Source organism: Anoplopoma fimbria, chromosome 13, assembly GCF_027596085.1.
Source record: "Anoplopoma fimbria isolate UVic2021 breed Golden Eagle Sablefish chromosome 13, Afim_UVic_2022, whole genome shotgun sequence".
Taxonomy (NCBI): domain Eukaryota; kingdom Metazoa; phylum Chordata; class Actinopteri; order Perciformes; family Anoplopomatidae; genus Anoplopoma; species Anoplopoma fimbria.
The window spans coordinates 13134491-13206579 of record NC_072461.1 but is presented as its reverse complement, the minus strand read 5'-3'; the positions used below and the strand labels follow the sequence as shown (position 1 = coordinate 13206579).

The 72089-nt window shown below is 40.3% G+C and overlaps 1 protein-coding gene across 1 annotated transcript; it reads right to left on the bottom strand.

Moving 5' to 3' along the window:
- Positions 1-35894: 35894 nt before the first annotated feature.
- isl1a (ISL LIM homeobox 1a) lies at positions 35895-40789 on the bottom strand. Its single transcript, XM_054611578.1, has 6 exons — positions 40762-40789; positions 40145-40334; positions 38935-39197; positions 37737-38023; positions 37128-37295; positions 35895-36011 (listed from the first exon to the last, which is right to left on the bottom strand). Exons 1-6 carry the CDS (start codon positions 40787-40789, stop codon positions 35895-35897), a joined length of 1053 nt encoding a protein of 350 aa, XP_054467553.1.
- Positions 40790-72089: the final 31300 nt, after the last annotated feature.

Below are 72089 nucleotides of genomic sequence, written 5' to 3'. Positions count from 1 at the left end.
CAATTCTCCGTTAGCCGGTAGCATCTCAATTAGCGGCCCCTGGATGCATCCCTCCTCTTTGTCTCTCTCTCTCCCTGCTCCCCACTCCACGAGTCAGGTTAAATATCTGCCTAAGAGAGTGCAGCTTTAACCACGGGACGGACACACACCTCACTCTTTTTTTCTACCGATACTTCAGCAGGCAGAGCTGGGGGGTGCTAAAAAAGAAAAAGTGGATATACCAGGTGGCGCTACACTTGAAAACCTCATTATGTTTTTCAGGGACACAATGCAGGGACGAGGTGGTGGGGGAGGGGGGGGGGACACAAAGAAAAAGCACCTTCCCCACTTCCCTTCACCTGGAATGGGGGGTGCATGGACTGCCAGGAAACCCTATGAATGGTGACAAATTCATAAAATTGCAACAACAATGAGAAAATGAGAGAAGATGAGAAAAAAACGTTTTTATTAAAGAAATGACGTCCACGTGCAGAGACAACCACGTTGGTTGCAGTGCGATACTTTACACGCTGATTAACATGTTGCCTTTTGTGACCTCCGCACTCGTGTGCACTCCACATAAGACCGAGAGAAGAGGGGGGCTCAATCATTCATATGACTTCAACTCACATTGTAACACTCGGTGTTTGAGACGTCCCCCCCCCACCATGGCTGCCCCCAGAATCCCCTGGACCGGAGTGACAGACAATGCTCATTTAAAACACAAAAGCACATAGACTCTCATTCAGACTACAGCTGCCCTCTTTCAGACCTGTATTCTAAAGCCACTTTTCTGTTGTCCCCTGCTCAGGTTTTTCCCCTACGGAGGGAAATAAAGCTGGGCCCTGCTGCAGCGCATTTTGGTGTGAGGGGAGAGAGAAGGGCTCGCCTGTTTGGAATAAAGAAGGGCGAAAAAAAAAAAAAAAAAAAAAAAAAAGGCTCTCCACCCGAGAGGACACCTTAGAGGTGCACCTTTTTTGTTTTTTTGGCTTTGTCCGGGGCAGTTGGCTGGAAAAATGGTGGGGTGAAGGTAGGAGGGGAAAACATCATGCAGGTGGGCGACTCGTCCCTAATGTGTTTATGAACGATTCTTTGATAAAAGCTGGGGGGCAAGAGCGTCCGCTGATTCCCAAAACCAAGTTTCAGATTTAGCACCTCGCGGGCGAGCGCCTCACGTGCTTTTTAGGCCGCTCCACTTACACGACATGCGGTGCAGTTTGTGGTTGAAAGGTAAGCCAAGCTGATTTAGCTTTTTTTTTGTGTGAGGGTGGGGGGTTTGCATTTCAGATGATGGGTATGGACCTCTGCGCTCGCCGTTAGATTGGAGGGAGAATGGTTGAGTTTGTTTTTACGTCGTCGTGGGGAGAGTTCCCTTGGAGTGGGGTCACTGGATGTATGTTCGTGATTTTCTCTCTTGGTGCAGTTTGGTCCGTGACTTTGTGATGAAACAATCTTAGAACCTGCTTAAAAGAAGTTTACTTTCTTGTTTTTGCAAAATGTCGTCTAGCAGATGAGCTTTATGTTGTTTCCCTTAAATGTGAAGAATCCTTTCTTATTTTTGTTTTTGTCTTCTAAACTGTTATATATTGATATATATATATATATATATATATATATATATATATATATATATATATATATATATATATATATATCAGTTGTATATGTCAACTCAATTGGTTGATAACTTTAGTTGTGGTTCAAACGCTTAAAAAAATCAACATCGCTCTTTCAAAAATGATGCATCTTTGCCAATAAAATATCTAGATGTGTGAATTAATGTCATAAGAAAAAAAAATATGCCTCTGGTGTGTAAAAGCCTTAATATATTTGTCATATAAAACAAACAGTGAATTTCACTGATAGCATTACTATTACTAATATTTGGAATTTTTTCTATAAATATCGCAGTAATTGTTAATAAGAAGTATTGTTAATTATTTTATTTGGTCAGCCACGATCATTGTGTAGCAAAAATCGAATAACGTGACATTGAATAAGTTATTTCAATTAAGAGAGATATATAGATATATCATTATTATTTACAAGCAAAAGTTAATGGTTGTGAGTGTTTATGTTGCCGTTCCTTTATTATTCCTAAAGTAGCACTAAAACGCATGAAGACAAATTCAGAGTCAGAATCCACTGTGCCACTCGTCTATTTACGTGATCACTAAATATTTCACTTCAGATAAATAACTGTTGCTCATGTGAAAGGTCTTTTGACTTATTGAGAGTTTCTTATCACTGACGGATGAAAGCACAAAATGATACCAGGGATCATGTAGTGTATAGCTTGTTTAGCCATCTCTTGTACAGACAACCTATTGCTATATAATATATAAAAAGATGAATTCATTGATATTTGTAAATGGGAATTTTGAACTTCCTTATGTTTAATTCATAACTAAGTCACAACACAACACATTGTTACAAGTATAAAAAAAGAACGTGTTCCATTTATCCTTTACTTTTTAGCCACATTTTAAAGTATTTGCCCTCCATCATGTGACACAAATATACAACTCTGAACCATCAGATTAAATGAAGAGAAAGTTGACATGGCGGTATGGACAAAGAATCAGTCTGATTTAAAAACTTACGGTATTTTTGCAAGTCGGTTTGACATGATTCCAAACTTTCCAGCAGCGAATGGGAGCATTTAAAGATAAAATACTGTTGCAGTTGATTTGTAAAGGTTTTCAGTAATGACGCCACACTAAAACAGGTGAAGAGTTACAACCTAAAAGGAATTCAATTCATAATTGTTTTTGAATATTATCTTCACTAAGAAACAAAATGATTGCAATGATCGTTTAAAATTCCCACCATAATAAACACTCTGTGGTGCTCTCTCGGAATCGTCATTGTGCCACCACTGACAGGAGTCGCATGACTGTCATTTTTAAGTTTATAATAGGTGAAATAAATGGTGGTGTGCATTCTATGGTCAATAATGTTTTGTGGAAACACAATCAATATGTTTCACACAATGAGGTCAGACACACAAAGTGAATCGTGAGCTCACAAATGAATAGGGAGTTATTTCTGACAGTGTTTTTCCCTACAATATGAGTTGTGATATCAGATTTACACTTTACAAAATACATATATATATAAGAACCTATCTAAGAATATATATTGAAAAAAAACAACCAAAATGCTGTCCGTCAAATTCATCTTGAGCGTTTTTTTTCCTTCTTTTTTTGGCAAATGAGTGAAGGCCTTTACATTCCGGGAGCATTTTTTTTATGTGTCTTTAATTTGCTTGCAACACATTTGTTTGTCATGAGAGCCTGGTAAAGAAAAGAACAATGTTTTTTTCCAGAACGGTGCAGATTATCAACCAATCACGTTGCGGAGCAGCGGTTGAGTTGCATGCTATATTTGTGAAATAAGAACAACATGGGAGGCTTCATGGTCCGAACCGAGACGCCGAGCTTTCACCGCTCCTTTCAAACCTCGACGAAGGCATCGCACGACGGATCCACTCCTTATGCTCTTACCTTTCACAATAAAAGCCCTTTGCACTTTGCGCAGAAAGAGAGTCTGTAAGAGGCACTCTATTATTTATAAAACATTATCAAACGTGTACATGATGTCAATATTACAGTTATCATCAATACCTGTATATCGCAACACCCCTCATGTTCATTAGTGTCATTTTTACATCTATAAAAGGTAAAGTATTGCTGGCAAATTGTATTGTGGTGTATATTTGATGGTCAGTATTGTCTTTGAGGGGACATAGTGCATCAGTTTCACACAATGAATTCAGATGCAAACATTTAAAGTAGTGGAAAGTGAACATAGTGTGCCACCAGAGAGCTTCCATACATAGCCGCATTGTTTTTCCCCCTCAATCACTAACCGTGTAAGATACAAAAAAACATGAATCGCCGACATGACAGTGCGTCTTTTGCCTCAATCAAACAGGATGATGGGTTTTAAGTGTTTTCACGTGGAGACACACAACATGCGGCCGTCACCTGTCAATAATCTCTTGCAGGGCGGCAACGTCCAGTCTCCATGTACAGTCGGGGAACACTATCGGACTGATAGCACCAATGAGTGACAGATGGATCAGCTGCAGCAGACATTACCCAGACTCGGGCCGCGGGGGCATCGGCACGGGGGAGGGGGAGGGGGTAGAACAAGAACGCCTCGCTGGTTTTAAAAAGGAAGAGGCGGCTTTGGAGCCGAGGGGAGGGGTCCATTTTTATTCTCGCATGAGGCACCTTCTCTTTTTTCTTTGCAGTGTATCAGAATACAGGACGCACTGTCTGATTTCTGTTCCCTTGCAAACTATCTTGTCCCAATTCAAACCTCTTGTGGTTTGCGTGGCCCGAGATCCTGTTTCCCAGCAGAGCCACCTGACCATGAAAAGAGTGTATGTGTCACGTTGCCGAGGAGCCCGCCGACTCTGACGAGCAGCTGCTCTTCACAACCCTGCGAAAAAAAACAAAAAACACACAAGAGGACGCAAAGCTAGAAATGGCATCGAGGACAATGTGAAATAAAAAATAAATAATCTGTATCGGCTAGTGACACTTTCCATGTACTGATTGGCAAATACGGGACACTGCTGCGACGTTTGTCAGAGAGGAAGCTGTTGTCAGGGACACATTTTCAAGTTCAGAGGAATCCCACAGATCCGGTGACCTGGCTTATTGTTATCAGTGAATGTGACTGGTTTCCATCAGGAAGGAGGATAAAACCTCAGGCGGGCGTCTTTTGTCCTTTCACAAGCCCGGTTACCTTATGACAGCTCATAAAAGGGGAGCGAGTCCGTATTATTGGCCCACGCACCTCCACCTGTGAAATTGTTATATCATTCTCTCCATTTTATTTCTTGAACTGGGACCGCATGCCTCCATTGTTCCAGTTATGTATGCAACAAAAGCAAGTCATCTTCTTTCGTGTAGGAAGTTGTGGGGTTCTTTTCTTGGGGGGGTATTGTTACAGAGCATCACTTTGATCGGTGCCGGTTCTTGCTGGGGGCGAATTGCCGTTGCCGTTAAGTTGCAACATAGTTGTTGCCACTGGGTGACATTGTTTATTTGTGACCAAAGAAAGTCGAAAACTTCGCCTTCAATCTGCCTCATCTCAGCACAACAAAACTTCATCTCGTTTGTACTACGTACTGCTTTGTTCAACATACAAAGGACTTTCGTCCAAAAGACCAAGGTTTGTGTCCCACGCCAAACTAAAAACTAAAGTTCACATTTTGTCATGTCAGTCGTTCTAACAGACCTGTTAGAAACACAGTACAGTTACCGTCAACCGCGCTCGTTTCCAAACCATTCTTGTTTGCTGAAATAATGTGCTTTCTTAACATTATTATACATGAAGCTGCATTAATGGAAGGTGCCGGAAACGCCGTACGGATCGTTCAAGTAACAATTACAAACAATGTTAATCACCTGAACCAGTCAGACTATGAATCACACTGAAGTCGGAGCGAAGGAGAAGCCGATGTGTCTTGAACCATTCTCCATAGATATTATGTGGAATGGTGCCATTACAGAGTGGCGGCTTTTCCATGGACTCTATAAGTCCACCAATAGCGGCCCATGGCGATAACCAATAGAGCCAAACATAAGGAGATCATAAAGATATAGGGTTGCAGTGTGTTCACAGCATTTTTCTAAGCAGAGATGTATGATGACGGTATTTTTGATATCAGATCTTTTATTTTATAGCTGTGACTGTGTTTTATGGCTAGCAGCAGCTACATATTGAGCTAACCAACAGGATCGGGTGTTACCCCAAAGATTGGCAAAGATGTGTTCCACCCTATGACCTCGTCAGCAATTAAGTGTTGCCGTGAAGTGTTGATTTTTGACCATTCCAAGTTTAAGGCAAGTTGAGTGCTAGATTCATGACATCTATACCTGGGATTAGAGCTTCCTTCCAACATATAGGCAACGCATCATCTGTCAGCTTCAGAGTTAAGAAGTAATAGTTTCTATGGACATCATTCAAACTTGTCAGGGAAATGCAAACAAAGGACATATTTATATTTATATATACTGCTGAGGACAGTCTTGATAAATACTGATGACTTTGGTGACCTTTCGTATGGTCGTATCGTAAAGATGATCACCATCGAAGGGGCAGATTGTCTTGAACTTCACTAAACACATTCCTGCTCAGAGTCCGTGCATCAAATAATGCACAACTAGAATTGTGTACTCCAGACAATTTACAAGACTGAGGGGCAATTCACAAATAATGGATTGAAGTCGCTGATAACAGCATGAATTGCGGACACTGTTAAGCCCTCTTTGTCTGTAAAGAAAGACCTAATCAAAGAGTTTTTAAATTAATATACTTACATATTTCACATTGATGATTGAGGATTGTTTAGTTTTTAATTTTTTAATTTTGTCACTTCTGGGTTAGTTTTTTTGTGTGTTCTCATTTGTGATATATGTTGTTCTTTTCTTTGGGTCGCATTGATGGTCAATTTCTGGTATAATTCCTTAGCTTAGTCTTTGGGTTTTAATTTTTTCTTTCCAAGGAGTGTTTTCCTTTAATTTATTGTTGGCGGGAGAGGCTTGAAGCTCTAGGGGTTATTTTGGGGGTCTTATCTGGGTTTGGGACGGTGTTGTTTTTTTGCCGGGGGGTATAAATGTTGCCTTTGCGAACTGCAAGAATACAGTAGAGTACAGAACACAATGGCAATGTTTCTAATATTCTCCTTCAAAATACTGCCATGGTCACAGGAAAGTCTCGAGATGGGAACTCTCTGAAGATACTCATAATTTGACTGTAACTGCATGTGAATGTTGACTTAGATCTTTGTGAAGTGGACTGTTTTTGCAATTAGGCTCATTCACTACCTCCTGCAAATACCCTCATCTCTTTCCCCCGGAAGGATGACCAGATACTATTTCTTTGAAAAAACTTTTCTGATAAAAAAAGTATCCTGATAGACTTACTTGTCAAAAGGTCCCTTTAGGAACAGTTTCAGCCAAAAGGTATTTTTCCTTGGCGACCGATCCTGGTCAGACCTTGAGGATGTCTGATCCCTCAGAGCGAGTGACTGAGGTTCATTGGCTGCGCTGCATGTGAACGCTAGTGAGTGTTTTTTCCAGGTTTGATTTCACGTTGCTCACTGCCTGGTCATTCACTGCCTCTGGACAGGATCCCTCTATGTTCCGGAAAAAGGTTTCCCTTACAAATTGGTTACATGCAACCACGCAGCAGCTTACACCCCAGCCGGCACCTCTCCATTTTTCATGATGAGGTCTAAATGAGAGGAAACGGCTCACTGCGGAGGGCATTGTGCAGTATTTGTTTGCTTATGCAAGGTTTTTTTACACCCGCTGGGGAGAGCAAATTGTATAATAGCAGCCAGTCGGCAGTCGGTAAACATGTCAGAAGCCAGACAAATAAAGATGCACGTGTAGCGTACTTGACAACTGAGAAAAAGAGCAGCCGATGGGAAGTGTTGAGGACGACTCAGTGACAGGCACTAATTATTGTCGATGCTTCTTCAGCCTTGTGATTGCCATCATCTTCGTCAAATTAATGATCATGATTGAACATTGCATCATCGGCAGCTGATTCGCAGCAACGAATGAGCTGCCGATGATGATATTCTGCAAGGCTTCGTTTGTGAGTTCCATTTCTGCCTCTTGAGTGTGTTCCTGAATCTAGTGTCTTTTCACCATCTGCAATCAATGAGCAGCTGAACGACATTAGTATGGATTAGACGTACGGGGGCCGGTGATGTCATGGGCCGTGTTTCATGCATATCAGTCTGCGAGCCAGACCGGGAGCCCGGCAGGTCTCAGTGACAGCATAATTAATACATCTAGCACGGTTAATCCTGTATGATTTCAAATGCAAAGTACTGGGGGATCCTGTTGCAAAAAGGAAAGGAATATTACAGGGCTAGAGTTTCAACGGTTAGAACTGGGGGCTACAGATACAGGAGTTAACCAACCAAGATGTGTTATGGTCAAATATACAGCCTAGATCTAATCAAATAGATATTATATTGACTCTCTGGTGGCGTAAGGGATGGCTCAATCATTTTGACTTTTTATGAATAGAATCTGTGGAAAGAACAGCCATAATATGGAGTTTCAAAGTAATGTCATTCAGTTTACTTGCGTTTCGGCAGAATCTCATTGTTCCTTATAGAGGCCTTTTAGTGCCTCTTAGAAGTTTACATATCACAAGATGTACATAAAATCACAACTCAAGAAGCGGAAAAAAAGAAAAGGGAAATAATAAAATTTAAAAAATAGATAGATGATAAATCTATAATGTCTCATACATCATTTATTTGTCTTTGTATTGAAGTAAATAGTAAATGTCAGTAAGTAAATAAGGGAACATGTTTCAGGCTATTAATTTCCATTCATGCCGTTGCCAGCTGAAAAGCTGATCCACTCCATGATGAAAGTATGTGAAGGAGTGAAAATGCTTTGTGCGGAAATATTCATCACTGTAGAGCTGCAGTTTTGGATCCATTTTCTTGTGGCTGCCGTTGTACGCTTCTCTGACGTCTCTTAGTTCAAATTATTCAAAGGGGCCACGCGCTCGCTGTTATCGCAGACCCGGGTGTTTAATCTTCATTGCTGGGAGAATACAGCAATGCCAATCGCTGCACAAACTGTATTCAAATCATAGCTATTGAGTTGCATACTGTAGATTAGCTTATCTACATACATATAGCCCAAAACACCTACTTGAACATTCCCCACAGATATTATTCAAGTGCTGGGGAATAATTGCAATCGTGCCATTTTCCCGTGACTTCTCTGAATTTACTTGTCATTCTTTTAACCTGAAATAGTTGTGGAAGCCAAATGGATGTAGATATCCCCATCTCAAAAGTCAAATTGCTGGCAATTGGGCAAATTAAACACAGCTAGAAACAGGCACGACAGTTATTAACCCAGGAACGTACAACACGCCGGCAATAAAACTTATTTCCATGCTGGAAAAAAAAGGTCATTTTTTTTTGTGGCTGAAGCCTGTCTGCATAAATCTGTTACATAAACATATGTGGGAAGAGAGGTGAAACATTTAAAAAAGTAGAATTTCAGATAAGTTCCCCAAGAGAGAGAAACAGAATGCGCTTATTAGTTTGCAGCAGAGGCTCCTATCGGATGGCCTTGCGCGAGTATATGGCTGACAGGCAGTGAATGCAGCCGGCTCTGGCACTATCTATCACAACCTTTTGTGTTCTAACAACACATTGTTAATCAATTCAATACTTGAATAAACCCGAGTTCCTACAGAGAAAAGGTTTTGTGGGGAAAGTATTAAATATCACACGATTTTATTGCCCTCCTTTCATGCAGATCCGCGAGGTTGCCAGACTGTTTCCTGATGTGGCATTTAAGCCTCCGCGCGGTATTCACGGTCTCGCTCCATTGTGTGTCCTGCAAAGAAAAGAAGTCGGGGACACAATGTGTTAACCAGTGTGTAATGCAGGCTTCACAATTACCCAGGAGTGTTGATGCAAAAGGCTCATAGCGCCTTGCAAATTACTGGGAGGTAATCCTCTAAAAAACTCTTCCCTCAGTTCTTGGCGCTTGTGTTTTTGTCCTCTGACCAACTTTTAACCTACAAAGTACATGCATGTACTACTTATCTTACTAATCTGTAACCTATCCTTTGACTCTCCATGTCCAAAGGCAAGTTTTTTTTAAATATGGCAGCTTGGTCGATGGCCCACCATTTCAAACGATGATACTCTACTTGGTCGTGGTTATGGCGGGAGAAAAGGGAAGATGTATGTGTGATTGGTTGGGTCCCAAAACACAGAACTTTCACCCAGGAGACCAGCATTAATAACTCTTTTGAAACCAAAAGTCAATGGTGACTTATTTCAAGTTACCTAACTTGGCCTGCCTAACCATGTTATGTCACTGTTAATAACTTGTTGTATAGCTATGTATAGTTATGTAACCATTTCATACTACGACACGTACGTATAGTAACGTAACTGTTACGTACTACGTTGCGTATGAAACGTAATGTAAACGTTCCATACTAAGGCGCGTGCATGAAGTAACATAACTGCTACGTACTACGTTACGTATGTAACGTATCGTAACTAAGACGCACTAGGTTGCATGCTTAATGTAGCCCACTTAACTATGTTACGTAGGTTACGTAACACTATGTTACGATACTATGTTACTGCTTCTGACGTTGCTAATGTTATGAAATCATTATGTACTATGACGCGTACGTAAAGTCACATCCCTGTGTATGAATCGTTAGGTAAACGTTACGTACTACAGCGCATGCATGAAGTAACGTGACCACTACATACTACGTTGCGTATGTTTTCTTACGTTAGCGTTACATGCTCAATGTAGCGCAATAAATTATGTTACAAAGGTTACATATTGCTATGTTACATTACTACGTTGTATTACTATGTTGTATTACGGAATTTTACTGTGTCACGTATGTAACGTAGCCTCCTTATCTACGTATCAAACTTACTTATTTTAACCCAAAACCAGGATCTTTTCCGGAACCTGACCAAGTTGATTTCTGTGAGTACGTTTATTTTGAAAGACAGTGAATCCATGTGTAAATTGATCCGTGGGAAACTGAGACTTGCAAAAAGCAATACTAGAGGGTCCCTGGAGCATCATGATGTGAAGCATAGGGACACTGACCAAGTTGGACTACTTACTATACTTAATATCACAGAAAATTCAGTAAAAAAAATTAAAGAAGGAGGTTAGCAGCTTTGTTTGTCAGTTGATGTTGTTAATACAAACAGGACTATATATTAGAGGATATATTATGATTATAATTATATATTTATCTTGAGTTATTTTTCCATTCGAGAATGTCAAAAGATGTTCTTTAGCACATTTCTTATAGAAGGTGTCATTCTTGAATAAAATAGTGTATTTTACTGTGTGCAGGATGTTGCATGCATGTCTGCAGTGTTATATTTTCAGCTCACTGGACTACAAGGGAGTTGAAAGCCTACAAAGGTAGAGTTATTTAAAGCTTTGAATGGGTCATTGGGTTCTGGAGGTGTGGTCACAGCAATTGCACAGGGATGCAAAAAGAAGTCAGATTGTATAGAAGTCTATGAGAAAATGACTCGACTTCTCTCTTGATTTATTCCCTCAGTAAACATTGTAAACATGAGTTTATGGTCTCAATCTCTAGTTTCAAGTCTTCTTCAATACAGCATGATGTTCATTTAGTAAATTATGGTCCATTTAGAGTCAAATAAACCATAAAGCGAGGGATGTTTTAGGGCGGGGCTACACACTGATTGACAGGTCTCTACCACGTGTTCAGGTCTTGGAGTTGACCGTGTTTTTGTCTTACAACTTTTACCCTTACACAGTATGTTTTAAGTACATGAGAGTTAATAGTAACATTTTGGTCGCCTATAAATGTCCGACTCACCGTTCGGATGTACTGGTTGCTCCACACTTTTGTGGTTTCGCAAGTCCACGAGAACACAAGTATACAGACAAGAATGCAAACTGAAAAAGGCCTCCAGAAGTGATATTGAAATGACCATCAAATGGACCTCTGAGGGCAAAAAAACTTCCTTGACCCTCAATAACAACACGTCTGCTTCCAAATGCCCCAGTCTTTGACTTCTACATCAGGTCCACCACACTATATTCATCATTTCCTTTGGTACTCTTGCGCATGGTTGACCAATTTGTTTTATTTTTGGGAAAAGCATACTCCACCTAATGAAATGAATAGCCATTCAATGTGTTATTGCTGAAACAATAGCAGCCACTAACTTGTATCATGAGGAAAACTGGATGTGTTTCTAGTGGCCCCACCCCATGTAAATGGTAGATGACAGTTTGGCACAGGAAAACTCAAAGAGAGGATGTTGAAGAATTAGGTTGATAAGCAGGAGTAAATTTAGAGAAAGTACCATTAATTACCAAAAAGTTAACTGAAACGAAGGGCAAAAATGAGACACAGGCATTTCAATAAAACTAACTAAGACTGAAGAAAAAAAGAACACCATTCAAAAGAAAGCTGCAGCCTCACAGCAAGCTGGTAACTCTAATGAATGGCATTGCAGTTTGTCAGCCTAACCTAACTGGAACCTACAGTTGTGTTCAAAATAATAGCAGTCCAACATCACTAACCAGATCAATCACTGTTTTTGGTAGAAATTATATTTCTACATGGCAAATAATGTACTAGTAGGTGTAGTAAAATAGAAAACCAACAGACCCAACAGTCATGACATGCATGCTGCTGATTCTGTGAAATTGAATCATTAATTGAAAGGGGCGTGTTCAAAATAATAGCAGTGTGGAGTTCAATTAGTGAGGTCATTCATTCTGTGAAAAAACAGGTGTCAAACAGGTGGCCCTTATTTAAGGACGAAGGCAGCAAATGTTGTACATGCTGGTTATAGTGCATTTCTGAGTAAAATGGGTTGTTCCAGACATTGTTCAGAAGAACAGCGTACTTTGATTAAAAAGTTGATTGGAGAGGGGAAAACATATAAAGAAGTGCAGAAAATGATAGGCTGCTCAACTAAAATGATCTCATATGCTTTAAAATGTCAACCAAAACCAGAAAGAAGTGGAAGAAAACGGAAAACTACCATTCGAATGGATCGAAGAATAGACAAAATGGCAGAGACTTTTTTTTTTGTAAAAACGACAATCAAGAAAATGACCAGTGTCGGTACTGTTAAAGGTCTACGAAGTGTTCTTTAACAGTTTAAATACTGGTATATTTACACACAACTGGTCATTTTTGGGGGCAAAGTGTTCCTTTAACACAAACAATAATTCCATAAGCTCACAGACACATAATGTCCTTGTCCCCATACACTGGTGTTTCTTTTCTTCTTTCTTCTGCTCTTCTCGCCGCACAATGACGTTTTTCCTCTCTTTTCACATGGAGATAACTGGAGCGACCTCCCCGGCTCGGGCATGGCACCAGTCCCCCTCAGTCCCTTTTTTTAAAGTTGTTATCAAAAACCAGACAGCGCTGAAAGACGCAGCCATTGTGTCCCAGCTCCAGCGTCCCATAGAGAAGGTATATCTGTGTGTGTGTGTGTGTGTGTGTGTGTGTGTGTGTGTGTGTGTGTGTGTGTGTGTGTGTGTGTGTGTGAGGTAGAAACCGAGATGCGCTTGTCATTTTCCCCAATGTCATCACGGCATTCGCTGCACGCCACTAGTATGCATGCAATGGCCTGCAATCTGTTAGCTTTTGCAGGGGGGGCTCGGCACAATTAATGCAATGTTCTCCGTCTGCAAGTCGGGAGAGCTGTCATCTCGTGCATACACGTCAGAGCGCCGCTGAATGGGGAGATAGGCCCTCTATGATCGCTGTGAAAGCTGAGCTCAGACGTCCTCTTGAAAAGACAAACGAACAGGGTAAAAAGAGAGGATTTACCCCCCCGGAGGACAAAGAGAACTACAAAATCACTTCTGTTTTGCAGGGGTGGGGGCAGGGCTCCATCTGACGAGAACACCCGCAGCCAGATCCTTAAAATAGAAAGTTAACAGCTCGTGTCACTCAGCTGCTGACAAGCATGAGGATAAGAGGCCTCGCTGTAATCTCCGTGTGTCGTATCTGAATCCCTGAACAGGCTCCTGAACGGGGGACGGTGCAGACTTCAGTGGTGGGCCATTTCTGGAAGAAGGGGGTCCTAGAGGCTACTAAGTGGTTCCTATCTGGTTTGGAGAGCGGGCTCTCAGTGCACTCTGACTCATGCTGACACGCGCGCTTTCAGTGACAAAGCCCAGAAAGGTGGCTTTGGTTTGTTGGAATGGACAAGGTACAGATTGGGACGGACTGCGATCCTAATCGACTGTTTAGCGCGTGTGGACGTTCACCTTTTTGCAACGCTGTTTTGAGTCCGTGTTAAACAAATCTCCTGTCATGTATTGGTTTTGCAGGTCTTAAGTGAAGTATCTGTACACACTCAAACTTTATTGAATCAGGCGAAAAACTAGATGGTTTTGAAAGAGGGAAGAAGTAAAAATATTCATACCTTATGTTCTCCTAACACAACTTCTGCTCAGAGAATTGAATACATAACGACTAAACACTGACAATGCAAGTTATATTGCCAGCCAGACACAATAAGGCAAAATGAGTGACACAACAGTCTTAGAGATGGGCTAAATGCCCATCTCTAAGCATTATATATATACACTTGGACATACAACCTCCTTTAGCCAGAAATACTCCTGTTGACTTCTACATCAACCTATTGTTTGCTAGAAATCAAGCAGTTATTGAAATCACTTTTATTTTAACCCAAACTGAGAGATAGTTCCTGCTCGTTACATGCACAATGTTTATTGTGAACTCAGAGGTTTCTTTTGTAAAGTGAAACACGGAAGTTTATTTTGAAAAGAAGTAACAATCCCAAACTGACTGTCTAAAGGTTACCTAGTGCTTCAAACTATGATGCTCTAGGTAAGAGTTGGTCTAATTAAAATGGTGGTGTCTCATACACGAAAAAATGAGACAGAACAGTATTGGACCCATTTACTTTTTACATTTTTTTTGCCAAAACAACTGAACGTTCCACCCGCTCTGCATGTAATAGTATAACATGTGATTCCAAAACCATGGGCATCAATATACAGCTATTACAGCCTCCACTCTTCTGCTTACAGGCTTTCCACCAGATGTTGGGACCTGACTGGAGGGATTTGTTCCCATTCAGACAGAGGTGCATAAGTGAGGTCCAACACTGATGTCCGGGGTCAGGTCTGGCTCGCGGTCGACGTTCCAGTTCATCCCACGTCAGATGTGCTTGAGGTCAGGGCTCTGTACAGGCCGCCAGTCCACGCCAAACTGGGAAAACCATTTCTTTATGGAGCTGGATTTTATGCAGCATGATTGTAAAACTGGTTGGCATTGCTCGTCTATGGTTGGCTGCCTCTCATTCGAATGTCTAAAGGTATTAATTGACCATGTACTCTATCATTGTATGGCATTTTATTGTGTGATAGTGTAAACTGTAGAACACTGACTGACGTGTGAGGAAGTCTCCAAACTCTCTAACCTCACCTGACGCCCAGAAAAAGATTAATAAGCATATTTTCTGAATGCTATCTATCATCCAACGTCTACAGCAGTGACAGTGTCATAGAATCAGCTGATGGAAACTACAATTACACTATTACATAACCACTAAATTGAATTTTTAGAAAAAGGCAAAATCAATGATCCAGTTGTTTACGGGGCAGCATCACAGTTCACAATCACTGTCATGATCAACCATGTAGAAGTGCGTGAACAAGCCGATATGAATGAAGTGAATGGGCACTAGTGATGCTCTGTGAACAATAATCCTTGAGCTTGGGTAATGACATTATTAACATTGTTGTTGTTTTTTTTAAGTAAACTACTTGAAAATTGTGATTCCAAACCACCAGCACATCCTCATTTAAAAGCACTCAGGTTGTCATTACCGGCAACATCTGACAACTTAGTCAACAACAGCTTACAGTATGTGCTCCCCATCAGAGGGAAATCAAGATGCATGATTGGTGGCACTGCAGCTATTCACTTTGGATGTATCTAATGCCAACATCATCTGCAATATGCAGGTATGTGTGGATATGCTCAGACTTCTGCTTACCCTCATTGGATGGAAATTGTTTTAAAATAAAACCTTACATTGTTCGTGGTCCCCATTTTGCAGCCTAGTGGCCAGGAACAAATTGTTGGCGTTATCAGTTCTGCAAACCACAGGTATGCTGAATGTGGACATTTTTGGATTTGGTCAGGATGGGAAGGGTGGTGGTTGGGCCAAACAAACACAGGACTTTCACCTAGGAGACCACTGTAAACCAAAAGTAAAGTAGGTGGACTTTATGCTTGTTTTTGCATTGTGATTATTACGTTGTTCTGTTATGTTGTTACCTTACGTTGTCTTGTTGATGTGCTAAGTTGTTGCTTTCCGATGTTATGTTACGATGTAATGTCACGACGTCATGTTCAATGGTCTGTTACTTTTTTCTGTTACGTTGTTCTGTTACACTGTTCTGTTACATTGTAAACTAATGTTGTTACGTTACATTGTCCTTTACGTTGTTACGTTACATTGTTACGTTGTTACGTTACGTTGTTACGTTACGTTGTTACTTTATGTTGTTACATTACGTTGTTACATTACGTTGTTACATTTTGTTGTTTCCTAACATTGTTAAGTTATTGTTTTACCACAAAACATGATCGTTTTTCTAACCTTAGTTTAGTAGTTTTGTTGCATTAACATTAACCATGTGGCATTGTGCATTTCTGTAAGCTTGATATCAGGCTGATACGTACCTTATTTAAGAAACATATTTCTGTTTCAGAAACGGTCGATATTCAACTTACAGAAACCGTCGAAAGAAAAAGCAGGTCCGGAATAAGTATTTTGAGATGTACTGGAGTTACAAGCTATCTATGTTATTTGCTGAAAATATTTATAGTCCCTAGAGGTCTGTTGTTTTTGGCAAAAAAATCATCTCAACTCCAGAGTGCTCCAGCACTGACTTTACAATTGTGAACAAAACATATCAAAATCTTAACAACAGATTGCCAGGAAATCTGTAGAACACATTCATGCATCTCAGAAAAGACTATCTGTATATTAATGACCCTAACCCCATTTTACCTTGAATTCCTAAAGAAAAATCTCTATTTTGCTTGCCTCCACGGTGAACGGTGATTTTCAAAACCATCTTTCTCCATTCACCGTGGAGGCATGCACGAAAACTATGTTTTCTTCAAGAACTTAAGGTAGCACTTTCTTTACTTTACCTTTTTTTAAGTGTGGACACTTCATGAGCTCCTTGGACCAAAATGATAACCTTGCCCTCAAAGTATCTCATAATTTAATCTAACGGTTTATATTAAAATACCTCATAGTCCCAGCATAGACTGACAGTTTTTTAATACTTAAAAGAAATCCATGGAACAAGGACAACATAGAATCTGTGCCTGTTTCTCTTAAATTCATACCTAATGCCAAAAACAACATTTAGAATTGCATCACCATTGGAATTTCCACAGGTTGTAGCTGTTGCAATTACCAAACTCATATTTTTCCCACCAAGGATCTGTGCACGCGCAATGATCCGACTGTAATTTTTGCACGCCTGGGGAGGGAAGACAATGAGGCTGGATGTTAACACCAAATGTCAGATGTAATAAGTCTCAGTGTGACTCTGCAGTATGTGGGCTGTCGTTTTTAGACCGGTCTCCAGGCAACAGACTATTATTTTAGTCCGCGGACAGACACTTCAATACTGATGTTGCAGCCGAATAGCTTTGAGTTGTTGCATACAGTAACTCTGCAAACATGTTTGCATTGTCTGAACGCGTGTGGCTGGTGTGTTGCTAGCTTGGGTATCACAGTTTTTGGTGGACCAATGGCGCACGACCGGTATGGGTGGCTCAACAGACGGGAGCGGAGTCCCAGGAGCATTCACCCGCACACAGTTATTTGATTTGTTCTTGCAGCAACAGCCTAAGTGCTGCACAGAGGCATATGGCCAGGCTTGTGCAGGCCTAATTACACGCATTATCTCATTCACTTTTGTAAGGGACTGTTGTGCCATCTTCCATTTATTTAATTAGGCTTTTCACGTGTTGGAAAGACCCGGTTTTGGGCTGAAAATGCAACGTATGGGTTGAGAGAATGTAGACTTTGCAGCTTATTAAAAATACATTCTGCCCCCTTTTTTTTATTCTGATGCGGAGCAATTTGTCAAGCAATTAGCCATGCTAATTAAATTTTTGTATCGCTAATCAAACGGGTACGCTAAAACATTCTTTACATTGCCAGTCCACTGTCTGTTCCCATTTAACTTGATGGCTTAAAAGAGCCTCCTACTCCTGGCTCCCACTCCACTTGATCACCTCATTTGCATTTTATATTGGTAAATCAAATTAAGCACCCATAGCTTTTAACATGATTGACTGCGGCCAAGGCTGCTCAGATGGGACTTTTTCCGCACAGAAAATTAGACCAATTTTAATGTGCGGGGCAGAGAGCCTGGCTCGCCTCACATTCAGCAAATCGCATTCACTCAGCTAATTAAAATGATTTTTTTCCCCCTTTTTTGTCTGTGTTTGCCAAGGGGCTTTGATAGATTTGCCCACCTGCTGTTTTACTGTACATCTCGTTTCCCTACCCCCCCCAATGGGTGGATGCCTCTCACACACTGTGGTTCCACTATTCCTAGGCCGCCATGCACGATTACTGGCGTATTAAATGTAGCCATCAACATAGCCAATAACCGATCAATAGGACTCAGTTTTCCCCTGTTTAGCTCCCGATAATGCATTTTTCTAAATGATATCGACACACGGCTGCGTCTGGATTGGTTACTGTAGACATTTGAAAATAAACTGTGTATCACTTGATTATGATGTTGCACAAGCAGTTATGACACTTACATATCTGATTCAGCTACACTTCATACATATTTAGTGGTCAGACGGCAGTATTACTTAGTAATGAGGCGTTTAACAAGTTTGATGTTTGATTGAGCCAAAAATGGCCTGATTGGTCCCATATATTGATCATTGACCACATTCAAATGCTTAAAATATATTATTAGAAAAAAAAAGACTATATAAATCTGCAATTTAAAAAATCTGTGTAATCCACTGTACAGTCTGTTTACATAATATTTTAGTTATTGTGGATTTTTAAAGTTTTTTTACTTATTTATTACTCTTTACTGTGTGATTACTTATTTACTTATTTATTATACTTGTTTTTATCTTGTTTTTACTTATGTCTCTTATTTGCACTATCCTCTCTGCTGCTGTAATCCTGAAAATTGCCCCTCTCCCCGAACCTTCCAAACTGATGGCTAGTTGGTTTGAGCTGGCTGTAAACACGCAAGAGGCCATCCGTCACAAACTGAACTGAACTGAACTTGACACAAATACTGATGGTTGGTCAGCGGTCCTAGGATCCAATCTATGATGCTGTACATACACCTCTAGTGTCAGTCTTTTCAGCATGAATTTCGGTTTTCTCAAGACGGTTCTAGGCACCAACACTATTTGATAGGGGCTAAGAAAAGAGCGTAGTTGACCTTAACTTGGCTGACTAACGACGGACATGACAAAATAAGTCAAGGTTGCCTTGGTTTCACTTGGGAGTTAAACAGCGGGGTGACAGCTCTATTCTTTCTCACATTCTATACAACGTCAATTTCTGCGACTGTCTAATAATGACTAGGATAGGTTGACTTTGGGGTTAGTTGAAAACCCGGTGCGTCTCATAAAAATGCTAAAGGGTGCCTCAGTGCATCGGTATCAAAAGCAGAGGGGAACTGACAAACAGTTGGTGGAGTCAAATTAATACATGAAATATCAAAATATTTTATTTTGTAGCCTAAAGATTGAGCTATTACATCAACTCCAGCCACATTCCAGCCGAGTTTTCGCAACCTTTAATTGCCATTTTTAATTGAATCAGATTGAGAATATTGATTGATCATATTTCTACTAGCAGTGATTCCAGTACTAGTGCAGGATCACAGCCTGTAGTTCAACATCCACAATAACAACTGCTGTAGAATAACTACATTGAAATTATTGATATAGCAGATAAAAAGCATACCTCTGATTTCTAATGATTGTACACCTTAGGAAAAAAAAAAGATGTATGTTCTATCGTAAGAATATATCGAAAAAAAGGATGTTATGTTGTTAAAGGAAGTTATGTGAGCTTGTTGTGGGGGGGGCAGACAGCGAAGAGGAGAGAAAAAGCTGTTCTCTGAGGAGTATTCCCACTGGGAATAATAGGTGCAGCACAGTGCCGGCACCAGGCGCTTCCCCGGGAACGCAACAGTCAGCTTAATTGCGGCTTTTAGGATCATTACTGCTCCCATGTGAATGTCAAAATGGACAAGGCTAGTAGGCCTTTGACAAACAGGCAACCACCACCCACCGCCCCGACGGGCGCATTCACAAGGGGCAGGTCCGCCACAGGGAGAAAAATACAGGCCTCGTTTGTCGTCTTCGCTCTTTCAAACCGGGGGGGGCTGGATGGGAATGATTCAGAGTAGATTTTCAAAAAACAAAGCCTTTCCTATCACACAACGACGATGGCTAAAGACAGGTCTCGGAAAAGAAAATCTCATTTTCTCTTTTTTTCATAAAAGGCAAACTCTGGAGCTGCAATAATATAATATTTACAGACTCCGGTTGTCATGGCTGCGAATGGCTCATTACAGACCCCCGCTAGTTGAGGAGCCCCATTCATCATTCAAGAGCAGAAGCTTGCATCCGACTCAAGGGCCCCGAAAGGGAAGTGGCTCTCCACCAAGAGCCTTGGCCTCATCCCTACAATCATCCAATGAGGTCCTCCATTGACCGCCATTCCTCACGGTGTGGAATATAATGCAGAGCACTCCTTTTTCTAAAAGCTTTGTCAAAAGTCTTCACTTGTCATAATTCTGTCATTGATGCCTCTCTTCAGTTTTTCTGACCGTGTCAGAAATATTAATCAGCTTTTTGGGGGAGCACATTTGTCAGTTTAACTTTAAAGACTATTTCGCAGAGAGCGACAGTATTTCTTTATGTATTTATTTGTATGTGAATAAAAGTGAAAATAGGCAATTTTGGCATTAGTAGTTTTACAGAATGTATTATTATAAGCTGCTTAAAGCTAGTGTCAGCGAGTTAAACAGCTCATAAATCCCTCCCTAATATCAGTTTTATATTGCTGTGAATACATCCTTTTCAAACTATATTTTAATCAAGTTTCTCGCCAAAGAAACCCTTCGCTGAATACTATTTTTTTTAATGAAAGGAGCTTGAACGCATCATAACTAACTCAATGCAACCTCTGTTGACGTTAGCTGTTAGCTCCGTCATTTAGCCCAACAGTACCGTGCTGCCCACCAGCTGCTAACAGCTAAAGTTGACTCACCCGCTTTACGCACTTTGATGAGGTAATTTCTTCTTCCCGAAGACATTTATAATATGTGTGGTCTTTATAAATATTTGTATAAACCTATCTGGGCTTTTCCGAATACTGGATTTGGATCTGGCCAGAGGAACCGAAGGGAATTCATTTGAATCCTTTTGACTTAAATGCCAAATACAATTTGGAAAAATATGGATAAAATGCTACACTGACATATTTCAAATTTTTGGACAATTATCTGTGTTTGTGTTTATGTGTGTATGTGTGTGCACTATATGTTGTTCTATGGTCATGTAGTGTGGAGAAGGTCTTTAATTAAATAAATCTAAAGGACAGGACTGGTGATATTCAGTATTTTTTGTAATCATCAACAAATGACAATAACAACAAATAATATCAAAAGTATGTGTGTGTATCAAAGCCTGATTATATGGAATACATGATAGCACTGATGCACTGGGTGACATGTTTCTTTATTACCATGAACACACACACGCTGTAGTTTATTTGATTTCCTGCTGCCTGAAATACTCACTATAATGCAGCAAATGTGGATTAATCCGCCGCTAAATATAGTCCCCAACAAATGCAAGACTTTTTTTGTCTGAATAACATTTTGTTTAAACTGCAGTGCCCAGCTGTTTTGAGAAATATATATTTTTTAATTTAAGCTATATATATGTATTTGTAAGTGATTAAGATCTTCAGTAGCAACATACAGTATTTTTTGGTATGTCTTGTAAGCATAAGTTTCACTCATATTGTTTTTTTTATTATGCCTATGTCAAGTAACTGTGTAACTGAGTGTTAATATGTGCTGTAAAAATAAAAACAACATTAAGACAAACTAATCCATTAGTGTCATTGGGACGTTAACTCTCACTGTTTTTTCTACTATTGTCTTTGTGAACAACGGCTAAGTTGTGAAACAAAACACAGCGTCGGCTGAAAAGAACCGTCCCGATCCGCTTCAAATGATGCGGGGCGGAATCAATTTCCCCGGTGTGATATGCATACCAGGTAAGAGCCCTTTTCAATGATTTTCCAGTCAAGCTTGTTTTGGTTTCCAGCGTTGTTGTGCCAATTTCAGCGGTGGCCCTGAGCGCACGAATCCAACCCATCAAAACAAGGAAGGTCAAAACTCTCAGGTGTTGTGCCCGTCTGAGTGCTTTAAAGCCAAGTGCGTTATCGTTTTCACCCGGAGAGAGCTGCTATGATAGCTGCAGAGGATGAAGGTTAGCCGACGACGCGCCGCTTGGAGTGCTTTAAAGCCGTACACCCGATTTGTTTTGCAGCCGCTGCCACTCTGCCTCGTGTTTGCACATTCACACGAGGAGAGCGGCGTGCTGCTGACGCTCCTTCCCTACTGAATCAGATGCGCGTCTGATTTAGCAATGCAAACAGCCTGTTGCCACCTCAGAAGAACATTTCTACATGACCTGAATCTTCCTCCTCAGTACGACGGAAGTCAAAAATCATTTTTCTCATACACTGCTGAAAGAGACATTATGGCTCCAGCCTTTAGAAGAAATATTACATTCTCATATTACATTTGTAATTTTACACAACATATCTTTAAAGTACATTTGTCTCTAAATTAGTTTTCTCTCAGACTCTGAGCCACAAATCTCCACTTCAGTAGCACTTACACACACCAAACTTTACAGTTTCATTCCTATCTATATTCTGAAGGTCTATAAATCATTCATAGTCTGATTTGTGAAACATTTTAACATGGAGAAAATTGTAAATGTCTGTTGACAGTATTTTCTGATTTATGGAGTGATGCAAAGATAGTCCTTCTGTAAAAAACTAATTTAGCTCTAATTCGTCGACTAAATTAAACTTTTAAATTTTAACTTTGAACCTGGCTTCATCCAATGTTCAGATATCTGTTCTGGAAATGAATGCAAATGACCACATATTTAATAAGAGAATGCCTCATTTGCGTATATAAACATCAACTTTTAGCACATAAAGTAATTGTCTTAATGTTAGTAATCAACTGGGGAAGTTTCATGGCAATATCGATTAGTTAAAAATGTTTACCCTATTCAGCTGCTTTTCCCCTTAATGTGGACATACAAATATGTCATGTAAATTAAAAAAAATAAACAATCAATAAGTGGTGTTCACATGTTCTTGTAGGTTAGTACATTTATGTTCTCGTTTGATTATTTTTCTCACAATAAAACTGTGATCTTTAAAGAGTTGACTTTTTTGTGTTTTGTGTTCTACGCATTGAATTGTGAGACAACATCAACTGTTTGCAGTATGCACACTAACCTTTTTCGGGTAGACAGGTATATTTTCTCCCCCATTTCCATTGTGGACACACGACCACAGACTTAAAGCCTCCCTTAGTAAAGAAGAGGGACAAGGCTGCAGTCTGTTTTCTCTGGGTTGACATACTTGTCTGTGTCCCCTGAGGCTGTGCTGTTCAGCGCTAAACTGCATTAAAGTTTATGTTGTGTTTTTGTAGCGGATGTCCCGTGGTTGATTTATTCTTCTTTTCTCCTTTACTATAATCTGATTAGTCCACATCGTGTGAGGACTGTGCTGAGGCTGTACACTCCTCTCCCCACAGAGTGGGGCGTGTCTTTGACACACAAAATTGACATAAGGGGTAAGTCTCAGACAGGAAATGCTCAATATTAACATAGCACAATTACGTAGCGTAATGATGTAGCGTAACAGCGAAGCCTAACAAGGTGACCTAACAACTTAACCTGACAATGTAATATAACGTAGCAGCGTAGCGTAACAATGGAACGTAACAACCGTAACAACAGATTCAGCATAAAAAATAACAATCCCACTAAGCAAACTTTCTTACAAAACGTTACATATCAAGTGTAACTTCAGTGTTTACTTTTGGTTTCACACAGGAGACAAACAGTGATCTCTCGGGTGAAAGGCCTTTGTTTTTTTGGCCCATCCACCCTGAGCGAACTCTTATAATCGTTTTTATACAACGTAACTTTTGATAAAAAAATAAATAAAAATAAAAACTTTGACCTTCAATGTATACGTGGCCTTCAGAAACGTACAATGCAACAAAAATGGAATTTTAAAAAAGTACAAAACATTTTTTCCTGTTGACTGGACTGGTGTTAAACTGGGTCTTCCCTGTTGAAGGAAGTGGGTCATTAAAAATGCATTGGCATGGTATATTAATTTTGCCCTGTGCAAATTGGCGGTAAGATTAGAAGACAGGCAGCGTCTGCTGTTAAAGAAAATCATTAATTGATTAATGTTGATGACTGTCTGTCGCTGTGGCCTCTGCCATGTAACACTGACTGTCCTTAATCATATCTGGATCTGAAATAAGATCGCACTGAGGATTTCATTGGACCGCGGGGCAAAGTGGGAGAGAGAGAGTGAGTTTCACACATAGTCAAATACACAAACTAGTGGATTCCATGCCATAGCGGCCCATAACTGCATGGTTACATGGAATAATGAAATTGCCTGCTGAGTCAGAGAGCATTAATGCATGCCAGTCCCAGCCCACTGGCTCCCTAAGATAATGATTAAGGTGTACCTCTGTTTAATATTTAATACAAGCTATCTGCTCTGGACATCAGCCAACAGGGTTAAAGGAGAATTAGGTGTTTCCAAAGCTTTTCAAATAGATCACCTGTATATATCATTGCCTTTGTCTTCTACGTGAGAACGCTGATGTGCAGGTGCTCTCTTCTGCTCCAATGTCCTCATGATTTACTTTGTAGTGTTATACAAACCACTTTATTCACAGTAAAGTAATACTTAAATAAAGAAAAAATAAAAATAGCAATTAGGGTTTCTCCAACTTTTTCCATATACGCTAAATGTATTCTTGGAGTTCTTTCTTTACTTTACTTCTTTGTCATCAAATTGCTTGATGAGCTGCTATATTGGAATGTACAAATACTGTAGACTTTAATCTTTCTCTATTGGAAAAAACATTCAAGGTTCCATAATGTAGAAGGTGGGATTGCAATTTAATTTGTGGTTATATAGCAAGTCTAGGTGCTATATAAATACTGTGAACATATCAAAGCACTCAATCCATTCAGAAATTCACACAGCCCATATTTAGAGATGAGCTGTAGTGATGTCACAACTTGACAGTCACCGGTAGAAGTGTTGAGTAACTACAGCCGAAACACAGTGAGTTCCCGTCTGTAGTGACACTGTGAAGACGAGGACGGCACACATGCAGAAGACCGGAAAATGATGAACAATCATAGCAGACTGGGCTTAAAGGGGCTGAACAAGATTGGGAGCCTCTCAACAGGTCTCAACATGGCGAGGGCTGAGATGGCAGCTCGCAGGTAACAGTGCTAATAGAGATAACAGCACTAACAGTAAAAATAACGGCAACAGTGTTTCAAAGAGCTAACAGTGCAAACAGGGGCAAAAGGGCTTACGGAGCTAACAGTGCAAACACTGGCAACAGTGCTGACAGGGCTAACAGTGTTAACCTGTGGGGGCAACCAGACGGGGCGCACTATGTGTTTGCGAGACAACAACGCGCGCCCATACACTAACATGCAATAAAAGGAGAGCACGGCTGGCCCGACTAAGTCAACAAAGCACATAGAAGCTCAGATTAAAACACACAGACAGAGGGAGAGTCACTTAATTCTCTGCTCAGGTGGGCATTACTATATCTTCACATAGCAAAGTATGGGAAAAATATAGTTTTTTTAAATCCAAAATACAAGTATGAACCTGAAAATGAGAATGACAAATCCCCTTTAAAGGATAAAACAGTTATCATTCTATAATTGTCTTATTGTCAACAAATATGACTTCTGGCTTCCCTACCCTACCTATAGCGTTGCAACATAAATCTTCGAAAATAAATCACAAAAAAAAAATCTTCATCATTCTTTTGATCAAACTCGGGCTGGAGGAAACATTGCATTTGTTGGGGGACTATTTTCAGCAGCAGATCTTTACACTAATACACTATTCTGCTATAACATGTTTATTTGTTGCTAGTGTGTTTCTACCATTCCGCAGGACAAATGCATAAACTTTATAAATGCACAGTTCTGTTTTGCTACATCAATCATTGTGAAATTGTGCCTCACGATCAGGAGCTTGATTTCGGCTCACACAGTTGGATGTAGAAATGCTCTCATTACCTCTCTACGTTTCACCAGCTGTGTTGCATCTGTGAGAAAACACTGCATACTTAGTCTGCAAAGGGTTACTTTCTGTTTTTGATAAATACCAGTTTATGTGTGTGAAATATTTTTGTGTATATGCATCATTTCAAAATCCAACCCCAGAACAGTGATCATGGGATCAAGTAAAAAATAAAATACAGTGTGTGTGTGTTTTCATTCACATTCAAAAGCACAATAGCGCACAATTGAGAGCTGACATGTTATTTTGTTGTTGCGTTTCCATCACTTCTACAATTTTATAATATTATAGGATTTAAATGAAAATATCATCTATATAATTTAAAATGTTTAAAAATCATCATTTTCATTCATTTAAAAAGCATTAGGCTCTTTCGAAATAAATAGACAATAACTTATACTTCAATTCACATCAATTATGTTAATAAGGAACCATTTCAACCCAATAATTAGTGACTGGTCATGCTATTTATAGGTCTAATTATGTTAATAAATACGACACCTTTTCACTTCCTGCAGAAGAACCTCCTCTTCAGAACTCTTGAAGTGTATTTTACGTCTGGAGTCCAGTGCTCCACCCTCTTTAGACTCTAGTTTGACCTTATTCTCTTAACTTTTATTTTCTGCATGTGCACACGGCCCTGCAGTCTCATGCACATGCTGATTGGATCACCTGGCACCGGCCCTTCTATTTACAAGGACAGTGGGATACATCACTCTAAGAGCACAGATAGGAACAGTTCTCCAGTTTAAGAACACATGGTGAATCTGTCGTAGTAGAACACATTTAAGACAAAACTTTCTAATGTTATAATTTTGGTTTTGTAGAACAGATGATTTTTAAATGTCTTGAATAATTTTATTTAAAATTGCTTCAAGGAATCAATTTCACCCCAAATAAGAGTCTTTTATAATGAGTGTCTGTTTGCATGTTTACAAGTCTATTCCAACAAAATAAATCTAAAGAGAGGGAGTTTTGTTTTAGCTTGAGACTAGGACCTGTATTTCCATCAATTCTTGGACTAACCACTCACACAAGCCTCTAATAAAAACACTCAAAACAAATATACAAATGAAGCCAAATTTGACTTCTTCCATTAAAAGACCCTATTTCCATAGTGTGACATGTCACTACTCGTTCCTGTTCTCTGGGATGAAGCACATCCCAAATCCAAAGAGTCCATGAAGCCCAGTCAGGTTGGTTTTTTGGGGCACTAGTGTCTCAGCAGACAACATTGGATTTGTGTTGCCTTGGTTTCTGAGATGCTATCTGTGGCCCTCCACTGCACATGCACTCAGTTGAACAGCATCTGGTTACTGCTGGTAAATATGACTGAATTGCTTTATTATTAAGCAGCCTGAGCATGTCGACCTCAAGATAAAACTTTAATAAAAAACATTAGAGGGAAGGCGAGATGCATTCTGAACAGATGTATCTGAGTTAGTCCTATGCAGACAGTTAGGCTTACACGGTTTTCACTTATGTTGCAAGGCAATCTAAAAAACATAGCATGCTAATAAACATGCAGCTCTTCTCCTGGCTTTCTTAAATGTGAAGATTGTTTCATATGATGTAGAAATGCTCTTTTTGTAAGGAAAGAATAAATACAAAAACTATCAAACAAACATAATGTCCTATTGTCATAGTATGGGTCAACATATGTGACACTAAGTAATTACATGACATTGCATTTCTTAATCCATGAGCACAAAACAGCACTTTGCATACAAATCCTCATTCATTTATTTTTTGTGATGAATTACATTTAGAGGCAGACCAATCAGAACTGCCCCTTGGGAGTAAATAATTATTACACAAGAGTAATGTACTCAACCTTCTTGTGTCATCTTGGAATCTGTGTTGCTGTAGGGTTAACAGCAGTCAGTCAACGTGTGATCAGTTCTAAATATAACTATTGGATGGGTTGGCATGACATTTGGTACCTGCGTTCTATTTTGCCTCTTACTCACACTGATGGCAGCAAGCCCAAATTTCCAATCGCATACGTATCCCAGTATCTGAGTAAAAGGGGCTTTTTGGGAAAATAATTTGCTTTCTTTCTGGGAGGGACATGAAACAATGCATGGGTAAACTCAGTGTGGAATCAACTCACAAATGTAATGACTTTAGACTCCACTTGGCAAAATCCAAACACTCGACAACTCGACTTGGACCTAAATGCCAATGAATTGTGACTTTACTTTGATGTGAGCCTTTTGATTTGAAAATACTTGATACCTTTCCGCAAGCTCAAAGATTACAACTATGCTTTTTAAAAAGTGTTCCACAAATTAATTTAATTTCCCGTAATTTCCTCATGACATCTTTAGGACTGAAAGTTAAGACTTGGGACTTGCATGTCTTGGTTAGGGACTTGACTTGGGACTTCTCTGTCTTGAGGATTCAAGGGGTAATTTATTGTTTTTACGCAACACAGAGTTGGTGGCCTATTTACCGGCACAAACCATAGTGTTGCCATATATGCTCCAGTAATAAACACAGAAGACAACAAATGCAACAAAATTGTAGTTCACAGGAGCTACGGGCCACCTCAGTAATTATAGTAAATAAAAACATTGCTTGGAACTCTCTTGTCTTGACTTGGGACTTGACTTGGAACTTGTCAGTCTTGACTTGGGACTCTACTCGAGAATTGTGAGTCTTGACTTAGAACTTGTCCGTCTAGACTTGGATCTTGAATCGGGACTTGTTGGTCTTGATTTGAGACTTGACTATGGTCTTGTCAGTCTTGACTTGGGACTTATCAGTCGTGACTTGGGACTTGACTCTGAACTTCATTGCAAATACTTGAGATTTACTTGTGACTTGCAAAACAATGGCTTGATCCCACCTCTGGAAGTTATACAAAGCAATAAAAGACTACAATTTAATTTATTTTACAAACCTTTATGCCAAAATAGAATTATATTATATGTTGATTTCTGTAAATACTAAGGCAAAAGTATTACAAGAGGCGTAGAAGAGGTCACAGTGGGAATTTGACCTCTTTCCTGAAGAAATAAGTAATCTTATTTGGCACAACCACACCCCAGAGCTGTAGTGCCACCACTGTCTCAGCCACTGATGTGGAAAGTGAACCATGTTTTAATGGTTTTCAAAATGGCCTTAGCTTTACCGAGTGGGCACTAAAAACTAAAGTGCGGGCCTCAGGCAGCAGCTCTTGTCCCTTTGGGGACATCCAAGCTGGACTCCTGGGAGTCTTCCCCCATGTCCACCGATTCCCATCTGCTGAGTTTTATAACACAGTGCAGGATGAAGAACAAGTAGGCAAGGATGGACCAGGGGCTCCTAAGGTCAGGAAGCCCAAAAGAAAGGGCCTATGAAGTGAGTAAAAAAGATTAAAAAAAAGCACAATTGTGTTTTTTCACACTTGATCCTGAACCGAGTCCTTTAATATTATACTTTACTACATTTTGTATCAAGCCCTAGTATTTTGAAACAAATATGTAACACAACATTTTCAAAAAGGGGGTCCAATTAAGCTGTCACTGCCGCTAATAGCCAGATGCCACATAAATAATGTTCGTACTCTGTATTTACATAGTAACTCAACATGTGAGTCGTCGTACTACCCATTTGCTCTGGCTGTCGCACAGAAAACCAAACATTTCAACAGTTATCGTACCTTTAAGAACACAATTTGGTTCACCTTGTGCTTCCTGGTGCAAAAAATGGCAATCAATTGATCTTATTGGCATGGGGAGGTAAATAGAACAGTCACAACTCTTAAAAAAGTTTGACTGACATTGTCTCAGATGCCCCACCGCTAACCTCGTGGGCTTAGGAGTCAAGGCGCCAGATCTCTGGGAGGGTTGGTTCCCTTGCTCATTTCCCATCCCAGTTCAATGTGGTCTCATCCAGAGGCCTGCAATTGTTTCCCTCAGCCTGCCCAAGGTACAGTGCTGCTTTTGTTCCATCCCTCCATCGGCTCCGACTACAATCCCAGAGCCAGACAAACCTGTAGGGTTTGTTATCAGGACTCTTTGTCCTGGTTCTTAGCTTCCCCTGCCGGGATCCCCATCCAACACAACAGAGGAGAGGCTCCACTGGAGGCAAAGAGTCTGTCTCACTCTGTGAAGCCTCCACACACTCAGCAACCATGACTTCTGCTTTACAGTATTAATGTTGGTGTTTTTTTAAATATCTAATGATTTAATTTCTAGTTCAATTTAATCAGTGATTTTTCTACATGTCTTTTTCCACAAACTGATCAAATTCTATTCTGCCCTCAGAGGACAATAAAGCACCGTTCTCCACAAGCTAGCCCATTAACACGTGAATACCAAACATTCAGCCATTGCCATCTATTCACTTAATTATAACTACTAATAAAACTGGTAAAATTACAAATTAAACCAGTGCTAAGCTATTTATACATGGGACATGGGTCGAACAAAAAATGATCGTTCACACATGAAGACCATTGTGCCCCGTGTTAAATGAGAAGTCAACATTGATTTGTTTGACACGTAACTGCCATATTTTAGTTGCTACGTAGTTATTTTAACACAAACCACTATCTTTTTCTGAACCTAAACAAGTAGTTTTGCCGAAATCAAACTACTTAGTTTTGTTGCCTAATACTAACTGAGTTGATTCCTGTGAAGACGGAAGTTTATTTCGAAATTAAAATTGTGCATGTATTGAGCGGAAATCGACACGTGTTGCTGGACTTTCATCCATTTTTCTATATTCAGACAGACTGTATGAGGAAAATTAAATATTTTTTGAATATCAAAGCATGTAAACATGATTCAGTAGAAAACCCCAAATGCAAATATGAACCTAAATGACCATGCTATGCCCCCTTTAACCAAAGTCTCTGCAAGTTAATTTACATAGGTAGCAAAATCAATCGCTGCCTCAAAGGAAGGACTTCTTACGCTGCAAGTAATTTGCAAACCTGAACAAGGTACTTATTTTCACCCAGACCATGATATTTCCCACACCCTAACACAAGTTGTTTTAGTGTCTAAACCTAAATCAAATCAACCTTAAATGGCTTTATGAGGATGTAATAAACTGAAAGACAAGACCTAAATGTGCAGCATGGGATGCTGTTGTAGATGACAGCTGCTGCTAAGAATAAGACATTACTCCGCTTTTGGAAATTATTGCTACAATCGGAGTGAAAATGTCTCCTTGCGTGTGAATGTTTTTACCGGAGAGTGCAGAGTGAAAAGCGAAGCAGACAAGAAAAGCATACCATGCAGTCGCACAGGTGCACTGTGCTGTTGACCGGCCCTGAGCAGAAGACAGAAAGTGCAAAATACAGTGATTCTTGACACCCAAATTACAGTGCATTGTTGGATTGCCCGTGACACTCTCCCCCCACAACTGCATCTCTCCAGATGGCGAGACATGGAAATATCAGTGTGTAGTATTCCCCCCCCCCGACCTCGCTCATTCTCAACTTGCCACAAGCTTTATGTTCCCGCAGGCTTTAAAATCTTGTCTTGCACATTGATTTTGTGCTCGCTCAAAAATGTTGTCAAAAATGTCATTGATGATGTCATCAAATTATTCTGAATCTTTGCATAGCTGCTCCAGAGTTGGTTATTTGTTCTTTAAAACGGCAGGAAGCATTTAGAAAATTGTACACAAAAGCATTAGCTGCTGCTAAATCAACAAAGAATCATGCCTGGTCATGAAATAGTCACAAAATGTATTCTATTGGTTTCGTAAACATGGAGAGGAATTGTGAGTTTTTTCATGTCACCCAGGACGAAAACAATGACAATGGAAGGTATATTAAACCACTTGTTCATGGTGGAAACAGGAAATGAAACACATCCACGAGATTATGCAACAGGCAAACCAAGTGACGTAATATTATACATCAATAAAGACCGCTTAAGGAAGGCAGGAGGTGGTTGTTTCTAACAAACACAGGACCTTCAACCACGAGACAAGTGTTTGACAACATGTGTCCCTAAGACTTGTTTGATTTGTTTCCTAAACCAAACTGTATGTAGTTATTTTAAGCCCAACCATGAAGTCTTACCTAAACCAAAGTAAGTAGTTCTGTTGCCTAAACCTAACTTTCGTTTTGTAGCATGATGTCGTCCCAGAGAAAAACAACCAATCAGAGTTGAGGAGTCTTGAAGCTGGTAAACTGCAATCAAACTGTCCAACTTGGCAGCACAGATCAAATATTTATTGCCTCAAATGTTTTCAGAAAAACATTGAAAGATGACTGTAGCTCGAAAACTAAGAACGTTTGCTCCGGTCGAAGGGCAGCGCTTGGTTTTAGGCTGGACTATTTTTCTGTAATATGGCGGCCAGGTCACAACCTATCTCATATTACAACTAAACACATGCTTCACGTTAGAGAGACTCCTCGTCTCTGATTGGTTGTTTTCCTTCAGGCTCAAATATTGCAAATGCCGCTCGGTGCATTAAGAGATTTTTTTTACAGAATATCAATCTCATGTACTACCATCAGGATATAGAAACAGCTTGAGCAAATATAACAAAAAGTTAGTTACAGACTGCAGATTTAACCTAGCCTAAATGTAAACAGTGGCACTATAAAAAAAGTCCCTGATGTAAGTGCATCAAATAATGAAAGACGTTCATTGAATTCAGCTGCAGGTGTGACTTCCCTTCTTACTAACTCCAGTAATTAGCAGCAGTGCTACATGTGCTATCACGACATGGTCACACGCTAAATTTTCCACACATTTCATTTGCCTTCACAGTTGGACAACAAATCGCCCACAAACATGTAATATCATATAAACTCATTCTTAAATGAACACAAGTGACACGGTTTCAGCTGGAGTTGTGGAAGCCCACTTGTGAACACTGGACAACCACGTAAAGAAAGCTTGTACCCTGCTATGACTGAAGGACATTTACTGTATTTCATTATTTTCCAACCTGCAATAACCTGAGAAATCAATTCCTCATAGTAAGTCGCGTTATCGAGGATAAAAGGCCACATGTTGTGTCGCTGCTGGTTCAGGGGCTCCAGTGACCTCTTTTATTCCAACTCTAGCGCTAGTAAAAAACAGTGTTCTTCTCCTTCTATTGACACTGAAACACCCACAATGCAAAGCTCCCCGGACGACAGGCGGACTGGTGGGGGATCGATGTGAGCTATTCAAAGAGGGTGTGATTCTGTTCCGGTTTCAAACATGTTTCTCTGTGTCGGTAACACTGAACACACTGCCGTAGAGGACTGTGGCGTCATCGCGTTTGACCGCGTAGAGAAAAAAACGCTTCGCTAGCTCGTCCTCTGTCGTTTCCCCCTCGGTGACCTCGCGGACCTTCTCCTTCCCCTTAAATGTCCCAGAAAGCAGCAGATTGTCAGCTTTCCTTCATTCACTATTTTTTCGGTAGCTAAGCCCTCACAAAGAGCATCAAAAAAGCCCCTCATGTTTAAAGAATTTAAAATGATTGAAATGTCTGTAATGCTATTTTTAGCGGCCTTGTTTTTGCAGAGTGACATTTGTTTTTTATAATCAGGACAAAAACCTATTGTATCCTTGTGTTTTTTTTCTTTTTTTAAAAAAGCTCTAACTGGCGTTGATCAATTCCCAGAGGGAAGATATTCTTTAAAAAATAAAATAATTCATGGTATGTTCGGTGCCAGTTTGTGTTGTTAGTAATAGTTGTAACGGTGGAAATGATAGCTTTAAGTATTCACAAATATAGAGTTCTTGCGATCCTGGAGACACAATTTGACATATCTTTTTTTTAAATAATCAAATTAATAAGTCCATAAATTCTAAGACTGCTAGTCAACGTTGGCTACGAGTTCAGTTCCAGGTCGGATGAGTCTGACATGTAGCTCTCTTGAAACTGCACACACACACACACACACACACACACACACACACACACACACACACACACACACACACACACACACACACACACACAGTGGAAGTTCTGGCTGCTGCACTGTGGGGGTGAATGAAGCGGCATTAAGCAGAGCAAACAGTGAATGTGACCCGCTGACAGAAAAGAAAATCATCAACTCATGTCACCCTGTTTGTTTTTTTGTTTTTTCTCCTTATTCCAATGAACACTCTCAAACGTTTGGAGGATGCTCTGCGTTAACCCAATGACAGGTGTTTTAAGGATTAGGACAAGGACCCTTAGAAATCTGTCAGCGAACACAGTCAGACACACACACAGATACACACACATGTCAAACAGAGAAAACACACTGTTTAAAACCAGCTTTTGACACATATTGAAACATTATCTGATCGGATATTATTTGGATTGGTTTTTTTTCAGAGATGAAGAACCTGGGCTTCCTGCTCATGAGCAACAATCAGCTTTAAAATTAAAATTAAAATGACATACAGTGGTGTTTCCCCAAATTTGAACACTCTCATAATCAAATTGTGACTCCAAATATTCTTTTTTTTTTTTTTTTTTTTTTTTTTTTACAGTGTAAGAATAAAGCCAACAACCTCTGTACTGACAAAGCTTTCATACCAATAACTATATAAATCATGATTGTATGGGATGGAGAGCTCAGACTATGTATTGCCTCCGTTTGTGTTTTTTTCTGAATCAGCTGTTTGATGGTCAGAAATATCTGAAATATTTCATTCTTAAAACATGACAATAAGGAAGAACATCTCTATCCTTTAAAAGAGGAAGACACATGACAAGAGAGTGACGTTTGAATCGTCGGTTTACAATTTTATCTCATTTGTCTGTCGGGTCTGATGAGAAAATGAGATTTAAAGGGGTCAGAAGCTTTACTGAGACGGAGATGTTTCGCAGAGGAGTTCGCTCCAAAGCGTGGTGAAGGCGGCCAAACAGGTAAACTGAGACAGCATCTGCACCAACATGACACCCAATTAACCGCAGCACATCCATCAAGCCATTTAATAGACCTGATGTTCCGCCTCGCGTGTGAATATTCACAAAGAGAGAGAGAGAGAGAGAGAGAGAGAGAAATGTCCTATTCTGTAAATTGTTTAAAAATAAAAGAATAAATTGTGATAGAAAACCCATAGACCAAACTCCAATCTTTTTTTCTTCTTCTTTTTACTTCAGTTAAGAAAGTTACACAAAAGGTGGCAAATTGTTTTGTCGACAATAAATTAATAAATAACTTTTTTTGTTGCACGGGAACAAACGAAACATTATTTCTTCCAGAGCTAACGTTTTTTTCGGGTTTTTTTTTTTTTTTTTTTTTATAACTTATGATTAATTATACACATCTTTGGGAAAGAAAAAAAAAAAAATAATAATTCTCGGACGGACACTGATTCACACGAATGTCCCACGAAGCTTGTGGCAAAATAGAGGTATACCTTGTTGCAAATGCTTTAAGTACTCGGGTCATGAAGTTAATGGAGTAATTGAATGAAGAAGAAAAAAAATCAAAAAGCAGTGCTTTTTTCACTTCCGGACGGTCTGTTAAGATGATGAAGTGCGCGTATCGAATGAAAAGAAAAAGAATAAAAATAATCACCAGTTTAGTCTATTCAGAGTTTAGAGCGCACAGCAACACGGGACTTGGATTTCTCTCCCGGTCAGAGGTCCCGTTTATCGGTGGAGTCAGGTTCTTTTACTCGTTTTGGCAACTGTAACCAGGCGTGTGAACGTGCAGCAGCCCGGCCACGATGACGCGTCCTCCCGGCTCGGTCCGTCTCTTTTCTCCCCGGACGGACGAGCTTCAGAGTGTGTGGCTGCGTGTGGTAAAATCCCATGATTGTCTTCACAGTGTCAAAATACAACCAGGGGAGGGGGGGGGGTAGAGGGGGTAAAGGGGGGTTGTATCGGTGCAGTCGGGGGAGGGGATGGGATGAACGGGTGGGGGGGGGGGGTCTGTGTGTTCAGTTCAAGTCCGTCCATGCGGCGTCCACGCGTCCGTCCCCCGGCTCTAGGCCTCGATGGGGCTGGACACCATGCTGTTCGGCGTGTCTGGAAGCTGGGACGACATGGACGCTACCTCGCTGCCCGTCGAGTTCGAACCCGGTCCTCCTTCCGAGAAGCTGACCTACCGGGGAGACACAACCAGGTTAGAATTTTACAATAAAAAAAAATAACAATAAAAACCTGGAAACACTGTAACCGGAAATTCTTACCAAACACACACCACAAAAGTCTTTTTAATCCATTTTTACAACAACTTTGTGTTGTTTTTTCAGTTATCAATCACGGGGTTCAGTTTATCACGGTTTCATTGACAATGATTATTGATATTCATTTTGGGTTTGTTTCTACCACAATGCGACGGGACGGTGAGCTGACTCACATCTACAAAAATAGTAGACCTGATTATCTGTTCCATTAAAGTTTCTGTGATAATTGTTTAATAAATAAAGGGAAACATCCATATGCATATACAATATACTAAATGGTTTCAAAATAAGTCAACTCTGCTGGGGGGCTGATGTCTTATTTGTAGCAATTTGGTACTCATCAGTATATGAATGAAAAAGTTCCAAATGTTCACTCAATCCGCAAATATCGGCTCTCGGCGCGGATGAATCGCGTGTCACATTTCAGCTCTCCTCATTTAATGCTAATAATCCACTTCTGTGGCGGAGGGGGACATTTGCGTGTCACGCAGTCTGTGATGCATCCCCTCCAAAAGACATGAACCAACACAAATGAATGCGTCTCATCATTGGGCCTGTGTCTCTACATCAGCAGCATCCTCTGATGGGACAGGTGTGTGTGTTTTTCCCCTCCTTGGCCAAAATATAAACAAGCCTTTATGTATCAATGGATATGACTTAGTAAAAATAGTATATTAGTATAAATAAATAAAAATATGAACACATGTTGGAAAACTAAGAAACCAACATGAAACTGTCCTGTCTTTTAATAAATGCGCGTCTTAATGTCCACGGAGACGTTATGGATTTGAATGACAAAGGACCGCGGACATGGAGGAAAATTAATTCATTAATTATTAATTTAGTAAATAGATGTTTCAATACAGAATGTGAGTGTCTTGTCAAAGGCTAGAGTGCACTCGAGTAGCGCATATTTGTATTTTACATGTCAATAATAGATAAGATTGTACTTTTTCCCTGCACTGCAAATTGTAAATTTTGAATATGAAGAAATACATAAAAATAATAATAATAATAATAAAAGAACGAACCAGTTGCTGGAAGGCTGGCTGGTCGATGTCACTCTGCAGGGCGAAGTCGCTGAGGACCTTCCAGGGCGGCTGGTAGCTCTGCACCTCCACCGGGTTGGCCTGGAGGCCGCCGTCGTGCCGCTCCGGACTGGCCGCCACCATCGGGGTGCCCGTCATTCCCTGGATGTTCTGCAACAAATAATACAAAATAACAATAAATAAAGAGGGAAGTGATGGTCAGCTGTGAGCCGGCGTGCACATTGTCGTTGGTGTGCGTGGGATGCGTGCGTGTATGTGTGTGTGTGTGTGTGTGTGGGGGGGGGGCATCTGAAATAGAATCCACAAGTCAATAAGTGGGACAATCGATAAACAGCAAGCAAACAAATAAACAGAGAGGCGGATTCATATTTGTGTGTATGCGTGCGCGTGAGTGTGTGTCTTCTCCTCCATTTAACTCTACTATAGCACCTTCAGCAGCTCGAGGCCTTTACGCCTTTTGGCCCATGTCTGAGACAAATGTGTGATTTTTTTTTTGGGGGGGGGGGGGGGGGGGGGGGCTGCTGAATAATATTCACTGAAGCTTATCGGTCATGTCGGTTAAATAGATCCTTCGCGTCCCCCCGTTCTTACCGTCTTGTCGTTGGGCTGCTGCTGCTGCAGCTGCTTCATCAGGATGCTCCTCTTCTTGTCCTTGCACCGCTTGTTCTGGAACCACACGCGGATGACGCGCGGGCTGAGGCCCGTCATCTCCACCAGCTGCTCCTTCATGAGCGCGTCGGGCCGCGGGTTGGCGTTGTAGCACGTCCGCAACGTGTGCAGCTGCTTCTCGTTGAGCACCGTCCGCACGCGCGTCGTCTTCTCCGGCTGCTTGTGAACGTGGGGCCGCAGTGCTGGCTGCCGCGCTGAGATTGGCTCTGCTGTGGGGAAAGGACGGGACACAAACAGACACACGCCCAGGGGAAGGCCAAATCAATACATGTGTCTGTCTGTCCAATATTTGAAAAAACAGTGTAGACCAACAGAGAATATTATGAGGTTTATAGTGTGTTCACGAGTTGGTTTAACCCTCCTGATAGAGACGTTTGTGGTTTAGTGAAAGCGCAAAGCAACGCTGAGTTATAGCGGCAGAATGTGTCTTTATATCATTGAAAATTCAGCCCCCGTTGTAAACCACCTGCTCTGATTGACTCATCTGATCTGAGGTCAGATAAGTCACCAATTCAAGGGCAAGCTGGCGATGCTGCTGCTGTGTTCTGGAGGAAATACCTCCGATGCACCGCACAGTGCTGCGCCCTCCTCCAGCACTGATAACCGGCTCTATTTGTTTCTGACAGCAGCCCCCCACTGTTTCTTATCTACTGACCGGATAGTGGTATATATGCACGAGAGAAAAACAGTCAAACACAGGCCTATAGGAGGAACCAGAACCAGCACCACCTCAACGAGCCAAAGCAGGACAATAAAAGCTCCACTTCTTTAGTTATGGCACAACGCAGGAGCAGCACGTGTCTGCGTGATATTTAAAATAAAAGATATATATCATATATATATACACCTGGAAAGTAAATCACTCACACAACTCAGAGGCACTGAACACATCTGGTGTCTCGTGGAGAGTCAACTCGGTAATCCGTTTATTCCTAAGGAGCGCCTGACCCAAAAATCCAATGATGGGGCGGGCGTCGGAACTTTGTGAAAAGAGCCAATCTGAGTTAAAAGCAAGTGTTTTCCAGAGGTTTACACACAAAAAAAAAAAAAAAAAAAAAAAAAAAAAAAAAAAAAAAACAGTCCTCGCAGCCCAGCTCTGCCCCCCGCCCGGGACTTTTACCTGCCATTTGCAGCGGCCTGGCTGGGTGAAGCGGGCTGAGCGGGTCTCCGCTGGAGCCCAGGCTGGCCCGCTCCACCACGTCGTGGTCGGCCCGGCAGAAGAGCCCGTCCTCCCGCAGCGCGAACTCGTCGCCCGGGATGAGCTGCCGGCTGCAGGCCACGCAGCGGAAACACTCGATGTGGTAGACCTTGGAGCGGGCCCGCATCACGAAGTCGTTCTTGCTGAAGCCGATGTTGCACTTGGCGCATTTGATGCCGTACAACCTGAGGGACGGACGCGCGCACGCACACACAAACACGCACACACACACACACACACACACATACACACGGTCAGATCAGTTTGACTGCAGGGCAGGCAGCTAAGTCACTCAAACAAATCTAATTATTAAATAATTGTTAAATAATTATCATAATAAAAACAGTATGACTAAAGAAACATAATCGATTATTTGTCTTAATATAATAATAATAATAATAATAACATGAACAATAATAGTAACAATTATAATACAATGTTTTACAAGCATTTATATGCACCATGTATTCTATATTATAAACACTATTTAATTTATTATTATTATTATTATTATTAAGTCTGTTTATGATGTACCTCGAGATGATATAATTCTAGTGATTTTTTGTGTTTTTTCTCGTTGACATTTTTCTCTACATTGTGAATTATTTCAGTACAGCTTTAATAGTAATGTTGTCATTAGACAACAACTGAAGGACAGATCAAGTTGTCATCGAATAATTGTTCACGTGCTGTAATAACATTACAGTTATGTACAGGCTATGTCATAATAAAAATAAAAATAAAAAATAGCTCCATGATGTGTTATGATTTTTCTTCAGGACCATTGTGTAGGACGCTACGGATTAATAAATTAGTTATGCCGGCCTGATGCGCAATGGTGTTTTTTTTGTGAATGATGTCATCATAACACAATGACTGACACTTCTTATTATCAGGACGCTCGGTCTAAAGTAAAAAAAGATTATGATCATAACGTCAAAAAAATAAATTCAACCCACTGAAGTCAGAGCTCCGTGTGACTTAAATCAGTCCCAATGTTTACAATCTGATATTGTAAAAATGTATATTTAAAAAAAAATATAAATTCCAATCGCCAGAGCAGCTCCAGCCCTTGGCCCCCCCATCGCGTGTCTGGAGAGTGGTCGTCCCGTCCCAGTCCCGGCCGTCCTACCTGATGTAGTCCCGTTTACAGTAAGTCTTTCCGTCCCGGACGAAGCACGTGCAGGACTCGTCCAGGTACTGGTTGCACTCGGCGCACTTGAGGCAGGCGGCGTGCCACTCCAGGTCCGGGGAGACCCGCAGGATGTACTGGTCGTGGATCTGGTTCCCGCAGCCCACGCACAGAGATATCAGCCGCTTCTCTGGAAGAACCACGAGCACGAGCAGGGACACGCATCACACACACTGCACAACTTAAAGACTTGTCTAATGATGTACACAAATGGCCTTAAAATAATATTTTTTTTTTACATTTTTACTATTATTATTATTATTACTACGATTGTTGTTTATTTTAGGCCTAAATATGAACTATTATTTTTTTTTTTAGATATAGTCTGAATAAAAATACTATTTTAGGTAGGTAACATCCGCTGACTTTAAACTTCAAAAAATTAGGTATTTTATTATGACATCATTATTATGACACCAAATACTCCTAACAGGCCGGTCCTGTCTACACCACAAACACAACAAAAAGTAGACCCCTCGAGGTTGATTTTTTTTTCAATTTTTTTTTTTTAGTCCCGGAATAATTGCATCCCCGAGCACCGAACAAGTGGGGCTTACTTTTCGGCGGATCCCCCATGTCTCCCATGTCCACAAAGTACGGCGGTGCTAGGTCCACTGTCGCAGCGGGCTTCTGCGGGCGCCGGGAAGCCTGGATGTTGTCCTCCGCTGCCGTGGGGGCGCTTGCCGGGGCCAGAGGGAAGGAGGAGGAGGAGGGGGGGGGGACGGTGGGGGGGCGGGGAGGCTGTGCAGTGCTGTGCTGTCCGGGCTCGGAGAGGAGAGAGTGTGCGTGCGTATATGTGTGTTTCTTTTGCCCGTGTGTGTGTGCGCGGAGCTCTGGATCCCGACGAGCGGCTGGGGGCTGACGTAGGACAGCGGTACGTCATCTGCATGAGCAGCTGATTGGCTGGTGCGGACCCTGACCAGCGCTAACCCCACACACACACACACACACACACACTCGCACACAGACAGACAGACACACACACACACACACACACACACGCTGGCACACTTATTGCTGCATATCATTTGTTTTCCAGCTTCGCTTTGCTCTTTTCTGTTCTGTTAATCTTTTCTAGTATTTTTTATTTATTTATATTTGTGCGCGGTTGGTGCTGAGTGGACTGTTGTTTACATGGTCAACTAACTATACAGGAAAACACCATCTCTTTTTTTAACTTTCAATTTGAACTGAACGTACAGATATTCATAGAGACATTACAAGCTCGCAAGAGGAATTAAATAGTTTAGACTTAATAAAGCGCATTTGACAGGTCGTTTTGCGCAAAGATGAATATCTCGCCTCCTCACAGTGTTAACTTTCCCGAAACTCCGGAATCTAGTTGTGAGCTTAAAATTGCTTGAAGAGGAGAGTCGCTTTGGTTCAACCTAAAGGGAAAAAAAAGGATCTCAACATGAGCAGCTGATGGTGTCAGAGCTGTAAATCAGAGCGGTGACAGGCCGGAGACCCGCAGCAGCAGCAGCAGCAGCAGCTCGGACACACACACACACACACCTACGCCCTCTTGTGTTGGCACTCTCCTCACGCCGTGAACGGCACAGCAGCGTGCAGATTTCATTTGTAATTTTAAAGGAAAATGGAGTAGCCTATTAGAGCCACGTGAATGAAATAAGCAAACTGCTACTTTGTCTCAACTTGTGAGGAAACAACTGGCTCTAATGGGTTACAAACTGTTTCCACAAGAAATCATCATTTTTTTGAGCAGAGGCAGCTGTAGAATGTTTCCTATTTGGGGGGGGGGTCTTTAGTCTTTAAACAAGTCTGTACAAATCAGGTCTCAAGTCTTTGAGTAAGAGTCCAAGGCAAGTCTATAGTCTTTGTCATGTCTCAAATCTTTGAGTAAGTATACACGTCAAGTCTCAAGTCTTTGAGCTAGAGCCCAAGTCATGTCTCAAGTCTTTGAATAGTCCAAGTCAAGTCTCAAGTATTAGAGTTAGAGTCCAAGGCAAGTCTCTAGTCTTTGAGATAGAGTCCAAGTCAAGTTTCTAGTGTTTGTCGCGTCTAAAGTCTTTGAGTTAGAGTCCAGGTCAAGTCCCAAATCCCTGTGTGTGCGATTTAAGTCCAATTCCCCATATCTGATAGATATATAAGCTCCATAGTTATATACCAGCGCCACCCCCAAAGGTTTGGTTCTAATTTTGGGGGAACATTTTTAATTTATTTTTTTAAAGCTTAACAGCATGCAACGTCTGTAGTCTTTGAATATTCAAGCCATGCTAAATGTTGTACCACACCGAGACTTACTTCAAAATATATACATTTTGAAAGAGAGAATTAACAAAGACAATACCCAATTTCATTTCCATCCCAATTCACTTTTTTAATAATTTGAGGGTTAATAATAGAGGGTGATGCTACTGAATGATTTGCAGATTAATTCCAATAGCAGGCTTATGTATTCCTACCTAGATCCTTTATACTTGCAACATGAACTTAAACCTGGTGGCCCAGTAGTAGTGGATTCACGGGTCTGCCTCATTCTACACGTTGGTTCCTTCATCTTCATGTGTCCCCTTCTGGTTCTGTCTCTCCAGATCTTGGTCTTTGTCGAGATCTAAATGGTGTTTTGGCTGCCTCTGCATGTCTTCCTCTCTCTCTCTCTCTCTCTCTCTCTCTCTCTCTCTCTCCAGACATCAATTTTTTCCCTTTCTTTAAAAAGGATGTTTAAACCTTTTGTGCTGTCAACCAACAATATGCATATCTTGTATAGCAGTAAACACCGGTTAATGGCCGACATAATTACAGATGAGTAATGTAGCTTAGAATCTACATTGATCCCGATCACATCAAAACTTTTCAAAACAAATCCTGCCTAATGGTTAATGGTAACAAATGCGTTTTCATGATCATTTGTGTTCGAACGCAGGTTGTAATGACTCTTTTTTCAAACCCACTGCATGCACCTGTTCCCATAACTAGTCCAATGGGTTGATAGATCTGTGGTAAAATCAGAAAATGCGTTTCCTTTAAGCCCGCCTCCCGGCCCTCGGTCCAGCCTCGTTCTCGGGCTCATCCACGTGAACTGATGAAGGGAAATAACTCTATGTTAGCTTTTACAACTTTCACCCAAAGATTTTAATAAAGGCTCTTCATTCATAATGGGAAGTTGATTTGCCATGACCAAACATTTCTGCAGATTTACAGACGGCCTCTTTCCCCAATGTAAGTCTATGGCGTGACATATTGACGTGCTACAGAGGTCCAACGGTTGGCATTGAACATGGGGCGTTGGGTCACATAGCATGTACGGAAACCATGAGGTTGCTTTGGGGCTTCGGGTGACTTTGTAGCGGTCACATGAATGGCTATCAGAAGGCACTCAAACACAACATATTTATGCAATAGGACTTGATAGTACAGTGATATGACATGATGTAAATATCTTCTTATATTGGTCCTAAAAGTGATAAATGAATCTCTTATGAACAGTCAATGCATACACACACACATTATATCTTCAATGGTTATTTTTTTATAAATGGTTTTGTGGTTAAACGCCTTTCAAAAGAACCAATAGTCATTCTCATCACAATCAAACTATTTAAACCTTTTTTTCTGTATCATCCAACCCATCCAATGCTGGAATATCATTTAGTGGTGTTTATTTATGGAATCTATATAATACTGTCAGTGACTGTGTGCACAGAGCAGCTGTTGATTCAAGTCCCACAGTCCGTTCCCCTTTTCATGGTCAGTAATCTGCACAGAGAACTCTGGCCGACACACCAGCAACAAAATAGAATGCAAGTTAATAGAATGTGATAAATAGGCGCGCATCTCTGTTCTTCATCTATGTAAACAGGAATTTTTTGATGTCAAGAATAGAATCAAAACAAGTCATTTTCACAAAGGAATCAGCATGTAATAGCCGAGGGGAGCAGAGTAGAATACAATACAAACGCATGAAATAGTGTCAAATGTAGGAGAAGTGTTGAAGCGCATATTTCAATGGACACAGGTGAATAGGGTCAAATATTTAACAAATTCATATCACCTTGAAACCTCCCCAGTTGAAAGTTTTCTGAAACTTTATGTCTAAATATGCAAATGTCATTATCTTTTGTTAGATTTTGGTAAATTTGGGAGAAACTTACAGACATAAATAAACAAAATAGTAAAATAATATATATATATATATATATATATATATGAAGAACAATGTTAACTAAAAGGTGAATGCTCATTTGCTCTTAGGACCAAAGCTATGGAATAACCTGCCTGTTACAATCCTGATTCCTGCTTTTACAGTGTTTTTTCACAGAATTTGCTTTAATTTTTAGGTGTTTTATTGCTGTTGTCTTTAAATGGATAATGTTTGTAACCTAGTGGTTATTCACTTTTAGAAAGGACTTAATTTGTGATTGTGATTTGTTGAAAAATGCTATTTATGATTATTATTAGATGCATCCTCTCGACTTCCACACATCTACTATGACCACACACCATGTCCCCCTACTGTTATTTCTAAGCCTCCGTTTATTGTCCTCTGTTGTTGTTATTCTAGTTTACCTTGGTAAAACCAGGGGCAGGAAACTGAAACGACAGGAGATGGAAGTAAAATGAAATGATACGTACTCGAAGTATTCGCCAGCAAAACTACATTTGAGCAGCGTTTAGTTACAAGAGGGATTTAAATCAAATCCTTTGGATATGATTGGACTGCTAAAAAGTGGGCAGGCTTAGACTTTTGCACAACACAGAGCTGCAGAGGAACCATAAAGCAGTTTGTTTTAGGGCGGGGCTATATCGTGATTGACAGGTTGCTACCACGATATTGTCCGGTCTGTGAGTTGTCTGTGTTTACGTTTTAGAACTTTAACCCTTTCACCGTGTGTTTTCATTTTATGACAGTCAATTGTAACATTTCCGTCTCCTAAAAATGTCTTCTTCAGTGTTCTGTTGTACTATTGGTTGTCAATGGCTGAAACCAAAACACCTTGTTGACTACATCCACTTCTTATAAACAGTCCACATTATATGTATAGTATGTATGAATTAGCATATACCTGTTTGTATTTTAATGGTGGGTGATAAAAAATATGGTAGAATACACACATAAGAACATACTGACTGAACAAATAATGCACAAGGATTAATCAAGCCTGGCTGGTTAGCCTGGCTGGTTAGCCTGGCTGTTAGTGGGCTATAGCTGCACAGAATTAATCTCCATGGTAACTTATGTTTCACTGCTTTAATAAACCAGAGTCACGGCTAAAATCAGCCAGGATAACTGCAAAGATCCTAGCTTAATCCGCTATCAAGGCCCTAGGAAATGAGTGTAAGTCAATGTAACACCCTGAGTGTGTGTGTATGTTTTCAAGCCAGCCACTCGCTGACTTCAATGGAAAGCCTGCTCTGATTACAGTTTGGGATGCAGTGAAAGGCCGTTCTTATGAACGCAGAGCTTGAGTGTCGAAGAGGAAGATCACAGCTGACGTGTCTGAGAGCCACCACACTGACAAGCCTTGTAATTTGTCACCCACTGAAACCTTGTTTCCCTCATCAATGACACTGTTGTCACTAGTTCAAACACTGGAGGAAGAAACTGTGACAGATTTATTTTTTCCCCCACCCAGCCTACAATTGATAGTCTGTTTGTGAATAGATATTTGGAAGCTACAGTTACTTCTCTTGGGGTTTTTTATTAGAAATTATATAAAGAGCTTTTCACACAGGTTTGGTTGAATTTGATTGGGTCAATAATAAAATGTGTGTTTAAGGAAAATATATATATATAATAATGCAGAAAAAAAGAATAAAAAATATGATCATGAAATAAGAAAGTAAAAAATTAAAATGAAATAAAATCAATTTTTTTATACCATCCACCTGCTGATGTTTTCCCACAACAAATCATTTGTGATTTCAGCTCTGACCGGTCATTATTACAACACAAAAAATCTATAACAGCTATAGGAAATAGATTTAGTTGCTCTGTTGTGCGAAAATAAACGGTGATGGGTGATGCTCCTGACTATTCCTCTGCTGTTGACGGTAGAAAAAGGAATGGCAGTGAAAGAGAAGAAGATAACTAAAAAAGTCAAACTACCATAAACGGAACCAAACAGAAAAGACATAGGTTAGACTTGTAGTTAGTGCTGTGATCAATAAGTCATAAGCAAATAAAACACACTGTTTTGTAAAATAAAGAACAGTCTTCTTCAGGGGATGTAAACACAAGTTACAGCTCACAGATAAACCAGGGCCGATGTCAGCGGCCAGACAGTTGCATTCAAGGTAACAGTGGATATTTGACACAGGTGCAGGTTGCTGTTTACATAATTAGGCCAATTCTTAGAAGGCATCAATATCTCTAAAGCGAGACACTAACGGCAAAAACATTGTTTCTCATGCACTGGTAGAGATTTTGTGGTTTTTTGCTTCCACAACACGTCTTCTTTTTAAGACTAGTGAAAAGCAAAACATCCGAAATTCACATTAAGGTGTTTTATTTCACAACTTTGTCATTTGCATCAGTATATTTATTATATATAATAACCAAAGGTTAGCATTAGATAAAGCTTCTCTTGCATATTTAAAATGAACTTTATATACAAAAATAATTGTCTTAATGTAAGTAATCAACCGGGGAAGTTTCATGGTGATATCAATTAATAATTTTTTTGACCTTATTCACCCGTAGTGTCTTCAAAATGTATGTCATTTTACAAAACACATCTTTAAAGACCGTTTTCCCTAAATTAGTTTTTTCTCAGACTCTGAGTCAGAAATCTCCACTTAAGTATCGCTAACATCCAACAGACTTTCTAGTTTCATTCCTCTCTATATTCTCAAGGTATTTTACAGAGGGCTTTGTTCGTATATCATTCATAGCCTTCATTTTATTCCTAAAAACATGCCATTATGGATTCTTTTAAATGACTGTTGATAGTATTTTCTGATTTATGTAGTGATATAAATAGATATCCAACATTCTCTCTATATAAACCTTTGACTTTAATATGTCAACAAAATGAAACCAGAATTTTGAACCTGGCTTTACCCAATGTTCAGATTTCTCATTTGCATCTGAGGCGCCCCCATTAATATGTAGTTCCAGATATTATTGGTCTGCCTTGCAGGGTTTTGTATGTCTTTATGAACTCTTTTTGTAATTAATAGCTAGTAATTAAGTAACTGTGGTGAAACGGTTGATGCAACCCAGCTAAGTGGCATCCTTAAATTTGGACTCTCTGGGTCTCCGTTCAATCAAAAACTGTCCAGGCCGAGGCTGGATTACCAACAGCTCTGACTACTTCCTGGGAGGGGCCCCAGACTCACAGGGCGTCAGGCTCACTCTTTAGCATTGAAGTTAATATCATTCATTTGTTTTAGAAAGTGCACTACTGAATCAGCACCAAAATAACCTGCTTTCTTACCTGAACTATAGGCACCATTGTCTATTTTTAAGACTTTCACTATTTCAGTTGACGTTGGGCTAACATGCTGCGCAATCCTAAATATTGTTTTGCGTTTGATCAGATTTCTGCACGTGTAAGCAAGCATGTGTTCCAACAAAGAGATCCATGACCGTCCATGGTTGGACACGCAGGCTTAACTGTCCATTTCATGACCCATAAGCAGTGTTTTTCCTAATTTGGACTTCTGAAAAACCCTGTTATGTTGAGAACATAACAGTAACAACAGACTGGCTTTGACTGTAATGACCTCTCACTCTGTCACCGTCCTCCACTTCCTCTCTCTGAATGATGTCTGTCAAGTCCTTCTCCGTCATTCCGGCCCTCCGACTTCGACGTCTCTGCAGACGGCCGCGGTCACAGACGTTGGGGCTGGTGGTGGCTGCTGTCTGTCCTGTCCTGTCCGGTGGCAAGTGGAGGGGAGCTGCCTCCCCTGGGTGCCCCCTCCTTGTGCGCCACACAGACCATATGGCCTGGCCTGGCCCCTCTAGATGGGTGAGCTGGTCCGCGGACCACCTGAGGCAGCAGGAGCTCTCGTAATCACTGGAGACAAGGGCCACTTGACACCAGGCTGACAGATGGTGCTCCGGCACTGCTGCCCTGGACTGCTGCTGCTGTGTGTGTGTGTGTGTGTGTGTGTGTGTGTGTGTGTGTGTGTGTGTGTGTGTGTGTGTGTGTGTGTGTGTGTGTGTGTGTGTGTGTGTGTGTTCAGATTGAGAGGCACAATAAGGGCGATGATGTGTCAGGGGTGGTTAAACATGATGGTGGCAGCCCGTCTTCCTTTTGTCTCTAGGGCAGCCGTAGCCCCGGGCCATGACTGCGGGCGAATTTCATCACATATAAAGGAGCAGATCCCAAACAACAGATAAGCACAACACTACAGTGTCCCACCGAAGTACGATGTCGTATTTTGTTTCGACAAACTCCAGACTTTTCTGTTGCCCGTGTTGGAGGTATTATTTAGACAAACTGATCAAAAAACTTGCTTTAAACTATACTTTATTGTACCCTCAATATTCACTGAGGACAATCGGACAAATTCAATGATCGGTGGTTTAAGTTAAAGTGTAGTAGTGTAGCTTTACAAACTTACTAATTTCAAGTCAAGTCAAGTCAATTGGATTTATAACGCTCGATATCCCAAATCTTAAATTTGCCTCATGGCAAACATGTGCAGCAGACAAACGCCTTTCTTTAGGTAATCATCCAAAGTGTGTTACCCTCAAATCGTAATTGACAATGCAATTTTATTTTTAGAAGATCAGGCTGCTTCTACAAAGGTGGAATAAGTAAAGCCGATACAGCAGCATCACTGCCCCGCATCAGTGTTTGCTTTATTGAGATCCATCACCATATGGACAGCTTTAAGATAACAAGTAACCAACCAAGTCGCAAACCAAGTTGAATGTTGACGTTTCTGAACCACAAATACGTTTAATTTATACATTTCATATCAAGCTCCCTTGAAAAAACGTGATGCCACGTGGTTAACGTTGTGAAACACTAGTTTACCATAAATAATGAATCACCCTTAGCAGACTTAGGTCATGTTACGTAACAAGCATAAACTCAGTGTTTACCTTTGGTTTCACATGGGACACAGATAGCGGTCTCCTCTGTGAAAGTCCTATGTTTGCTTGACCCATCTGCCACCACCCTCAGTGAACCTTTTCACTTGTTGTACTCAACATTATACAACGTAACTTTTATAACAGGTAACTTTCATTAAAAGTCGCTTCATATTCTGCGTCACTTGCCCTGTCCAAATGCAAAAAAATCACCATCCAATGCAGCATGTAATCCCAGAAATGACAACATTTTTTGGGTCCATACTCATTCCCATATGTCATGTGAAGCGTAAGGCAGTCGGGTGCTTCAGACCCTCTGGTTGGTTAGATTGTGTAGCATTAAAGGTCACACATTATGTACATATTAGGTAATGATGAGTTTATCGAGTAGATCCCCATGATATCCGCGATGCTGAAGACATGGACGGAATCGCTAAATTTGATTTGTAGGAAAAAATGGAATCGGCTGTAAAACCCAGAATCTGATGGAATTCCCCAAAACATGGGTGCAATTTATACATATGTTTTCCCTTCCATTATAAGCAGTGTTTTAACAGAACCTGGGGTGAATGAATAGAATAAAAACTTGTACAGCTATGTTTTGGTTTACGGACTCGCTCCTCCTCTCTGTGTCGGTGTTTCACCAAGGACGAGGCATCAGCTCCACTCACACACACACAATCTCACACACACACACACACACACACACACACACACACACACACACACACACACACACACACACACACACACACACACACACACACACACACAGTCAGGTCGAAGAGGCCCTCTGAGATAGTTGGTGTAGTTTGATTTATCAATCATGCGATGAACCACTTTTTCTGATGGCAAATGTTCTTTAAACACAGAATTAAGGAACAAATTAAACTAAACAGATTTCATAGGGATTTATTTAGAGTAAGTGAAGTCGGAGAGTGATGAGGAATGAATTTGAGAGACAGCGGGTCTAAACACATTAGCTTTTTTAGTACATTAGTAAAGCATCTCAACTATTGCACCAAAAAGTATTCAAATCCACATTAAATAATTTTGTATTAAATTAAATTCGAATCCCATTATAGTAAAACAAAATAAATAAAGATACAAATAAGCTTATTAATAGCTTAGAAAAGAAAAAGTGGCGTGCCATTGTCAGTCGACTTGTCTCAACGCATCTTGGTGTTTATGTTCTCACAATGTTTCCAAACAGCTTTTCTCCCCTAGATTTAAAAAGGACATTCAATACTGCATCGTGGCACGAACAATGACCTCGGTCTGTAGATGCTCAATGTTGTGTTTACATGTCTAGACATTGCCTATGCTGGTCAGATCCCCGCGAATCAATATTTCATCACTGTAACGACATTCATAAGCCTGACAGGTCGGATAATTACTCGCAGCAGCTAAACCAAGGGAGGAAAACGCACTGCAACGTTCTCCATGCAGGATGGAGAGGCAGAGGAGAAGTATGTTGTTTGGAAAGATGCTCACTTCTTAGTCTGATGGGTGGCATCATGACATAAAATGGACTCCAATCTGTTCTGCTCATCAGATTAGAAGAGATTTACTCAGCCAGTAAATGGGGAGGATGGATGGATATAGAGAGTGTGTTTGAGCAGGTTGGATGCTCTTGGGTGGGGTGTGTGTGTATGTGTGTGTGTGTATTCTCTGGTGCCACAGCCTCTCAAAGCTTTTCTTTGCTCAGATTGTCTGTCTGAGCCTCGACACCCTCCACTCGGCCTGGAATCCACAGACAGGTCAGAGCTGGCCCAACAGGAATTCTACCAATCCCTTGGTTGTATGTATGAGCTTGTACTTTTTTTTTTCAAATCAGTAGAATCCATGAATGAAATCCGTTTTTTTCCAAGATTCCGTTAAAATGTTTCCCAAATTCCTAATATAAAAAAATAAAGAAATGCAGAATTTTTGTGTTTTTTTATGATTTAAGCACATTGTGTCTTCTGAGTAAGTGTTTAATCATGTGGTGGATGAATACATTTCAACAGTTCAGAACAAATTAATCAAAATGAAAAGATATTTTGAATCAAAGAATATGAGTCAATACATTTTTAAAACAACAAATTACAATTCATTTTGAAATTTTGACATTTTTACAAAATTTGTGTCAAATTCCATTTTTGTAATTACTTACAGGTTACCCCTTGGTCAAGTTTCCCCTCTACACGTCTTGCACTCTCATTGGCTGTAGCTCCATGACAGGTCCAATATTTAGCCTGCTAATTGATGCATGGCCGAACCTCTCGGCTTGTGTCTTTGAACAGCAAGTGCCCGAGCCAACGCCAATTTTCCTCTGATCTTGGGTTTTAATTGGTAAGTAATGGAAAATCATTGCTAAAGTAATGATATAGTGCCATTGTGATGAGCTAAGGAGCTCAAGAGTTCAAAAGTCTCATGGCCTTTGGTAAGAAGCTGTCCCTGGTGGTGTGGGACCGGATGCTACAAAGCAGTCTGAAAGACTAATTCATAGCATCCGACCAGTTTCAAAGTAAAAAGAACCGAAGAAATGAAAGTGAATTAGTTCATTTGTTTGACTGTTAACTTAGTTCAAAATGATGAACAATGAAAGTGAACTTGTTCATTTGAACCAGTGTGAAATTAACTTTGAACTAGCTCTTGAAGTGTGAACTTGCATAACACGGCTGCCCAGTGCAGGGAAAACATGAATTCATCTTACAGGTGATGAAGCCGGATGTGGAGGTCCTTGGCCAGCGCTGTTACACATGGTCTGCGGTTGTCATGTGGCTGGATTACCGTGGCAAAAGAGAAACCCTCACTGAAATGGATTTGAACAAATTTGTGCACAAATTCCTCATGTGATCTTTTATTTGAACTTGAGAAAATAGGAGCAAAAACAAAAGTGTTGCGTTTATATTTTTGTTGTTATATATTCAGTGGTCCAATTGTACCTAACCCTGTTGATAAAATCTTGCATGCTGATGAAATAATCTAGTTTAGAGGGACTCTGTAGTTAAACAACAAGGTTTCTCACAAGAATAAAACTCCAGAAATAGACTGAGATTCTACCAAAGCAGATGAAACAATGATCCACTGATGAGTGGGTGAAGAACCGGGACAGATACAACTGCAGAGTTGATGAGCTGATGAACGGAAGGGTGTCAGCTGAGGAACATGATTGCAGGCAGGTGTGTAGGTAGACTGGGCCCAGGTTGATGGCAGGACAGGAAGCAGACTCACACATACACACACACACACACACACACACACACACACACACACACACACACACACACACACACACACACACACACACATACACCAACACACACAGAGACAGCGAGGGACATGGGAGACAACACTGGGAAGCACAAGGAAGAGACACAAACCCACTTTCTCATACAAATGGCAATGATGTGTGCGCAAACTAAAATCAGACACAGGTCGTAACGCCGAGTGATTTTGAAATTGTAAATAAAATAGGACCTAAAATGGACCCTTGTGGGACACCATTTTGTATATTTAAAAGACTAGATATTAAACCATCAACTTAGACACTGCGTTCTGCAGCTCAAATAGTTTTTAAACCATTGAACTTTTTTTAAGAAATCTCAGAACTTTAACCCTTTCATAGTGTGTATCAGTTCATAAAAGTTAATTGTAACATTTTGGTCGCCTGCAAATTCTTGTTCATCGGTCTTCTTGTTCTAAAAAACAAAGATGGCGACGGTCAAAAGCATTTTAGTTTAACTTGGCTTTGCTCTTTTTAAACAGAAACTAAACTGGCTGTAGATATTTTCTTCTCTTTATCAAAGCAACTGTATTATTTACTTGTTCTTGATTATATTAAACCTTATGGCTTTTTGTACAGTATTTAACAGTCTAGAGAATATGGTACTTTTTTTACTTTGAACCTGTAGGACTGCACAGGTTGCAATACAAACCTCCACCACTTTTTTTAACAATCTGAATCTTAATCTGATAAATGTCAATAAGGGTTGCTGAAAGTTAGGTGTTCCTTTTCAGTTGGTTAACACTTGTTAGAAGCTGAAACCATTCGTAATGAGTCTCAGATTACAAACCAAATAAGTGCTAAAGCAGCAGGTAATTGGATCCGTACCTGTGTTGAATCTCCTGGCGTCAGCCGGCCTGTGCCACTTCATAAGAAGCACATAGACGGGATTCCAACCGTGCCTTCCCTTTCAGTAAGTGAATTGGTGCTGGCCTACCAAAACATTGAGGTTCTACGATAAATGAGAAAAGCCCCCCTAGTATAATGGCCAAAAGTCCACTCATCATGCTGCAGGAGAGGACTCAGTGGTGTCCAGGAGGAGCAGGACAAAACGTGATTGTTAACAGAGACTGTTTGCATTTCATGTTTAAGAGGGAAGGGGCCAAGGGTGAACAGAAGAGTTGACAAGCTGCTAGTAAAGGCCGTTACATTCTTGTTGCTTCTCATCACACTGCAAGTTTGCTATCGCTCCATGTTGCACCTTGTTTGCTCCATGTTTTTAATCTTATGTGTTGATGTATAGGCAAATTATTAAATGTTTAGATATTTGCAGGTATCCCTCCACTTTGAGGAGCAGATCACCAAAAAAGGGAGGTTTAACTTACTTCAAAGTTAATTCTGTATTTTAATTGAATTACTATGAAAGCAAATAGCTGCTATTTTTAATTAGATTACAAGATTTGGAATAACTAATTCTTAAATGTGAGCACTACTGAAAATTAAATTGTAATTTCACAAAGTCAGGTGCACAGTTTGAAAAAAGAAATACCAATATAACTTTTTAAGTTCATTTTATTTAAATCATACGAATCCTGATCAAGAAATCAAGTGAAAACTGTCCTTTTGTAAACCTAAAAATGTGGTTATTGTCTACCGGCAGGCCCCGGGACCTCCAAGGTGTTACTCAGAGTTACTCACATAAAAGTCTTTAAAAATACCATTGCTTAAAACCCGGCTAAAATACACAGCACTACCTAGAGGGCAGCAGCTGAAAAATGGCACCACGCCAATGCATTCCATTTGAGCTAATGTACTCTATTACTTCCCCCCTGAAATAAAGGTTTCTCTACAACCCCCCCATGCAGTTGACCTGAGCTGTGTTTCCGTCATGCAGTTCAACACATAAGCGTTATGTAAAGAGTGAAATGGAGAGCTTTGCCTGCCGTCCATTTAAGTTTGCATTCCCATAGCCAGCAGTGAGATCTCATCACGAGTCGCCCGCTAAAAGGTTTTCACACAAGGATAATGTTTATTCCAACCGCCACCTCACTCCAAAAAGTGATCCAAATATTTATAAATTCATTAATCCGGAATTTCCCCTAATGCATCACTTGTTATAACAGAGCTGGCACCTCCCAGGAAGTGCCGTGATGTAATTTGGCAGTCGAGAGGATGAGTACAGTCGTATTAGGAAATTTGGCGTCAACGTTTGGTCTCCCCACTCCGATCTGACACCCGCACTTGGATGGACTCGATGATTTCACAGCTCTGACATCTGCACTTGGGGTAAAGAAACAAAAAGAGAGAGCTGGGCCCAAAAATATTAAATGAAGATTGCCTCGGGAAATAAATCAAAACACTCCTGTCATCTCTGATTAATAGACATAACTTTGAGTGAATTTCATTATTGTTGTCTTAAATTAGTTAAATTTCAAAAAGAGAGAAATAACATAAAATCTGATTCTGACACTCGTCAATGTAACTTTTACAGCTCATTTTGCTGATGTCTAAGTAGCCTTAATTATATGTCACCTCTGCACCAGTGTACAACAGGACATTCACATACATTCACACACTGAAGGCAGCTTAAGGGAGCAATTTGGGGTTAAGTGTCTCGCCCAAGGAGCCGGGGATCGAACCGCCGATCTTCTGATTGAAGGAAGACCCGCTCTACTACTTATCCAGTCGCCCCTGAATATTGTTAATTACTAGCAAGTGGCAAAAATGTTGATACCATATCAGTAAAATGTTCACTGCCAATGTATTTCATATGTTTTCTGCTAAAATATCCAATCTTGCAATACAATATCTGCTTTTAGTGACTACAGTCTTATTTGTCTGTGAAACCATCGGTTAGGTCCAGGCAACAAAAATACTACGGTTGGAAAAAGGGTCCTGGTTTGCGTTAAAATAATATAACAACAAAATATAACAACGTGACCTAACAGCGTGGATTAACAGCGTGGATTAACAACGTTACGTAACGCCATGTTACTTAACAAACGTAACGAGCATAACGAGGTTGCGTAAGAAGTCTGTGTTTGTTTGAGCCATCCACCACTTAATATACATTCCTGCTTGTTATACTCATCATTATACCTTGTCAGTTTCAATAACAGTCCCTCCTGGCGACTTGGCTGTTTTTAGGCATTGGCAGCACTTGGTTAAGGCCAGGCAAAGACTGCAGTCTGGTGTAATACAGAAAATGTCTGCAGTGACTTCAGAAACACCCTGTTTATTAACAGTTTATTCACACCAACATTCACCCCCACCACCTCTTTGTGATTTTCCTTGCGGTACATAAATGTGAACAATGTAACAATTAAAAAATATTATTAAAATGTTCAAATTTTTCTATTTGGTTACAAGTGTTATCCAAGCAGATTAAAAATAACGATGTGGCCTTTGTCACAGCTGTATTAATTCCAAAGAAGACAGCAGTGAATCTGCATGGGCATATTAAACTGTCCCCCATGCTCTTCCCTAATAGCAGTATTACATCTTTTCAGTGACAGCAAAAAGTGATACAGTGAAAACTGTAATTATAATGTCTAATTGGCATATTTTAATAGAATGAAGTAAATTACTAGAGCCTCATGAAATAATTGAAAAACAAAGCAATTAACGTCTACAGGCACCATTCAGTCTGATAATTGCTGTGCAGCTCAGTCTGACAGCAAACAGAATTAGACTGGGCGGAGTTGGGAGCTTCACTTCCTGTGTTTCCAGCCAACTTCTCACAGCACCTCTCTTTTATCTGTCAACCATCAACAGAAAAAAAATATATAAATTCTTGGGTAACTTCCAAAGCACAGCATTATGTTGACTACTTACCCACAGACCTGTGTTTTCTACAAGAGAGACAGTCAAATATTTATTATCTTTTGGTCTTCATACTGTGATAAATAATTGTAAATAATACCTCCAGGATTGCAAGATGTTGTCCATTCAATCGTCCACTTTGTCAAGTTTCAAATTCATATATGTCAAAACTGATGCTGAGCAAAAGGTTAGATACCAGGAGGGTTTTTTTTTATCATAATAGTAATAATAATAATAATAAACTTATTGATACAACACCTTTTAAAACAAAAGTACCAAGTACTATTCAAGGTTGAAAGAGGAATAATAAACACTTCAAGAGGTCAATGAAATAATTCAAGCTATTACAACAATTTAAAAGGTACGTTTTTAAAAGTGATTTAAAAAGATGATTTTTGCAAGTCTCCAATGCTCAGGCGGGAAGTTCCAAAGCTGATGAGCCCTGACTGCAAAAGATCGGCCATCTCTAAGGTCTTTACGCACCTGGTGGCGTGACTAATACACAACAATAAAATTAGGAAAAACCCCAATTACCAAAATCATATGTTCTCACATATCCAGTTTTTCCATATTTTGAGATACCTGTCTTTGAGATTTTTATCATCTAAGCCAATACAATTCATTTTTTGTAATCTATAAAAAAGTTGACTTTGATTTGGTGTGCTCTTTGTACCTAAGATAGAACGGTTTACTTAACTCACAGTTGCTTTATCCAGTGTCAGATCTGTGTCTGCTCCTTCTGCTGCTTCTCTCTCTCTCTCTCTCTGAAACAGGCTAGTATCCTATCATAGAAGCCTGACACCAAGCGGGGCGAGTTCTGTCCATTGACCCCCCCTCAGGTGGCACGTACCCTTTGTTGGTGCCCATCAACACAATTCTTGGCATCGACCTCGGTATCTTAACTACGTCCTCCTAATTTCAGGAGTGGTTCGGCTGTCTGGGCTGGCAGAAGTCACTGCTGTTGACATGCTGCCAGTCAACAGATTTTCTTTAATTGGATGCACCAACTATGACCATCAAACAATACAGCCTGTCTGGGCTGAACCTGTGCAACAAGCGCCCCTATTTCACACTCAGTCAAGTTTCTTCTTATTGAGTTGCAGTTGGACTTTTCCATTTTTAAGCTTGTCTCCTCCAAAACACATTTATTTAAGAATCATTTGCTTTGCTAAATACATTTTTAGACTGAATATAAATATAAGTGGTGCCCTGATTTAGTTTTTTTGACTACTATCCTGATCAGAGTTCTTTAAAATTGGTATCTCCGATACCAAGTCAGTCTTCTAAATTTGACACACCTTATTTTGATCAGAATGTAGAGGGCCCTGGTAAAAACTATGAACTTTATAAGCTTAGTTTATAGATATGAAATTAAGGAAAGTTAACCTCGAAGTATTCATCTCCTGTGGCGAGAGAGTGGGCCGGTTGATGACATTTCTATCATGTGGCTGGTGCACAAACCTTATAAAACATCCAAGGGGGAAAAAGAAGGGTAATTTACACGAAGACGCCAACCAAACAAAATTCCTTTAACTGCTGCCGACGCCAAAATCATCAAGGTACCATTAGAGACTAGGTTGTTTAAGACCAAATTACAAACCAGCTGCGTGACCACGGTGTAATCTGTGTGAAGTCCTGCCTCCTGCACGTCCTATCCAGACTAAATCCCCCTGCTGAAACCAAATGGAGTATTTCCAGTAGGTGAGAACCCGCCAGACATTGTTAATCTCCTGATGTGTGCTAAAGGAGTGCAAATCCAAACAATATCCGGACCTGTTTCTCTGGACATTGTTCATATTGCTCATATGTGAAAATGGCCTAGATCTCATATGCGTGAAATGCTCGCCGTGTGAAGCCTGTCTGTCATTAAGAGTAAAGCTGGAACACTAGCAAGCTTAGATGGACAAAACACAGTACAGTTAAGAAAGGATCAGATCAGATTTTAATCCGCTTTATTTTAGCTGATCCATTCAAGCATGCCTGGATCATCCCCGATACTGATCCTTAAGATCGGCTCTAAACATCACTAACAAATTGTTCAGTTGCAGATTCAACGGAACAATAAAATGCTTGTGATTCTTATGGACATAATCTCTCTTGAAGCTGATAGTGGTAGGGATCCAGTTCAGTGACCTTGGGATTGCATTTGGGATGTAGTTCCGTCAGCTTCACCAAACTGTGACCCTCCACAATACACAGGGTACGCTTACATAAAAGCACGTGGCAGCTGAGAGTCAGCAGCTCCAGAGTCTGAGGTCATTGTGCTCTGCTAGAAAACAAATTTCTGATATCTCCTTGTGGGTTGGAAGTAAGTTGCTGCCCTCAAGTGAAAATAAAAGTATTTCAGGGTTGACACAAGGGTAAGGGCCCCTGGGCAGACCGAGAACACACTGGGGGAGATTATCCATCCCATCCCAAAGCCTTGAGATCTTCCAGTAAACGCAGGAGGAAGAATGTCTGGGCTATATTTTTTGCTTTAAATATACAGTTTGAATTCACCCCAAATTCTCTTAAATAATACATAATTGATTTCATAGTAGACAGTTTCTATGCAATACAATATCGCGGCTGTGGCACATGAGGTAGAGCGCTTGTCCCGTAACCGCAAGGTTGGTGGTTCAAACCCCTCTACCGGCAACATGCCGAGGTGTCCTTGAGCAAGACACCTAACCCCAAGTTGCTCCCCGGGCGCTTCATTGCAGCCCACTGCTCCTCCGGGATGGGTTAAATGCAGAGAAATAATTTCCCCATTGTGGGACTAATAAAGGCTTAATTATTATTATTATTATTATTATTATTATTATTATCGATGCATTTTTCTTTAAACCTCACATATATCTTTTTCTCAGGTAGATCCATTTTTGCAGGAGGAACAGAAGCTGTGTTTCCTGAGGGTCTCTGGAGGTTTGCTCAGGTCTACAGAGAGCTCTGTAATGCATGTGACCAGGGGAGACCTTCATGTAGGTCAAGATGTTTTCCAGGCACCTCTTCTCACTTTACCCACCTACTGGGACCCTCAGTGAGAAAGCCTCTGCTTGTCCGTCCAGCCCAAATCTTGCGGTGCCCTTTCTGGCTAAGGTGACAACAACTGTGCTTAATTGTTTGGAAGGGAGCCCTGATGCAGGCCATCCTTCCAGGGTGGGGTCAGGATGAGGATGCAGGGTCTTCATCCCTTTTTTTTTTACGATGTTTCTGGTTGCAGCTCATCTTTGTCTGTTCCGATTTTACTTTTGTCATCTCAGATTCAGAATTTCACATAGTTTCTTTAATTTACATAATTTATTTAATGTTTTATCTTATTATGTGAGTACTTAAGAAAGACTAAAAGCGCCTTTTGGTTGTATGGCAGCTGCCTTTAAAACCAAACCAGCATTCATCTATTGTTATTGGGGCTGTTTGATTTGCCCAACATGGATCAAAGAGGCTGTGGTGGAACAAAAAAGCTTGTCAAGGCCTAGTAATAAAAGAGCCACTCCTCCCAATGGGCCAACTTTGACCCTGTGACAAAAATAGTTGTCCTTATAAATAAATCTGCGATAGATATAAATATAAACTATGTATAGATTTAATGTAAATACAAGACAGATATGTTAAAACATATAAAAATAGTAATAATATTCTTACATATTTTACTAAATATGGCCCTGCTTTTGTGTAAAGAGAGGCATGCAAATCAAGGCTTCAACAACTTTCCACCAGGGTATTTAGGACAGTGCCTGGTGCTGAAAGTCAGCTTTTCTAGGAATAGAATAGGCGTAGAACGGACATTAACATTCAAATCAACATGAAGGGGGGTAAGAGCGGCGGCCCTTTTCATGTGGACAGTTGCCATTGGAACCGTTGTAGCCGGCTACTCTAAGCCGTTGATTCACTGACATGAAGTTTTGCAGTGAAGACTATAATGAGCAGTGGAGTAGTGCCTTTACAAAGCTTAGATATTAAATGAGTACAAATTGAACTTAAAAATCAGTAGTGCCAGGTGTAGAAATGAGAATCAGGCTTGGTGGAACGTTTCACACACAGGGACGTTGTTAATTCACTTTATTTTGTAGAGAAGGTTCTTTAATTGTATGACATAATCATAGTCATATAACATAATTAAATCATTATTTGCTGTCTTTCCAAGAGGGAAATGAGATGGATATCAATCTTAATTGAATGTCAAGATGTGGTTAGCCTAGCTTAGCATAGAAGCGTAGAAAAACAGCTAACTTGGCTCAATCCAAAATTCAAAATACTCCTACCGTACCAGCACCACCAAAGATGACAATTCTAAGTATTTGAAGTGTAGTTAAAAGTCATCCCCAGGTGTGAGATTAAGTCCACCCATTGCATAATTTTGAAAACGCCCCCCCCAAAAAAGTCAAGGGGCTGGGTGTTGAAACCACAGCCACTTCCGTATGACGAGGCCTAGACAAATATGACGGCCACAGTAGCTTGGAAAATAGTGATATGGCATGGGGGCATTGAATGTAATAAATGTACTGTTTATCAGACCATAAATGATCCCTCCACCTCCCTCCCTGCCACTGGGAGACTAATTTGCTGGGAGGAGGGTGGGCGTTAACTCCGGAGAGAGAGCGTAGCCGCAGCCGTCAGCTTGAGTTGCAGCAGTATGTATGCCATAAACATGTTGCTAAGCAGATTGGCAACACTTTTTTTTGCTACTCCCCATCAGTCAGGTGGCAGTCGGTCACTGGCCAGCAGTCGACTGCTATGTTTCTCCATGTGGATGTTTGAAAGTGGTCTAATGCCTTTAGGCTGCCATTTCTGTCTGTGGTGAGATGAATAGTAGTCTCTCTCTCTCTCTCTTTATTTATTACTTATTTATCCGTATTATTTAAAGAGGACTATTTTACTATATTTACCAAGTTTTTTCAGGTGGATATCAGTTTCCTTTTATTAAAAATCAATGCTTAAAACGCCCATCTAAGTTAACTTTTCATGATAGAAATGAAAATCGGATTTTAGAATTAATTTATTAATCATTAATATGCTTCTTTTTTTTGTCAAACCCTGAGCCATGTCTATGTAACAAAGAGTGGACCACCATATTCTATAGTGCAGTGGTTCTCAACCTTTTTTCAGTGATGTACCCCCTGTGAAATATTCTTTCAGCCATGTACCCCCTAACAAGCGCAAAGCATTTTTGGTTGAAAAAAAGATGGAATACACAGCGCTGTGCCATCAGTGTCTGAATTATTAAACTGTCAACACTGAAGATTGCATTGTTGCATTGAATTCAGTTCATGAACTTACAATTATATTTTATTGAATATTTATTAAATAACTATTTTTAAAGGATTTTTGAATGGATGCTAATTTTAAATAATAAAATTTAAAATAAATCTCACGTACCCCCTGGAGTGCCTTCACGTACCCCCATTTGAGAATCACTGCTATAGTGTATGCGGGACCTCCACAAAGGCCTTTTCAGCTTGCATTAAGAAGTAAATGTTCCCAGTACCATTGATTATTTGGAAGGTTGAGTAAGAAATCATACACAAGAAGCATCATATTTATTGAAAACAATGCAGGGCTAAGAGAGATAGAGAGGGAGAGAAAAAATATATGATTAACTGGTTTCAAAACATCTAGCCAAAGGACTGAAGTTGAAAATTAGCTAACTAACACTGGAAACATTTACAGAAATGTTGATTAATGTGCATTGCCCTTGTAGGCAAGGCAAGGTTATTTATTTATGTATTCATAAATAAATTTATTTATGTATTCATAAATAAATAAATGAAATGAAACGAAGAAAAACAAGAGAGGGAGATGGCCTGAACCTCCATTCAATCCCTTCCTGCTCTCTGCATACTACGTTTTAATGGAGACGATTTCTCAATAGAATTGTTTCCGTTTACCTAGGGCTCATAAATACTAGGTTGACCAGCAGTCATTACCATGCTGCTAAGCAGCAGATACAATGATTACTTTATGATCAGAACCAGCTTATGTAAACAAATACAAGGAATTTGACTCCTGTTTTTTATTGCACAAAAAGCTAAAAACGAGGATGACAAAAGAAAAAGAAAAAAAGTATACATACAAACATATATTTACATATATTAAAAAATATATATATATATATATCTTTAAATAAAGTGTGTAGGGTGTATTATTATTTATAATTTGTAGTTCAGATTGTTTTGAACACGACATTATCAAAAAATGTAATTCCCCAAAAATGTAATGACAGTACCTGTGCTATGAGATCGGCTACTTTGACATTAAAAACGAGTAATGACAGAAAATGTTAGAAGCAACAAAAGGTTACAATTTAAATGTTTGCATAACAACCTTTAAACTGTTTAATAAATGTGCCTCAGTTGGTCACTGAGGAACACTGCGAGATGTTAGAAAATAATGGAAAATTAAGCAAGACACACCTTTGCTGCTTATAAATTGAATCATTTCTGTAATCACGTGAGATCCATTTTTATGTGATATTCATTTATTCTAACCCCAGTATTTATATGTATGGTTACTGACCTGATAACATTAATTGACAACCAATAATTAGACTTTAGTCACTGTACATATTTCTTTAAAATTGTTAAACTAAGTCAGCCTTTAAAAATTGAAACATCCAGGGATTTTTAAGCAAACAAACTCGCTTAAACAGATGTGTTTATTTCCCAACAAGCCCCAAGATAAACGAGCTGCTTAAGCAGGACAGGATTTAGTAGCAGGTTATGGTCCGGGTCTAATTGACTGTTGTAAAAAACAGAGTCTGCTCCGTGAGCGACAAGTGCTGCAGGCGCAAAAGCAGCGTCCTATAACTTAGTGACTGCTGGTACTTAATATATAATGCAATATTCTACACTGTGCCATTTGTCATTCGGAGCGAGACACAGATTATGGCTCAGGGCAGTGCATCTGTCCTGGAGGCTGCTGGGAAATGGGAACTAAAAGCTCCTCCAGCTGAGACGGGGGCCAATCACACGCTGAACCCTGGATCACCCTTGAGCTCCAGCTCTCGAGCACTCTAGCCTCGCACACAAGCACACACTTTCTCCCCGTCTCTCTCACACACACACACACACACACACACACACACACACACACACACACACACACACACACACACACACACACACACACACACACAGCCACACAGTGTTCCCTGCTGGTTTATTCCTCCATACAGGAGTTAGCCATTTCCTTTTCTTGTAGCACACTGGCCTGACCACAGAGCAGCAGCAGCAGCAGTGCCCTGCCCCCGGCTCAACCACCACATATCCCTACTGGTCTCTGTAGCATCTCCTCTCTACAGACAGTCTGAGCCTGGTGGGAGTCTAAATGAACCATATTGATATCCCACTGGGGGCAGTCTAGTTGCTTTGACAAATCCTCCCCGGCATTTATCAATCAAGTCATCCTCAGCAGAGTGAAGGACCTGTAAAAAACCCAGAGCCAGACCCGCCTACAGGGGACACAACGCGATCCGGTTTCCACCGCCACGCCTCCTTCTCTAACAATTTATGCACACGTGCCGCAAATTAAAATGAGGGGGAGGTGGGGGGGAGGTTGGGGAATTGTCAGCCTTCAAATGGCTGACATAAGTTACAAGCAAAATTTTAATTAGCCAGGAGGAGCGGGGTTATAATTCAGAAGGGGGCCCCACGTTCTGTCAGGGGGCTTGTCCACATTGTGTTTTCTCCTTTCAGCCGGGCATCTGGAGGCTCCGGCGGGGCCCCGCGAACAAGGTCTACTGAGGATAAAACTACTTGTGACACACAATGAAATGTAGCAGGGACCTCCTCCACGTTAACACCCTCAGCTAAAGTGATATTTACACTGCTGATGCTCGTCCGGGACGACTGCAGGTTAACCACATGTATGAAATTCTGTTACTTTTCAAAAAGCATGCTATTGTGTTATGTTCTTCAAAGGTATGGTCATTTTTAAAGAAACTTTCTGACTTGATTGATGTCAAAGGGATCCATCCCTGTGCTTTCACGTATAAATACCGTGAAAAAAAATATGTTTCTGTAACATTACAACCAAACAACGAAGAAAAAGTCTTCATTTTAAAGCCCCTGAACGTCTCTCTTAAAGGAAGAATTGACATGGCGACACCTTAAAAACTGTTGAATCCATCAAATCACAGGAGACATGAACACACTAACACAAACACAGACCTCCCATTAACTTCCCTGACACAGTATTTAATAAACTCACGTTTTCTTTCCTTCATTTCACGCATTTGTACACATGTAATAGTAGATGTTTTGGTCTGTGCCTTCTGTTTGAATTAGCTTTCATGTCACCTTATGTGCCATTTGATATTTCAGTTTTTTTCATTTGCTTCCAAAGAAACACCTTTTAATAAAAACTGGAGATGTTCTGTCTTGGAGCACGATGACGGGACACAAACCCTGGTCCCCAGCATCCAAATCATATCAAACCATTAAAAAAAGTATGACCTCCCTGCATGCATTGCAGCACAATTTTGCCAGTAAACCCAATATAAGCTGCAAATTATAGTTCCTCCAAAATGTACTTGCTTGTGGCTGAATGCATTTTTATTAAACATTTCTATGAATATCTGAAGAAATCAGTTAAAGTTAAATTAAAAGAAAAACATACAAAAAAAAAGAACATTCAAGATAATCTGGCAGCCAATTTTAACGGCACAGACAACTGCATCTTCCATCCATCCATCCATTAGTTGTTGCATCTTTATTCAGTTTATTTTGTATTGTTTGTATGCTGACATTTTATATATATATATATTCTTACGTTTCCCTGTGATCTCTACAGGTCCGTACTCTGGTCTGCAGCTCATCAACAACAAAGCCCATCTCTGTCACGACGCATTTCGGGAAGCCCGTGTCACCACTGCAGAAAGTAATCAGGATCATTAATATTTCACAGTCCGCCACGCCTCCCCGACTGTTATCCAATCTCAGCTCCTGTTCCACACTGCACTTTATGTCGCCATTATTTATTTACTGATAAAGTCAGTGGCAGGGTAAACACCCTGCTGGGAAGGCTGGACACGAGGGGGAGGGTGGTGCTGGGGTGGGGCTGGCAGTTGTATGGTGGGGGGGGGGGGATCTGCCCTCTGCCCTCCCTGGCTGACGATAATTTGGTGGGTGGGAGGGAGTGTGAAAGAGGAGTCTAAATACAATATACAATTAATACACCAATGTTGTTTTATCTCTCTGTGAGTGTGTTCAGTGTTACAGTGTTTATATATGAAAAGCCTGTAATGACAACACACTGCTGAATACCACATCTGTCATGCTTTTCATTCAAAGCTAAACAGGTATTTTTGCATGTTTTAGCTGCAAATCATTTATATATGAAATGACTTACTAACATAAAAAAAAAAGTATGCAACAATGTAGGTTACTGAATGCTTTTATCCGTCAATCTTAACAACCAAATATGTTCTTTGACATTTCTTACAGAATTATCAGTCAACTTCATCCATCAGCGCCGCCCACAATGCATGTGACTGTTACAAAAATGTCTCGGTTGGTAATTTCCTTCGCTACGGTTAAGGTTTAGTTAGGTGTAGGTGCACAACCTATTTGGTAAAGGTGGATGAGCAAAGCCAATGTTGGTTGTTAGGCCTTGTTCAGAGTGCCAGCTCAAATCAGCTTTTATGGCATATCCAGATTGTGTCCAGATTGATTTCAGAAAGTCTGAACAGGCAAAAAACACATCAAATGGATTTTTAGCTACATTTGGAGGTGGGTTCGGCTCAAATCTGATTTAAAAGTGTGTAAGTGTTAAACAGAGTCTGTGTTGCTACTAACAAAACACTATGGAGGACAATTGATGAGAAAAATCAGACAACAGACGCAGAAATCAATTGACTGCTGGCACTTTAACTCTTCTTTCTGTTGTTTCCTCTTATTATCTCATGGTATGCCAGCCTCGTCCATCGTAGAGTTTTTGTTTTGTGTTCCGATTTGGTGATGTCTGGACACAAATCCGATCTGATCACTTGCAAATAAAAGACGAAAATAAGTTAAGTAACCTACGTAAGTAAGAAAGTTATGTAGGTAGGTTATAACATTGCGTAACTTACATCGTGTGCGTAACGAAATGTTATGTACTTTAAAGGTTACATTACACACGGGACACGAACAGGATCTCCTGGGTGACAGTCCTGTGTTTGTTTGTTTTGAAACACTAAAGTCCTGTGTTTGTTTGGCCCATCCATCGACCTCGACTACACAGCCTTTTAAACGATCTTTATACTACGACATCCAGCTTCCCAAGATACCCTCAACAGGTACTGTAGTAGTAGTTCAATTAAAGGTTTTACTTCAGTATTTTTACAAACTTCTTGATGTTTTGGGGTTGATATTTTGTCATATTTACCTTATCTTTGCTCAGCTGAAAGCCTAAAAAACAGCTTTGAAAAGCCTTGGCTGACTGTTCATGAGAAAGCTTCCCCGTCTCCTACAAAATTGAATTCTCCTAAAAAACAAATTTAATTAATTGTTGATTCTCAATTAAACATGTGATCTCCCAGATTACGGTTGCTTTTCAATTCAAACAACACAAAAAAGGCTTCTTAACCGCTTGGTTAGGTTTAGTAGAACACCATGGTTTGGCTTAAAATAACTATGTTTATTAGGTTATTAAAACAAATGTTGTTACTTATTAAAATTAGTCACAACCAGCTTTTCCGTGGGTTTGTTTGACCCCTCCATCCACCACGACTTCTTTTCTATATGAACTTCTGTGAACAAAAATTAAAAGTAAAAAAAAAAAGTTTCTATCCAGACGTGATTGACGATGCAGCTTCACAGTAGGGAAGTCACATTTTTTTAGGAGACTAGGCTGAAGTGAGAGTTGGGATGTTGAACAGCGTTACATTGACAAGTTATTTTGTGTGAAAATCAAACCCAGGAGACACCAGCTGCCCACTGAACAATGAGTAGAATTCAAATGCGTTTACATCTCACAAACAGGAGTATCAAACCTCTTGTTTTATAGAAATACAAGTTATTTCTCCCAACATCTCATGCTGAAAACCCTGCTGTCAGGTCCCTATTTTATTGACAACCTGGGATGTTCATCTTCCTCCCAGACTGAGGTCAGCAGTGATCTGGCTGCTTAGTGACCTCTGACCTCTCTGTGCCCATATGGCTGCTTAGATTTACCCCCCAGGACTAGCAGTGTGCTTTGATTGTAAATCCAGGTCCTTATGACCATCTGTACAAGGCTCTACACTCTCTATTGATGATAGTGTCACATGTCAGATGAATAAAAATTCTGTTGCACTCCCATTATGTTTTTAGTGTTCCCAGTTCCTGATAACCAATCTGATGCGTGAACAGAGGGATTTGATATCTGGATTAGTCAAATCCTGCTTATCATTTTGGTTATCGGTTATGCTTTATTTTATTTTTTATGCAGATTACCATCTAATTGACATATCTATTATGTCAATTAGATGCTAATCTAATTGTTATGCTTATCATTATGCTTATCATTTTGGTTATCGGTTATGCTTTATTTTATTTTTTATGCAGATTACCATCTAATTGACATATCTATATTTATAAAATGTATACATAAAAAAATGATTATTTCATGAAACAGTCATAAGATGTGACAGAACTTTGTACGAATCACTCAACTATAAGTTTTACGCAGGACACGATCGCCGGTCTCCTGAGTCAAAGTCCTGTGTTTGCAGACGTTGTCTCTCATGCTCAAGTTGCTGACCAGCGCAGTTAAGAGTAAGTCTTGGCCCTGTTATCCAAGATCCATTATCCAGATATCCACTTGCTACACCGGAGCCCCCGAAATAGTGGCTGTGGCCCCCCAAGGCTCAATCGTCACCAGACCCATAGCCGATTGGTTTCGAGATGTTTTCATGAAACTGGAGAATATTATTATAATTTCAGCAATCAGGTCCAATAAGATCAAAATAATTTCGAAGAGTCGAATCAGTAATTGATATCATCTACCATTCATGTGCGCAGAAGGTCAGCATGAAATCAGCTTGCTATGACACAAATGGAATCTTATGCTCTCTGAGCAAATTCTCAAACCACAGCATCAAATAATGCACCAACAAATAACGGCTCACGTTACTGGCACCTGACTTACGAGACAAAATGTCAACTTTACTCTTAGTTTCGCACGAGAAACCATCAGCGGTCTCCTGGACAAAAGTCCTGTGTTTGTTTGACCCATCCCCCACCCCTCCTATTTATCTCGCACTTTATAGTACATCAGTTGCTCTACCCCAAACGCGCAGGTGGGTGCGTCGCATACACATACACACAAATTTTCGATGGTGGAGGAGCAAATAACAAGAAAACCGCTGAGCAACTTTTAACAAATGAATTAAAAGGAAGTTGGAAAAAGTGGACTCTTATCACTAAACATTACAACCAAAAAGACAATTCACTGACCACTCTTCTTTGATATTATCTATTGCTTCTTATTTTTTGTTTTGCACTTGTGAGTTAACTTTAGGCCAAAGTGGTCACTAGCTTTTCCATATTAATTAAATCAAATTTACGCAGTGATTCTGGGAGAGGCAAGGTTTTTGCAGGCGATGTAGTTCATTTTTTAAAATAAGTGAGCCATTATTGTTAGTTTTTAATTCATGACCTTCTTTTTAAAGTAGATTCGATGTAAATGTAGTTTTTGAATGGGACTCAGCGATGTAATTTTGTTGCATCCCTATTCAGCATGATTTCCTGCAGGATTCTGGGCCTTCTTTTTATGTCCTGGAGGCTCTTTCTCTCACATTCTGGAAAGAAAATATCAACTGTGGCTTTGAGCTTTGTAAAACAATGTCCTGTTCATATTATCATTAAAAGAATCGTCTGTGTCACACACGAGGGGGAAAAAAAATCTGATAGAAATCCCATTTGGGCCACTTATGTCTGCATAAGCATAGGGGCTCATTGCAGCCAATAGATCTGTGCAGTAGTAGCTGCTGGGGCAGCGGATGATTTGAGGGTGACCCTTGTTATCTGACGGCAGGAAGTGCCAAAAGGTGTGCTACTTTGTATGAACACAAAATTACCCATCCAAAATGCATAACTGCCTCTGCTTATCTTAATTCCAAATAAATCGCATACTTTTGTTCGGCTTTTAAAACGATATTGCTACATGAATGAAAGTTCAACAAAGTAAAATCGGCTGCATTTCCATAAATTTCCCTAATGGAGTAATCCCTCTCAGACAAAGGACAAAATTTGCAGGATATTGTTGTGCCTTTCATCCCAAGCATCTTTTTTTGGAGGCACTCAGTGACTTGGCAGACAATACAATGCTAGTCAAGAGCAACGCTGACTATGGATATTAATTTATGGCCTGATTTTAGAACAGCTCTTGGAAAACAATAAAATATTCATCATCAGAATACGAATAGCCTTGTCTGACGAAGAAGCTGCTGGATTGTGCTCAGGTTTTCTCATGATTATGAATAAGACATTAGTTCTTGAGAAAAGCTTGTCATGGCCTATGTTATACAAAAGGCACTAGAGTAATGGTCTGGGTTTCACCAAAAATCATTCTAAATCATCCTCTGGGGTCCATGAATACATTCAAAAAACTTCACTGCCCTACTTCAATATCTTGCTCTGGATCACTCTGTTGGATAGATGAACAGCACATGATGATGAAATCAGCAGTATCGCAATCTACTACAATAAAGGGTTGGTAGGGTTTGATAAACAAGAGCAGTTCTCGCAATAGTTGCCACTATAACGCGCACATATCCTTGTGTGCATGCATTCAGAAAACTCTGGTGAGTGTCTACAAGAAATGGTTTGTGAGCTATGAAAGAGAAAGTGGCAGTAAAGGGGGCCAGGGCTAACCCACACCAATGAAATAGGAACTCTCTACTGTGTGCAAAGATGGCTCTCAGAAAGAGTCCACAACAAGCAGTTCACAGTGCGCAAGTGTAGTCTAGAAGTTATGCACCTCTGTCTCTAAAAGTCCAATCTCAGAACCCTTCAACTATCGGTCTGATGGCAGATAAGCCACCGAGGGCAAGGGGTTATATTTTTCTGGGGTTTTGGTGTCCGGGCCAAGCCATCCTTGTGAGTCAGCTTCTCGTTGTTCAAACTCGGATCAGCAACTTGAGATGTAAGACAGGAGTTGGAGTTGAGAGGTGCAGTTTAGAACTGGGTTGTTTCAATGGTAGCAAGTGTACAGGCTAATTTGAACCCAATAAAAAAAGCTAAATCATCGTCAGTCAGCTGCCTGTGGGATCTGAGATTGCATTTCAGCCAGTGCGATCTGCCTCTTCTGCTCTCCACACGAATTGTTAACCTGATTCCAACCAAAAGACAGCTCGAAATGTGATGGGGTAATACTACACAGACTGCAAACGGAAACCAGAACGCTTTTGATGCCAAGATCTCGTCCCATTGCCTACAGCAAGGCATACGAATGCAGAATCTGATGATAGAGACTACCACAAATCTGATCACAATAGCAGAGGATTTATTTTTGGCATTATAATATCCATATCCATATGGGGCAATGGTCATAGAAATGACATACAGCTTAAGCAACTCAATCAAGAATTGTGATTTGTTACTTGTCGTTATTAGTATTTCAAATTCAGCGTCTTTGAAGATGCTATTACCATCAGAGGCCAGCAATTCTTGACAGACATAGGAGAGGCATCAAAAGCAAACATAGGAGGGTGCCTCTCTGACAGCCCGACACCACGGAGATCTGAGAGCAGCATTTACTCAAGCTTTACTGGGTGCTACATTAACATAGTAACCATGTAACCAGTAGACAAGTACATGTAACAATGGTATATTTAGCACTATTTATCGAAATATCTGTTTTTGGGACTGGATGTTGACTCGATTGGAGGACAAAAAAATCCATTTGAAGTAGAATGGATGTGCTTCCTGAATTTAGATGACAATCCCTGTTATTTTTCTATTGGGTAAAGTCTTTGCATACGAGTGAGTTGAGTATAGTTTTGGCACCTGTGGCATTCCAAAACAACAAAGAAATACCAAAAATGAATACTATGCAATGGACACAGAAATACGTAACCAAGGCTTTGTGTAACAGATGTAACACTTAAACTTTGATATAAAATGACTTCAGATGTAAATCTGAAACTTAACCTGCGACTGCATTTTGTTGGATTTCACATCAAGTCATATTCAAGATGGTGCTGCTAACAAGGGGCATTACTTTAAACAATAGTACCTATACGGCAATACTGACTGACTGAGTGCTCCCTTTACAAGGACTCGTGACTCAACCCTAAATAAGTCATGTGATCAATATTATGAGCTGAACTAGTATAGGGTGTCAGTTGAAGCAGAGGGGGTAGAAGAACTGAACTGAATCTAAGGATGGTATTGCTGCTTACAGTGTTATACGGGGGGGTCCGTTATCTCTTTCAGTGATTTCCTAACCACACTTTTCTTGTTCTTGCAATGGTCTGCACTCAAAAAATTTAAAATTTGACCTATTTATCTATTTATTACTTATTCAAATACTGAATAGTAAACCATGATGAGAACCACGTCAAAGAACCGGTCTGATGAAACATTAGCCTGCGTTGAGCAGAAGAGAAGACAGCCCCTAAAAAGAGTGGGGATCTGATTATGTATTCTCTGGGGATGCTGGAGGTTGGGGGGGGCGGGGTATCCTGGTTAACTGGATTGGGAAAGCGCTGGGGAGGGAGTGGGGAGGAGTCCAGCTGGAAACGAAACAGATATGTACCCAGAAAATAACAGGTGCCCCCCCCCCCCTTTCCCAACCTCAGCTGGTGCTACCGCGAACCCTGAACCGTGACTTGACCTTGTCTATAAAGGCCCCTCGCTCTCTCTCTCTCTCCCTCTCTCCCGGTCCCCGCTTAGGTCTCTCAC

Coding starts and splice junctions, on each gene's coding strand:
- isl1a (XM_054611578.1), bottom strand. CDS start 40,789: ATGGGAGACATGGGGGATCCGCCGAAAA. Junction 39,198..40,144: donor TGTAAACGGGACTACATCAG/GTAGGACGGCCG, acceptor TCCGTCCCTCAG/GTTGTACGGCATCAAATGCG. Junction 36,012..37,127: donor AGCCAGCCTTCCAGCAACTG/GTTCGTTCTTTT, acceptor TCTCCCCGGTAG/GTCAGCTTCTCGGAAGGAGG.